Source organism: Corvus moneduloides, chromosome 2, assembly GCF_009650955.1.
Source record: "Corvus moneduloides isolate bCorMon1 chromosome 2, bCorMon1.pri, whole genome shotgun sequence".
Lineage (NCBI taxonomy): Eukaryota > Metazoa > Chordata > Aves > Passeriformes > Corvidae > Corvus > Corvus moneduloides.
This window is the reverse complement of record NC_045477.1, coordinates 117,058,005-117,130,093: the sequence shown is the minus strand read 5'-3', so window position 1 is coordinate 117,130,093 and position 72,089 is coordinate 117,058,005. Positions and strand designations below refer to the sequence as shown.

Genomic DNA, 72,089 nt, shown 5'->3' with positions numbered 1-72,089 from the left:
GGACCCCGTGGCTCCGATACCCGCGGTCCGGCTGACGCGCGCCGCCCCGCCCCCCGCGCTCGCGGTCCCCGCACCCGTTACCCCGGCCCCAGCCACCCCACCGGACCCTACGGCCCCTCCCGCCATCCCGTTCCTCCCCGCGGCCCCCGCCCTCAGTGCCAGCGTCTCCGCGGCCCCGCCCCTTGCCCCTGCCCCCCCGTGCCCCCCCCCGGTTCCGTCACCGCGGCTCCACTCCCCCCTGCTGCCGTCACTGCTACCCCACCCCCCGCTGCTGACATCATGATGGCCCCGCCCCCCGGCGGTACCCCTGCGGGGCCAGCACCTACCCCCCTGCTACCTACGGGTGTTACCCCTCCCCCAGCCGCGCCTGTTATGGCCATGGCTGCCATCATAGCCGGCCCCCCCCAAAGCCAAGCGGCGACCCTTCTTCCAGCCCCCCAGGTCCCCCCCCCCCCACGGCGCCGATGATAGCCATTGTTCCATCCGCGTCCGCCGCTGCTGCGTCTTCACAGTCCCCTGCCGCTCCCGAAACACTGGTGCCCAGAGCGCCGGCCACGGCCGCGCTGCTGTCTCCAGCACCCCCTGTGCACGTTACTGCAGGAACCCTACCCCCCCACCCTGCCGTTCAAGCGCACACAGCACGCCCCGAGCGGTCCCCCGGCCCCGTGGCAGCACAGACGCCTGTATCTACTCCCGCCCCTGCCGCCGTTTCTGTGCCGTTCCCCGATCCCGGCACACCACCGCTTGCGCTGGGAGCGCCCCAGCTCCACGAGCCACTTGGTCCCGGTGCCGCGCTGCCTGCACGGAGGTCTGCAGTCTCCTCCGTTCCTGCCGCTGCTCCAGCCCCGCCTCCCGGCACCGCCGCCTCGCCACCACCCACCCCAGCCCAGCCTACAAGCTTCCAGCAGCAGCACGCCGCGATCCAGCCACCAGCCCTCCTGCCTCCCGCGACCGCAGCCCCAGCCCCTGGTTCTGCAGTCCTGCCATCTCCCGCTCCGCCTGAACCATCCGCCACGCGGGCTGCGGCCATTACATCCTGCCGCGCAGACCTGATGACGCAACACGCGCATGCGCAATCGTTGCAACATACGCATGCGCACTTGCTGCAACTCCCGGACCAGTGGTATCAGTCCGCTCGAACTTCTCCAACCACAGCACCGCTTCCCAGAACCAACCCAAACAGCTCTGGTGTCCCCCCTGTGTTTGGGACAGACTTCCCAACTCAGAAAGAGACACTAAACCCTGAAGATTCGCCTGCATTAATCCCAAAAGCAGACAACCCCCAAAAATGTTTCAATAATTTTCAATTTACAGACTGGCATGAAATCAGACGCCAAATTTGCAAAGAGGAAAATCTAAATCCTTTAGCTATGCCTGTACTATTCAGCCAGCAAGCTGGTGGTCCTAGAACATGGCAAGCTATCCCACACCATGAGATTAAAGAATTGCGGAAAGCAATAAAGGACAGTGGTATCTGCTCTCCATACTTTAAGCAACTGCTGAAAAGTACCCTAGAAGGGCATACACTTATACCAAATGACTGTAAAAATCTTGCTAGTATAATTCTCACAGACTCACAATATATGCTATGGGAACTCAAATGGAAGAGACTGCTTGCAGGGGTACTAGCCACTTATAAACAAAGTACTGACGCAGACCTTCGTACCCTTGTCATATCTAAGCTGACTGGTGACCATCCTGATGATCAAAATGACAATCAAATAAATTTACCCAAAACAGCATTAGATGACATCAAAAAGATGGCTTGCAAAGCCTTCTTGCAAATTCAGCCTGCAGGAAGTTTTGAGAAAGCCTATAATCTCATTAGCCAAGAGTTGTCTGAACCATTCACCACATTTGTGGACCGGGTCATCCAAGCAGCAGAACGGCAATGCAACGACGACATAGCTCGCCCAATAATGATACGGGACATTATTGAAAATAATGCCAATGCGGAATGTAAAAAAGTTATCAAAACTTTGGGAAAAGAAAGACCCACAGTGCCTGAGATGATTGATGTCTGTAACAAAATAGGAGGTCCACAGCAGGTGGCAACTATACAAGCAAATGAACTTGGAAAAGCTCTAGGAGAAAAAATTGAGAGGGCTCTGACAGCTCAAACAGTACAAACAGCTGCACAGGCAGCACAAGCAGAAGCACGAGACCAAAAACTTACTGAAATCCTGGCTGCCTTGCATCTAAACCTCCAGCAACAAAGCAACACCGTGACTGTTATGCAAGCTGCTGTAACTTCAGGACCTTGCTATTTCTGTAAAAAACCCGGCCATATCATGAAAAACTGCCCAGAACTCAAAAAGGGTGCACAAGCACCAGATCGCTGCCCTATCTGCAAGAAGGGAAAGCATTTTGCCTGGCAGTGTCGATCCAGACAAGATACAAATGGAAAACACAGTCCAAAAAACTCCAATACGAGCGCGCAATGCCATCGCGTGACGAAACAAGTAGTGGCACCCCAAACACCCAAGGTAAAATTTATGAATACCCCAACTCAGAACCACTTCGCTTCACCATCAGCGCAACCCCAAGTAATGACCCAGGCCTGCTACCCCCAGGGTCCCAGTGCACCTCGGCAACCTCCAAGCCAACAGCCTTTTTAAAGGATAATGGTTATGACTATATTTCAACAAGAATTACAGGTGCTTCACAAACTAGACAAGACTTTTTGGTTGTTGGTAAAGAGAGAAATAACATCCTGGGACTGCTAGTTTTGCCTTGCGTAATATCTGCTAGCTGCAATGAAGAACTGCTAGTGCTAGCAAATGCCTGCCATCCCCCATTGTATATCCCACCTAGAACCCCTATAGCTATTGCCATAGCACTGCCCATGGGAACTGCGGAACAAATACCACCGCGCCGTTTCTCAGTTGCTCCTGAAAGTCCTGAGGTTCTATGGGTTCAACACATAAGTCAACAACGACCAATGCTAACTTGTGAATTGTCAAATGGTGGGATTCAAGTTAACATCAAGGGGATGATTGATACGGGGGCAGATGTTTCTGTTATCTCTTATTATCATTGGCCGACAGATTGGAAATTAATAACCCCCCCAGGCGCTCTCACAGGCATTGGAGGTGTCACTCCATGCCTGCGGAGCGAATCTGTCATCAGTATTACAGGACCACAAGGGAAAAAGGCATTGATCCGTCCCTATGTAGTGCAAAAACCCATCACAGTGTGGGGAAGAGATTTGCTCTCTGAATGGGGAGCCAAAATTGAACTGGATTTTTCATAGGGGCCACTAAAGCACTCAGTACTTTAAAACTGACCTGGAAAACTGACACCCCTCTCTGGGTCGACCAGTGGTCCCTGCCAGATCATAAGCTGAGTGCCCTCAAAAAACTAGTGGCTGAACAACTGCAAAAAGGCCACATTAAACCTACTAACAGTCCCTGGAACTCACCTGTGTTTGTAATCCATAAGAAAACTTCTGACACGTGGCGATTGCTACATGATCTCAGAAAAATCAATGCAGTAATTGAAGACATGGGCCCTCTCCAACCTGGCCTGCCCAACCTTTCCATGATCCCAAGAAATTGGCCGCTTGTAATTATCGATCTAAAAGACTGTTTCTTCAACATCCCACTGCATCCAGACGATGCTCCTCGTTTTGCCTTTTCCGTTCCAAGTACAAACCTGCAAGAGCCGCTTCAAAGGTATCATTGGCTAGTCTTGCCTCAAGGCATGAAGAACTCACCGACTATTTGCCAACATTTTGTAGCCCGTACTTTGTCCCCAGTCCGTGAGCAATTCCCGCAATCAGTTATTCTCCACTACATGGATGATTTGCTCATCGCAGCGCCAACACAAAAACAAATGGAAGAAACTCGTAACAGTGTTGTTGCTGAAATCAGAAAGGCTGGACTGGTGATCTCCGAATCAAAAATACAAGAGACTGCTCCCTGGAAATATCTAGGATGGAAACTAACAGAACAGTCTATTACACCTCAAAAAATACAAATTCGAACTGATGTTCATACCTTGCAGGACTTGCATCGGCTCTTAGGAGAAATCAATTGGGTCAGGCCTGTGCTAGGAATCACTAATGATGAACTTGCTCCACTCTTCAATTTATTGAGAGGAGACAGTGACATTAGATCCCCTAAATCTCTCACTCCTGAAGCCTGCAAGGCCCTGGAAAAAATTACTAATGCTCTACAAAACAGGCAGGCACATCGCTGTATTCCTAACAAACCCTTTTTCCTTGCAGTTTTAGGAGAAAAGTTGAGACTATACGGCCTCATTTTTCAATGGGATGCCTCTCAAATAGAACCGCTGTTGATAATTGAATGGGTTTTTCTCCCTTACAGGTCGCCAAAGACAATCCTCACACCTTTAGAAACGATGTCTCAAATCATTATCAAAGGCAGAGCAAGGCTTCTTTCAATAGCAGGTTGCGAATTTGCAATTATTTATTTGCCCATGATTAAATCTTATTTCGATTGGGCAATGCAAAAATCAGAAGACTTGATGTATGCCTTGCTCGATTTTCCAGGCGTTTGCTCTATTCATTACCCAGCACACGGATTAATCAAAGCTAAATTGTGCTACAAAGAAAAACCCCTAATCAGTGAAGAGCCTCTAGATGCGGTCACTATCTTCACTGATGGGTCAGGGCGGACACACAATTCTGTGGTCATATGGCAAAATAAAGATACTCAAGTCTGGGAGCAAGATGTTCAAAAAGTTGAAGGTTCTCCTCAAATTGTTGAATTGGCGGCTGTTGTAAGAGCTTTTCAGCTCTTTCCAGAACCTTTCAACCTAATCACTGACTCAGCATATGTTGCTGGTATTATTAAGAGGATTGAAGGATCAGTTTTAAAGGATGTGAACAACGACAAATTATGTCTTTGGCTCACCTGTCTCTACCAAATTTTATCACACAGAACTAACCCTTATTTCGTTTGCCACATTAGAGCTCATTCTGGTCTTCCAGGATTTATGGCAGAAGGAAACGCACGAGCTGATGCATTGGCATCAGCAGCATCTGATGGAGAAGTTGCAGCAGACATCGAAAATCCTACCTCGGTGTTTGCTGCAACTACCTTGCCTAACACTATTGAACAAGCCAAATTAAGTCATGCGTTCTTTCACCAAAATGCACAGGCAATCAAACGAGATTTTCATATTACCCTAGAGCAAGCTCAAAATATTGTACGAGCATGCCCAAACTGCCAGCTTGTTCAACCTATCCCCTCCTCAGGAGCCACCAACCCACGGGGGTTGGAGAGCTTACAGAAATGGCAAACAGATGTCACTAAGTACCCCTCTTTTGGAAAACTTAAAAATATCCATGTCTCTGTCGATACATTCTCAAATGCAGTCTTCGCTTCTGTGCATACAGGAGAGACAGCTAAGCATGTTTGCCATCATTTTTCACAAGCTTTTTCCTATTTGGGTATCCCACAAGAAATTAAAACTGATAACGGTCCTTCGTATGTTTCACAAGAATTAGCTGCATTCTTAAATGACTGGGGTGTCCGCCATACATTTGGCATTCCCTACTCCTCCACAAGTCAAGGAATAATAGAAAGAACACATCAAACTCTAAAACGCATTTTAGATCAACAGAAAGGGGGAGAAGCCCAGGATACACCTCAAAGGAGGTTGAATAAGGCTTTGTATGTTTATAATTTTTTGAATAGCTCTGCAGAAGAGCCTGACCCCCCCATCTATAGACACTTCTTAAACAACAAAAAAGCAAAACTGAAAGAGCACCCCCTAGTTTTAATCAAGAATCTAGAATCAGGAAAAATAGAAGGACCATACAATCTTCTAACATGGGGGAAGGGGTTTGCATGTGTTTCCACAGGTGGAGAGCTCAAGTGGGTTCCAGCAAAAAACGTGAAGCCATACCACACATCAAAACCTGCCAACGCCTCCACACCAGCCAGTGACCCTGCAAGTGGAAGCCAGGAAGCAAGCACCCAAACCTGAAGTGCGCAGAATCACCAGAAGAAAGCGATCTGCCAAAACAGCTCAAGAAAATAATGGAGTTTTCTCATTTGCGCGCGTGCATGTTGCTTTTATTCTTATGTTTTAGTTTTTATAGTGAAGCTTTACCCGTAAATCAACCAAAGACAAATGTCTGGGTTGCTCTAGCCAAATCTGCAGGCTCCGATACCATCTGTCTATCTGACACAAGCCCTGACAAACCTTTTTCAACCTGTTTAGTTGGAATACCTCTACCAGAAGGTTTTGATAATGTTACTTTTGATAAATATTGGCCATATGATGATCACATTTCTCCAACTACCAGCCATAAACACCAAACTTATATTGATAATTTTAAAATTGATAAATCTGACCTTCAAGAGCTAGAAATCCTAGGCTCATTAACTATGGATTTCTTTCACTTTCTAGGAGAAAACGGTCCTCATTTAAATGTTACCCCATATCACCCAGCTTATAGCAATGTAACTTCTTGGTGCAACCAAGCTAAGCTTCTTATATATGATGAACCTCATGCAGATCGTTTCAACAAACTTCCTATTCGATTCCCTAGAGGAATTTGGCTCATCTGTGGAGACAGAGTCTGGCAAGGTATACCTTCAAAAATAGATGGTGGCCCTTGTGCTCTGGGACAGCTTACAATTATTGCTCCCAGTGTCAAAGAAGTAATCAAAAAGAAAAACAGAAAGATTAGATCTTCCTGGGGACATCAATATGAGAGCGACTGTGATAGTGACTTTCATCCTTGGAACTCTGAAAAATCAATTGTTGCGAGCATTTTTCTTCCTCAGTTAAGTTCCTCAATTGCACTAAAACAGTTAAACAAGTTGGGATGTTGGCTCAGCAAGGAGGTAAATGCCACCTCTACTATGATCAGTGATTTGTTAACCGATGAAGAGGCAGTCAGACATGCCACTTTACAAAATAGAGCTGCCATTGATTATCTTTTATTAGCACATGGACATGGCTGTGAAGATTTTGAAGGATTATGCTGTATGAACTTATCCGATCATTCTGTTTCCATTCACAAACAGTTACAAAACCTAAGGGACCTAGCTAACCAAATTACAACAGATAACTCGTCCTGGCTAGACAGTTTGTTTGATGGTTGGAGCTTTGCACCCTGGCTAAGGGAACTCTGTAAAATAGGCTTGATTATTCTAGTAGTAATAATTATAGTTTTAGTAGCAGTACCTTGTATACTCCAGTGTGTGCAAAAAATGACGAGTAGGACTATGTCTAATATCTTAATTGTCCATCGAAAAGGGGGAGATGTTGGGGAGGATGAAACAGGAAAACCTTGGAAATATGATTGCCTGACAAAAGATTTTGGGAATATGAAAACTACAGGCAACATCGAAATGAAAGCCACTTTTGAAATACCAGGTCTTAGTTACTGAACAACTAGAAAACAATGGTATGGCCACTGAAGATAATCCCCTCTTGATTGAACAATACCCTCTGCTTGCAGGCAGGTCCAAGGGTCAGAGCAGACCCTACTAGCTCAGCAGAAGGGGTCCAAAGAGTAGTTTTTAGAAGTTAAGATGTAACACTCTATGGTAATATAAGAACTCTTATAGGCTGTATGTAAATGCTATAGGATTTGTATCTTGTATTAGATTGGTTAGTGACAATTAGAATATTCAGTACAGAAGATGATTTATTGTATTGTAACCAGGACTTCAGACACTTCTATTCATTCTCACTTCCATTCATTCTCACTTCTATTCATTCTCTATTCCTCTCTTCCACTTCTACTCTTACTTCCACTCTTGCTCTTACACCCTCTCTCTCTCTCTCACCTGCTTACTCTCTTGGGCCTGCTCAGAGCTGAGTCTAGCAGCTCTGAGCAGTGCCCCAATACCCACGCCCTTTACAATAAACCGACTGTGTCCCAAGACCTGCTTATAGAGATCTCTCCATCCGTCTCCGTCCCGACCGAACCCGCCCGTAACCTACACCAGTTCTTTCTGGTGTTGTCTATACACATTCTCCAAGTATGAAAGTATGCAAATATACTTGGTTTATTAAAATCTTACCTCAGTGCTAAGGCATTTATGACTGTGAATTCAGAAGACTTGACTGCCAGAACTGCTTCAATTGTTTCACTTGACTGACATAGCTTAAAAGTCATATTTAATTGTCAAAAGAATTACCAGATGAGATATTTCTTGTACCTTTGTCCAGGTATTTCTGAACAGGTACCAGTTCCAGAAACCGTGTGACTTAGACAAATGTCTGTGTGCTTGCACAGGTTAAGGTTCTCTTCTTTTAAAATCATGCCTGAAAAGCAAAACAGTTTTTTTCACACCCAATTGTTTTAGAAGAGCAACAAAAACCATAACAGAGGCTTTCAGAAAGCAGTCCCTGACACCAGCAGGAATTACTCCACTGACTCTTGACAGTCACCAGAACAAGACTGCAAAATACATCAGTGATCAGCAATAAGCCAAGCAAAAATATGTGGCAGAAGCTGCAGACAAACCAGCCCCTCACACCACAGTCTGCAAGACTAAAAACATCCAAACAATGAAACTTATTTTGTGGCCTATCTGCAAACTGGTGGAAACAGAGCGGATGAATCACCCCACAGCTGAACAAGCCACAAGTACAAGAGCAGTAAGGAGTGTTACTGCTCCCAGAAAGATGCCATAGCAGTTTTCCCAGCTACTGAGCTTATGCTGCAGACCCGTACAGGGAATGAGAGTAAAGACTGAAGGAGTTCAGGCTCACACAACAAAGGAAGAGAATGCCAATAATGTGGAACCAGAAGTAAACAATGCAAACCAAGACAGACCAAAAGGATGTAAGGGAAGCAGGCAAGACTTCAAAAAGAGTACAGACTCAAATCAGTGCATGGTCTGATCCCAGGGCATCATTTGGAGTTTTGATGGAACATTAGACAACGCTCTCAGGCACATGGTGGGATTCTTGGGGCTGTTTTTTGCAGGGCCAGGAGTCGGACTTTGATGATCCTTGTAGGTCCCTTCCAACTCAGGATATTCTATGATTCTAAGACTTAAAATAAAATGGTGTCTGAAAGTGGATGGAAATAACCCTTCAGAGTACCCTCCTGCCAAGTGCCTGTACACAAAGATTTACAAATACCTGACACATGCCTGTAAGGTATCAACCATTCCCCAGACAGGCATGAGGGAAAGCAATGGCCACTGCATGCAGAAAGGAGTCAAAGTGAAAAGTCAAATCAGAGTCAAATCAGAAAAGTGAACACAGTGGCTCAGGACCAAGATTTTAATCCCAACAGAGGAAATACAGAACACTCACCTTGATTTTTTTTCCATCTGCTATTAAATGACAATTGCCAGAAGATGGAGGATCCCTGCAGTCCTTCTCCCAAGCCTGCAGACAGTAGGGTCAGGTATTTGAACATGACAAGCTTCTGTGCTCACACCGCAACCTACACAGTTAAAATTATAGATTCTAGGTGATATTCTGATTCAAGGATCTAGTCCATGAAGATAGAGCCAGGACCACATGAGGTCTTTAGGTAAAATAGTCAAAGTTGACCTCAGCCCTGATAATTCCATTCAATGCAGTCACCAGCAACAAGAAACTAGATCTTCTTGAGCTGAGGAATGGGACCAAACAAGGACCCCTGATGCTGTCTGGCTGCTTGATCACATCTGTAAAGTAGCAGCACTTTAAAATATCCTGTTTTGTACTGATCTTCTCTAAAATCTACTATTTGTAAAATACAAGCCACAGTAACACTACCTACTTGCTGTCTATCTCATGAAACCAAAATTCTGATCATGAGAAAGGTGAGAGTAGATTGAATAATATTTTTATCTGAAAACTATTGTTCAGTGTCTGCATGTGACAGTAGTTAAAATTCTGATGTATCTAAACTCATTTTTAATTTATTGAAATTAGAAGATTGGCTTCAACAGGAGATCTGTAAACAAAAAATGGGTACCGCAGCCTCATTTTGCAGAAAACAGACTTATGTGTAATCCTAGCTGCCCAATACAGAAGTGCTAATATAAACAAAACACCATTGCAAGTTAAGCTTATCAAAATAACCAAGCACTTCAAAAGGAGACACTCATAAAATGGAAGACAATAAGCAAAGATAGCCCTATATACCTTGAGAAACAAAAAATAGCATGAATATGAAAAGCCCTTCTTATTGTCAGATCCAGACTCAATGAATTTTAAACTATTGTACATCTAGTAAGTGGATACATATGCATTTTTTAATTGTTTCAAAGAGGTTTGTGTTTATGGAAATGGGTTAAAGGGAGAGGAACACAAGGAAAAAATTGATGAGGAGCTGGACTTTGGAATTTATAGGGTAATTAAAGATTTTGGAGAAAGTTTAGTCTTCAAAAGAACGAAAACAGTATATAGAATAGAAAGGAAAAATAACATGTGCATGGAAAATCTAATCCAAGCCTCAGAGAACGAGATCAAGTCCTGACCTCAGAAGATTTAGCACAGAAAGATTTGGATTAAAATCAGCACTTGGCAATGCTGGGATTTTGAGTGTTCAGAAAACACAGAGAGCAAAGGGCAATTATAAGATTAAAAACTTGATTCTGGTCCAGCACACAGCTCATGTTCTTTGTGCCTGTGGGTGCTTAAAATCTGTGCAATGATGTTAAAAATGTGCAAGGCCCCAGCCTTCCCATGCTAAAGGGTTCTTCATGCCCACCCCAAAGGTATCAGCTTTGTTCCAGGGCACTGAGGGGCACTGAGGATGAGCAGGACAACACAGGCCTTTGCAAGGTAGTCCCAACCTTCCTGGAGGAGCAAGGAGCCAAGTCATATTAAACTCACAACCTCCTACTGCTTCTTAGCAGCAAAGACGAGATCCTGTGGTCAGTACAAAATAAACCCAGTGGTAAGTTTCCAGGGAAGTTTTGTGTTGATTTGTCCTTTTCTCCCAGGTTAGAAGTATTAGTTAGCACTTCTGTCAGCTTCACTGGAGAACAGTATGAACAGCTCTTTCCTCTCCAAGCACATACCTGGAGGGGGACTGAGTTCACTAGTTCTAATCATCTGAAAGTTTATTTAGTCCAAGTCAATCAAGTGTCCTTTGAGAGAGCTAGGAATCCCAGGAGGAAACTTGTCTTGCCTGTCTTGATCAACTACTCTAGTAAAGTATAAATCAGTCTCCAGAACTACCTGTCCCTCCCATGGCCCAGAGAAGGGATCTTGTGAGACAGTGCAGATGAGCAGCATAAGATGAAATTAATCCCACCTGTAACAACCATAACCTCTTAACTTTCTCTTCTTTAAATTTAGATTTTTTTTTCACTAGCAAGCATATTTCTGAATCTATTAATGATGTTCAGGGCTTTTCACTGAAGCCATCTCAATTTATACAGGGCCATCTTGGACTGTGGAAGTGTGCAGGGAACAGCATCCCCCCAGGAGTCACATTAGCATTACCATGTACACACATAGTAATACCTAATACATGCACAATAACCCCCTTATCAATACGTGAGAGCCTGTGTCCTGTTGTTCATTACTTTAATTATTTCCCAAGCTTGCACTGGAGGAGCTTCTGGAATATCTTCCTGGATACTTTTTCCTTCAGGATAGCATGAGGTTTGCTACTGATGATGGGCTGTTTCACCACAGGAATGAGGCAGAAGAAACACGGGGGAAAAGATAATGAGGAACCAGAGGAATGCAAACCTAGGAGCTTCTTTTGACTCCAAGAAAGGTGAAATAAATCAGCAATGAATTAATAATGAAGGCTGGTAGTGGACAGACTGGAAGGGGGCTATCTTTCAAGCGACAGATGGAAACAGTGTGTTGTGACTTCCATAGATGCAAAGCAGCAGGACCATCATGATCAAGAGAAAATAAAATGTCACCAGCCATTATTCACAAGAAAACATTTGGCATGAGTGAGAGGCATAACTTGTCTCTTCAGGAACTCTTCAAATTAGGTTATCAGTGAAGGACATGGTAGACTTTTTTGTTAAAGAGGTGCAAGTGTTTTATTTCCTCATGTGCTCTGAGGTATGCAAGTGAATTTGCACAGGACACTGTCTGGTTAGAGGTAGGAGATGGAATTTCACTGCTCTCATCTGCTTTGCATCTTTAGCTTTTGCTCATCTAGTTCGAGTGAAAAAAACTGAGCTCAAATAGACTCTAAACAAGGGTCAGTAAAAAAATAGGCATTACATAGCAAAGACTGTTGGTTTTCAGTTCAGAATATGTCTTCTGGTCACTATTAAAAAACACTGATTATTTTTGAGCAAGACACTTTGATTAAGTCTGTCCTTAAGTCTGTCTTTTCCTGAAGCAGCAATATGGTGCCTACTAAGCTACTTGAACTTTTCTAACTGCTTTACATCCACATAAAACCTTGCTTTGCATTCTGTCATTATCCTTGCCTGTATGGGACCTGTGGATCCATCCCCTAGGAATTCTGCCTGGCAGGAACCAGCATTGACTGTGCATGAATGCGAAGTATCTTTAGAAATTGGCATAAGTCCACAAAACAGATGCCATTGTGGTGCCAGGCACCTCTGGATGCAGGTATTCATGCTAATAACAATAGCAAACCCCACCACAAACCTGAAAGTGGATTTCTTTTGGAGGAAAATTTTGCAAAAAAAGAGAAGCAATAGGAAATTGGATCAGCCTGAGCTGTAGCTAATTGTCAGAAAGAGATTAGCATAGTGCAAGGATGAGCTTGACATCGGGGAATTAATTTATGTTAGTTTAAGGGTTTTTCCCTGCTTTTTCTTCATTGGTTATTAGTAAGTATGCATATATTTGCATGATTACCATCATTGTTTTTAATCTTTCCATCAGAATGGTGGTTACACCAGTCACAGATTTGTAAAAGTGGGCTCATTAGGACAAATAGATGGAAAAGAAACTAGAGACTATGAAGTAAGATAGCTGGAATTGTTTGAGACATCACATCAGTTTTCTTCCACTCCTACTTGGGGTTTCATCACACAAACAGTCTTGATGAATGGCTTCTCTGTGAGACCGAATGAGGAGACATGTGACTGACTCCTTGCTGTGTTAGAGCCTACATGGCCTCTCTCCACTGAATGGGAGAGTGCCTCTATACCCTTTAGACCAGGAAAACCCTTAAGTCCAAATAGACAGATAATAACAAGAAAGTTGTTTTTTTTTTTTTCTAAAAGCTTGTGCACTTAAATGGTTATGACATCAGTAGGGACCTAATTTTGGGTGCTGCTCCTGCCTGGGGGTGGGACAGGCCTGGGCTGTTACCCTCCCTTGGGGGTCCCCATGATCCTTGCCCCCATCCCAGGCAGTTGCTGGCCTGGCTGCACCGTGGCACTCAGACCCTTGTTCTGTTCTTGTGCTGTGGCTCTGTGTGTGCTCAGAATGTGAATGTTTACATTCACTCATCGCTTCTAGTAACAGGCCTAATGTTATACATTTTATATTTAGTGATCAGTCCTACTTTGAATGCAATCTGATTGATAAAATATTCAATTTTTGCTTATTAGCTCTTGATAAATGTCAGACTGTGTATGTTGGATTAAAACTCTTGGCTATTAGCATTTTGCCTCTCCAGTTAACACTCACTGCTAATGAAGATACGTTTCAGTCATGGCTAATGCCACTGTAGAGTGCAGGGACAGACTAGACAACCTGCTGAGACACCTTGCAGCAGTTTTCCCCTAGTGGAAAGCCTGGCATGCAGCTTATGCTCCTTTCATCATGCAGTATTTCAAAAGCACTGAAGTGCTTTCACAGTTTCTGCACTGATGACAGGAGAGAAATTTTAAACTGTGTAAAATATATGTTTAAAAATGTATTTAAACCTGCGTGTCTTCTGCAACATCAGTATTCAGCAAGCACAAAGGTACTAGCAGGAGAACAGCATGGCCTGGTCGCAGATTAGAGAGGTGTCAAGCCAAGTTCACTCCTCCTTCGAGGGATTCTCCACAAGGGATGAAGTGCAAGCACTAGATTTACTGGGTGCCTGAAAGCACCAAGGCTCAGGGCATGCTCAGGGTCTGTCAGGACAGTGCTGGAAAAGGGTGGGAGGAGAATGAACACCCAGGGGTCACTGACAGGGAGCCGGTACAGTGGGAGTTTGCATCCAGACCCAGGAACTGAGAAAGATTCCTGGCTTCAACCACATCCCTGCACCTGAAGCAGGTGCTAATATAGTCTGCAGGTGACAGAGATTCCATTCTGATGCTTTGACTAAAGGTGATGTCAAAACCTATTCCTTGCCAGCAGGAAATTTCAGAGACGTGAACCAGTCTCTTTCTAAAGAAGAGACTTTCCCCCCGAACATGCTAAGGAACAACTGTAACATATAAAAAACAATGAATAACTGTTTTTTTAAATGCACTACTATTTAAAGAGTAGAAAATGAGAGGATGTGTAATTTAAAATGCTGTACTGTGCTTTTACCAGGTACTGACCAGACAGTGATGAATCATGTGCCTAAATTCTACTTCTTACAGTTTGTAAATGTGGAGATCTTTGGCTTTGACCCCTATTCCAACAACTTTCCACTAAGTCCTCAAAATTTAGTCCATGGCTGTCAGTACATTTCCTACCAGACAGCATAGCTATTATGCCATTTCATTGTCACAGTGTCAGAAAGCCTAAGAAAATTTATGAAAACAATATATTTTGTCTCAGACAAGTTCTAGTCTGAGGCGAGAAAATGCGGAGGCTCTCAGACGCTGTGTTTTCACTGAAAGTTTGCTTTGCTTTTAACATCATGCATTCAAAGGATAATGCACCAAAATCCAGGCAGAACACACTTTACCTGTTTAATTAGTTAGAACTACATGGGATGAGAGAAGTTATGGCACCATAAAAATCAGAAACTGAATCCTAATGTGATTAGATATGAGATTTCCAGGAAAAAAAATCATCTTTATGCCATCAAAGAGGCTTTATTAGGATTATGTACACCATTCTGCTCATACCTGTTGAAGACAGATACTTTTGGACTGAGACCTGTGTATAAAAGAGTTATTAGGATCAATAAGTGTGTATCCCAATATATGAGGATCCTAAAGTGCTTGACAAGCATCACAACATTGCAAACAGAAAAGCAAAGAGGGGAATACAGCACCAGTTTAAATGTACCATGGTGTGCTGGTTTTGGTACTGGCTGGGGTTAAGCCATCACACATGGTGCAAACATTTCGGAAGCAGAAGCTACTGAGATGAAAAAAAATGAACCTTTGAACCAGACTTATTGCAGGACAGAGGAGGGAAAAACCACCAACCTGGTTTTGGGAGAGGTTTGGCCTGCTCTAAACAGTGCCAGATTTATTCATTAGAAGGATTATATAATGTGTCCATGAACATACAAACACAGACTTAATGACACAGATGAATCTTAATAGGAGCTCTTTTAGGGCTTTCTGCCTTTCAACATTCCCATGGACCTTCATGTGACTCTAGGACATGTACCACATACTCTCCAATGCAGGAAATGCAGCCTTGTTTCAAACAGTCACATTAAAGCAAAAAAAAAAGATATTAATTCTTAGAGCCACAAGAGAAAAATGGGAACCAGAAGAATCCCAGGAATAAGTTGTACATATTGTGAACATTCCGAAGCTGTGGCACTTGGCATTAGGTACATAGATACAGCCACAGCTGTCCTTGACAATGGTCTATAAAATCCCTCACTTCTGCTTTTGGAACAGCCTTCCCAATTTTCAGTGTTTCATATGGGATTTGAAATGTCTCTGCAACCATTATTTCTGCCAATTTGATAATTGTGTCTCTCAGGAAAAAGAGGTCTTGGAGTTTGATTTAACCACCCTTGAATCAGACAGATTCTTTTAATCAGACTAAGAAGATGTATTTTAATTTTATTCTATTTCCTGGTCCTTTAATTTTCTTCCCTCCCATTTTCCCTAAAAGCGCAGGACTGTACCCATTGTAGCCAATATTTGTGACTTCCATCCAAATGCCCCTGTCTCTGAGCCCCATAAGCTGTCCCTTGTGGTGTTACGGAGGAGGGACAGGGAACCCTCTCCAGACTCTCCTAGCCTGCTTTGTCCAATGTACAGCCCCAGGAAATGGAGAATGACAGAGACTGAACGAGTGTCTTTGGCTCAGAGGATGTCCTGGAGCTGGGAACCTTCTGCCTTGAGCCTGCCAAGTGTGGGAGGTCAGGTATGACTGACATGATGGCTGGATGGGATCTGTACAAATACACCAGACCAAACACATTTCCATGCTTTGACCATCCCCAAAGCCAGTTCTCCTGGTGCCACTCTCACGGTAAAAACCTGGGCAATGGAAAGCCCAGCTGGGTGTGCAGGGGACCAGCCTAAAGCATCCCGGTGAATTTGATGACACTGCTGCTTCTGGATGAGCCAGTGCTGTGGGTGAGTCTCTTGGGGGTTCTCACAGACAGCTCTGTGCTTGGAGGCCGGTCTGGAGGGGCACTGACACATGGCACTGTCACACAGCACACACTGCAGCCGGCACCAGGTGCCAACTCTTATTTCGGGGGGCTCTCACAAGGAAAACACGAGCTGGTCTTCCAGAGTCCTACCTCGGCAGCCAGCGGTCCCCTCTGGCAGCCCAGAGTGGCTGCAGAGGGTGCAGAAGTGGATTCCAGACTACCCAAGCAGAGACCCCGCGTTTGCTGCGCCTTGGGAGCTGCGCTCCTCAACCAGGGGCGAATTCCCTCCCCGAGCCGTGCGGGAGGCAGGAGAGCCCCAGCAGCACGCCGGTCCCTCCCGGTGGCCCAGTGCCCGGCACCGGCAGCCCCGTCCCTGCCGGCCGGGCCCGCAGCGGGGGCGGTGCCAGGGCGGGGCGGGGACGCCACAGCCCGGCCGGAGCCGCCGCGGGAGCGCCGAGCGCCCGGAGCGGGCAGCGCCATGGCCGAGAGATGCGACGTGGTCGTGGTCGGGGGCGGCATCTCAGGTGGGTGCGGGCGGCGGTGCCGGCGGGGCGGGGACGGGGCAGCGCGGCGGGGGGATGCGCGACCCCCGCCCGGGCCGAGCGGGTCCGCCGGGGCGAGAGCATCCCCAGCGGCTCGGTAGAGCCCCCATCGTTCGGGAGGCGTGCCGTATGGTGCAGGCAGTATTTTATTATTCTAAGCTGTTGTTAATTTCAATTGTATTGTTATTTTAGTTATTCTTGTCTTATTGTTATTTTATAAATTACTTTATTATTGGTTTTATTATTATTTATTTCTATTCTTCTTTATTTTATTATTATTTATTTTTATTACCATTTGTTTCTATTATGATTTACTTTTATTACCATTTATTTGTATTGTTATTGATTTTCATTTTTTTATTTATTTTCATTATAATTTATTTATTGTTTATATCCGTTGTAATCTATTTTTACTATTATTTTTCATTTTACTATTTTTTTAAAAAATTCAATTTAATTCTATAGATTTACATTCTATTTTTGTGGCTCTTCCACTGTCCAGTCCTGGCATCCCCTGAACCTGTGCAATTCTTCCAGTACCCCTGTATCTTTTGGACAAGCGAGCCTAGAAGCACTCTTAATCCTCTGCACCCAGTCCAGGGGTGTTAGGCAGAGGCCCTCGGTCACACATGATTAATTTAAATCCTTGGCTGCCTTTTGTTTAGCGCAGGTAGAGGCATAAAGGAAAAATGACTGAAATCAGCTGGATGATTAGGAAGTTTCTAGCTCCCCTTTCAGCGCAGGTATGGATTTGAGAGTGTGAGCAGCCTGGCAGAAATGGACAGACAGCACGGGGGGCCTTGAGCCTTTTTGCTCTTGAGTAATGATCAGCTGTTTTTAACCCAATCAGGGCTAGAAGACCTCTGTGCCTGCCCATGGTGAATCTCTCCCCTGTGCATTTTGTTCTGAGATACACCAAATAAATTGTGCACGTGCAGTAGATTTTTTTCCCCCGTGCCTTTGGCGTACCAAACAATTGGTTTTTGGTGCCTTAGCATTGGGAGGTATGGAGTGATAGCTCCTGTTCCATGTGGTAATCTCCTCAGAGCATAATGAGTGTGCATACGTCCACAGATCCCATTCGTATCTCCTGCCAAACCACAAACAAATTACTTGAGATCTGTTACAAAATGTGATTTTGTCCTTCCATTTTTCACACAGCTTTTAATTTCCACTATTTACTTATATATAATTCTAGGTGTCTATTGAACCATCATGTTAAGTTGTGTAGCATGAAATTTGAATGATTTACAAAATGCAGAGACAAAATCATTGGCATTATTTCCTAAGGACTCTGATAACAAACTGCTGAATGATGTTTGAATGTTTCAAGTATGTTTACACAAACAGCAAAAATTAACCACTGGTTTTCTATAAAGCACAGTTGATTCTGAACACGGTGTTATGGCTCATTTTTAACTTACACCGTGTGTCACAGAAAAACAGAAGCTCAATTAAAGTAATCAGGCAGTGGTAACTGTCTGTTCGTGCCTTGTAAACAGAAACATTTCCACTGGCATGGTTTTGTACAGCAGTAGTGCTACATTCCCTCTGTTGAATGAGTTGGAGTGAAAGAGCCAGTGTAACAGCTTTTAAAATACCCTTGTTTTTCATGGTTGCCATGGGAATATTTTCATGGCAGGCCTGCACAGCCCACTTACATTTTTCTGGAAGAGCATCATAAGCCGTGGTGAAGCGTGTGCTTTGCCACCTGTAGACAGCAGCAAGTGCCAGGGGGAACCAGTTTTCTATTTACTTATTTTTACACTAAATACCCGCCAAAATGCTCCTGTTTCATGTGGTTGCAACTTTTCTCCTGTCTTCCCACAAAGGCTGGAAAAATATACAGGCACAAAAATTACTATTGACTAAGTACCCCTCTTCAGTCACTTTCCTTTAGCTGTTTTGTACCACTCCTGCTTCACCTCTGATTCACACTTGCCTGTAAATCATTGAACTTGCAGCCAAGTGATGAAACTATGAGTTTAGATCTCCTCACACTGATTGAAAACCCCTGCTAACATGCACAGCTGCTGCAGAGATCTCTTGTCTTGTCCACCAGAGAGGGGAGTGTATGATTTTTAAAATGAGGCACTCCGTGGAGACAGGGTTTGTTGCTGCTCCACAACCGATGTGCATTCCTTCGGAAAGTCTCTGGTTTTGAGCTGCCTGAGGCTCAGCTGACTGAGGGTCCATGGTTGCTGCCTGTAAAACAGCAGAAGGCTCTTGTCACGTTGAGGTGTGCCCAAGCCACCCGCTACAGCCCTCAGCAAAGCAGGTAATTGCAGAGCAAACAAAGACCTGCTGTGCCAGCAGGAGGATGCAAACAAGCAAGTGTCACAGAGCTGCCACTTGGCTATCTCTTTTCTGTCTTTTTCTTTTGGTAATGCAAGCTGTCCATTTGCAGGCTCAGACCCTCTGGCAGCATCTCTGCCTGTCTTTTTATCCAGATGTAATTAGTAGGATCTAAAATTTAAAGAGTGAAAACCTGATAATGAAGTAACAGTGCAGAGGCCTTCAGTGGTCACTGTTCTTTTATCTGAAGATGCCACTTCCTTTGCTGAATCATTTTTAGTGTCCTTTATTGCAGGTTTGATAAAAGGGAAGAATAAAACTAAGGAACTGTCTAATTTATATTTTATGTAATGAAAATCTACTCAAAATTGGTCTTCATTTCTTTCAAGTCAAAGAAATGGTTGGTGGCTTTTCTGAAGATGTCAGGTGATCTCAGTACAGTTGATGATAGTGAAGACCTTTGAGGAACAGAAGGATTTACTAAGGGTAGATTCTACTTTACAGGTGAAACTTCAGCAGAAGTCCTTGAAATTGTTTTGCGAATGGTGTAGATTAAAAAAAAAATATTTTAGAAGAAAATTTCCCAGAGTAAGAAAGCACATATGAAAACACTTAGCCACACACTGTGTGTAGTGTGTCTGATACTAAAGAATATTTAGATATGAGGTGTAACAGACCCTCTTAGAGCTGGAATGTGCATCATGGCAGGTTCTTCTCTTTGCTTAGAGTCCTCTCTTTTAATTTGAAGGACTCCTCAAGCATGAGGGTCAAAACTATGAGAAAACTATGCAGTGATGTCATCAAACTTGTTTATCTTAATTGAGACACAGATGACAGAATTTTTCCTCAAATAAAATCTTGGATTCTGTTCAGAGATTTTATTTGAAGACTTTCTCCTTTTGTTTTCAAAAGCGTCTTCCTATCCCTGCTTTTGCCATGGGAACTGCTTTTCTTGCATTGTTTTCAGGTAAATTATCGGATTTTATCCTAATCTTATGCCAGTCCTACTTAAGAATATGCTTCTCTTAAATCTCTAGGGCACAGATTTTACAATCAAAGTGAGGTTAATTGATTTTTTCTTTTCCTTAAAGGTGAAGTCTTTTCTTAATTATGGTGTTAGTTGAAGTATGCTTGGTGTTTTGCTGTTCACAAGCAACCTCTCATGTTCCTGTAATTTTATAACCAAAACATACTGTAAGATAAAGTAATTCTATTGTTATGTTGGGTTTTAAAAATATTTCCATACCTATTTATGCATTATTGAGGTGTCATTGTGCTCTCTGCTCTTCTTAAGTCTCACTTTTAATTTGTGTGACAATTTAATGTGCTGTATAATTACAGTAGCTCTCGCTGCATCTGTCAGCCACTGTCAAGTTACTTTAAAAATAGAAACAAAATCAAAACATCCTAAAACAGACCAGGTATTTTGAGGGCTGTTATCTGAAGGTATTCTCTCTGTTTAAAAGTAGATTGATGCAGAGGGAAAAATTATTTTTTAAAACAAATCTGGGACACGTTGTAAGAAAGCAATAGTTGAAGTGCATAATATTCAGTAGATACTTGTTTCTTTTTGCCCTCTGGTAGTAAATTACAATGTCTCAATACTCCTCCTTTGAAAACATGGTTTATCAAACAAGACACTGTTTTTGCAGAACATTACTAATCCGGGAGTCCTATGCTAGATGCCCATTTCGAGAAGAAAAACCTCCACACAGCCAAAATGAGGGCATGGATGAAAGAGGTGTGAATGATGAACAAGAATGGATTGGTCAGTGGGAGGACTCTGACCCTCTCCCGAGGATATCACCCTCTCTGGAATGCACTCTGGCAAAGGGAAGCTGGGACATTTTCCTGCCAGTTGACATGACGAAGCTCTTGGTTCACATTTTCCATCACCTGTCTCTGTATCTGACAGCAGGGAGTTATTCTTCTTGTACCCAACCACTCTCATGGCTGTTGCAAAGCCGTGTGAGGCAGTTAGATGGAACCTGCATTTTACTTCTAGACATTTCACAGAAAAAAACTTGGCAATGCACAGTAAACAGAACAGAAAGCAGCTGCATAATGTTGTGAAATAGTTTAGTAGCCTAGGCAGCAGGGACAGCTCTTGTAATTCACTGTCTGAGACCTCCTAATTGGTCTGAGAGTTGATTTGATAAGAAGCTTTCCAGTCTACCTGCAGGAGCCATCTCATCTCACAAGGCTCAGGGTGATGCATCATTAAGGAAAGCTTTTCCATTAGCTTATTTAACCATTATGAAAGATTGTTGTTAGGAAAAGTTCATTCAGTGTGTTCAGCAAAATGTGAAAATTACTATGGAAGGGGAAAATAGCTAAGCCAGGATGGCAAAAATTTGGGAAAGAATTGCTGTGTAGCTGCTGTGGGAAATAACTGATTGGGAGCCAAAATTTCTGTGTAGCAGTTGGTGTTAAAGTTACAAACTGGAAAGTCCACAGGATTTTCTTATCTGTACTGCTGAATTGCATACATTTTTTGGCAAGGAAGATTAGAAACAGGAGAGACTGAAAGTTCTTAGTAAGCAAGTTCTGCTCATTGTTTTCTTGGACAACCACCTGCAGGAGTGCTTCTAGTTGGTGAGATTTGTCAGAGTTTGGTCTAGCACTTGACTAGAATGTAGTCACACTGGAGGTGGTGATTGGTGTTCATCTGCACTAGGGAGTTGGTTCATGTCAAGTGTGTGATGTTCTGCACTATTTGCTAACATAGACACTGCCAGCTTGTTGTCTTGGGAAACTTTTAGTTTTCCTGATCAAAAGTAGTGACATGGAAAGAGTAAATATTTCAATCTTATGCTCTTCTTCCTTCCACGAAGACCCTGTTAAAAATTATTTACTTGTTCATCTTGACCACAGATGTGCACCTGCATCCTCTATCTTCATCCTCTCTGTTTTCTCCTTGGCTACTTTTCTTTCTTTAATTTTCTTGTAGTGTCAAGAGGTTGCCAAAAGATCACGTTCTGTGTACTTGTGAATTATGATTTGCTCATTTTACTCCTTGGCACCATCAAGTTCAGGAGTAATTTTAGAGAAGCGCAATTCATTGTGCTTCCCCTGCTGTAGTGAGTGATTAGTGTCAGTGTCCAGCACATAACACGACGTCAGACACCACAGTGACACAACTCTGGGTCAAACACTGGAGCCTGTGGTCCCAGTGGCTGTGATGAGCAGCCCACTGCTCTGGCTCCATCCTGGAGTATTCAGGCTGTCTAAGATGATCTTAAGAGTGTGTTGACAAGGATACCGTTGACTACTGGAGGTACTCTTAGCAACTGGTGTGTGTATGTAGTTTTATCCAAAGCTGGAGAGCTGTGCCATAAAGCTAAGTGTTCATGTTTGCACTGCCTAAGTAGGCAGCCTGAGCAATGTGGGCTTACACAGCTCTGATAGTCCCAGAGGTAAACTTCCAGTGCTGCTTGTATTATTATAAACCAGCAGAAAGTTTGCTCTATATTTACATGGCTTCCACAGCAGCTAATGACAATGAATTAGGCCTTACACTTAATTTGATCAACTGAGAAGGCTTTTTTTTCTCCAGAAGTTACTATTCTGTATGTAAACAATCTGGGGGATTTTGGCACATTTCCCACTGGCACAGTTTCCTTCTCCATAGCACAACTGACAACTGTAATTAAATAGTTATGTTATTTCATGATAAAAAGCCATGTTGTCTCGCTGCCCCTTCCCAAAACAGGAGTTGTTTGCCTTTGTGTTCTGTCTCTGTTCTGTAGCAGTTATTTCACAGAGTGCACTGATACAGCAGTGAAGTTTATCATGGTTATAAAAGTTTACTGAGCAGGCCCCGATGGTATTGAAGACCTTCCTTTGGATTTCCTTTGCTGAGAAGGTGTCTTGATGTACTTACAAAGCACTCAGGGATGATTCTAAAATCAGTCATCATTCCTGGGGAATTGTAGTCAGAGAACAGTTTGGGTTGGAAGGGACCTCTAAAGGTCATCTATTCCAACTGCCCTGCAATGAGCAGGGACATCTTCAACTACATCAGGTTGCTCAGAACCCTGTCCAACCTGGCCTTGAATGTTTCTACCACCTCTCCTGTCCAACCTGTTCCAGCGTTTCACCGCGCTCATTGTAAGAAATTACTTTCTTTACATCTAATCTGAATGTACCCTCTTTTAGTCTAAAATCATTATCCCTTGTCTTATTGTGACAGGCCCTACTAAAAACTTAGTAAAAATCTGCATCTTTCTGATAAGCCCCTTTAGGCACTGGAAGGTGTTATAAGGTCTTCCCGGAGCCTTCTCTTCTCCAGGCTGAACAACCCAAGTTTTCTCAGCCTTTCCTCATAGAAAAGGTGTTCCATCCCTTGGATCATCTTTGTGGGCCTCCTCTGGACCTGTTGCAGTAGGTCCATGTCTTTTTTGTGCTGAGGACTCCAGAGCTTTAGCCAGGCTTTGGTTTCTTGAGGAAATTATGTTAATCTCATTAAAGTTTCAACCATTTAATTTTTATATAGCCATTTTTGAACTTAACATGATTTTTCTTCTGGGCTGATAACCTATTTCATCCTTGTAAATTTATGTCAGATATTATTACAATTGCTGCCTTTCAAGATGGTCAAAATGTGATCATTCTTCTAATCCACTAGCTTTTTTTCCTTATGGACTGTTTTGTGTCTAAGGTTTATAATTTTGTAATGCTGCATAATTCTTGTTTAACATTTTTTTTTTGCTGTTTTCAGTAGTCAGTGTGGCTGCACTACAGACCATTGGTGTTTAAACCATGAATGCCTAGCATTCTCTTAAACAACCCACCCATTCTCTTGTATTTTGCACAACTTTCTCTGTCCTGTCAGTGTTCTATTCAAACAGCTTGCTTAGAAGAAAAATCAGCAGAAAGTCACTTGGAAAATTATTTTCTACACAAACCATCATTTGGTTTGGGGCTGGAAGGGAGGAGAAAGAAGAATGGTTATCAGTGCCTCATTTGGGGAGACCCTGAGTTCTGGATAAATTAGTAATGCTGAAAAGTGCCTGTCAAGCCACAGAGGAGTTGCACTGACCTAGTCAAGAAACAGTGATAATATTATTTATGGGAAGAGCAGGCCCCTGTTCCTATGCCACCCACAGCCCCACAGGACTCAACTGTGTGCATTTTGTGGGTTCTCAATGGCATCAGGAGCAGCAGCAGCAATGGATGGAGGGCAGGGAACTGCCCAAGGAAATGGTGGGCATCGGGATTTTTGTAGGGGTCTGTGTGAGATTGTGTAGAGGAAGGGAGGTCAGGGAAGAGGAGAGCAAGGGATAGGATGGGGGAATGCAAAGTGAGAACCATCCCTGGAAGAATGAGTGGTCCAGTCTAGAAAGTCTGACACCTTGTGGGCTGCTTCTAGTGACTGGCGTATATGGCAAAGTAAATCACAGATGCACTAATTTTTAACAATGAAGAGTCTGGCTGTGGCTCTTTAGAGTCTTGGGCATCTTGCAAAGATTAAGTTATGGTGGTGTGCCAGTTTGAGACAAATTTGGAGGAAAGTCCAAATTTGAACATCCTCTGATAGAAGGCGGGTTACAGCCATCCCTCCCCCACCAGGTTTGGGAAAAAAAAAAATCTTCCTCGGAGGAAAGTGAAAGAGATAAACACTACTTATTTAACAAACACACAGGAAAAGAATAATAAATGCTGAAAATAAAACCTCTCACTGTGGAGAGAAACCTGGGAAGATTTGAGAGTCCTTCTGTAGGTGTGGTCTCTCTCCTCCTCAGAGCTGGGTCGATGTGGGCCCACCTCCGGGGCCTCGGTGGAAAATTCTCCCGATGTTGAAACAGTCCAGAAGAGAAGAAGGGAAAAACCGAAGTCCCAGGAAAACAAAGTTCCACTCTCCGTCTCCCTCTGGAGAAAAGGAGCTGAAAGCTGGCTGAAAAGCAAGAAGGGTGCTTCCTCTGCTCTTCTCCCCACAGCAGGAGAACGCAGAGGAGTGTGTATCTGTGTCCTTGAACAACTGCTTTGAAAAATTCACTCAGTTTTTTCTCTTCTCCCTCTTGGGCTCAGTTTAAAGACACAAAAAGGCACAAGATTCATGTCTGGGCATAGGGCAGGCAATATGGGATACAACATCATAAAGTCACCCCAAGACAGGTGGTGACCTGGCTTCTGTTGGCACTTCATATTTCAGGTGGTTACAAAGTTCCCTGTTCATCTTACAGATGCTACTTTGTACTATCCAACTTCATATTTTTCAGTTTCCACGCAGCTGGAAGTGAGGTGGGTGGGAAGGAAAGACACCTCTGTAGCCTTCTGCCTCCCAGGCAGCTGGTCTTTATCTTGATGGTATAATTCATATATAAAACATTAAATTCAGTCTGTTCAGTTGACTGCACACAGCAACAGCTGATCAAACAGCAGGTTCATCCTGCGCACCATGATTGCCTGGATTACAAGGATAGCTTGAGTACAAACTGGTCTCATTTGTGCTTGAGTGATAAATCTGTGTTTGAATGTATTAAATATTGGAGCAAGACACCTCTTCTGTTCCAATATGAATTAATTTTTTATGAGGCAGCTTGGCCAGAAGCTGAATCAGTGAGTTATGCTAAATAATGAGCACAAATGAGGAAAGGAAAGGGTGTAAATGCTTTTATTTTCCACTTTGGATACTTATCTTTTCTTTGATTCTTCCTTCACCATTTTTGCCCCTACACATCTATCAGAATGGTACAATTCTAGTGGTAGCTTTTTTTTTTTTGGATGGCAGTGATGTTTTTATTAACATTTTGGCTCAAACTTCCTTCTGCCTGCACTTAAAGATGGATGGATAGAAGTCACTTCCAAGTCATCTTACTTAGTAGTTCCCTTTTGGGCTTCTCTGGATGACGTGTAGGTTCAGCCTTTGGTATCTCAGCCAGGGAATGGTTTGGACTTTCAGCAGTGTTCATCTTAATTTTTCAGTTGTTCAAATAGATAAAATGTTCACAAATCCTTATAGGCTTTATACTTTAGCCTCTCTGTGTGTGTGTGTGTGTGTACACAGCTACTTGTATATGTGGGCTCTGATGATGGTAGGAATTTCCAAGGAGTCACTGGGGCGTGGCTGTTTGGAAGTGTCATTGAGAGGTGCTTGATTTAAATCTGTAATTATTATGTGCTATTTGGGTGAAAATTGTTAGCAGAAGATCAGTTAAAGCATGAAACAAAGTGGATGGCCATGGAATGAGGACGTGATGGCTCTGCTGGGCTTTGCCGTTGCCCAGCCTGGCCTAGGTGAACACCTGGGAGTGATCAGATACTGACAAATCTGGGAAGTTACATCTTATTCTTTAATGTCAAGATATGAGAATGATAGTCTGTTTATTTTTAAAGTTCACTTCTTCTAGTTGATCGTGGTTTTTGAGCATTTACTTTTGAGCATTTACTTTTTGAGCATTTACTTTTCTCAGAGGACTAAAAAAAATGTATTCTTTGCTTGAGAACAAGCAAGACTTGGTGAAACAGATAAGCATTTCTCTTCTGAGGCAACTGTTGCCCAATTTTGCAAAATTTTCCAGATGCAGCCTAGCCTTTTTTTCCCCACATTGCTGTGTATGGAAAGCAAAACTATTCTTCAGAGTAAATCTGGCTGGCATTTTATTTGCTTGAAGATCTCTTCATAATATAATCTCTTCATAATGCCTAAAAGGATGCTTCTAGGAAACTGCCTGTATAGACCCTCAGCCAGTTCGCTGTGCTCAGCTTTATTTAATCCAGTGCTATGATCTGTTTGTTGTAGCACTTTCAGTTCTCTCTGTCCTTTTTCCCCCCTGTCTGTTGTGTTTTGAGGCAGCCCAGATTGTAAACTAGCAGAAAGGGATGACCTATGCTAAAGGAGGCCCTGGGATTGAAGGCATGTGATAGTATTGGAGTAAAAATGATAATTACATTATTATTATTATTACTAACTTTAACTCTTCAGTATATCCTGGGTCCATAACAAAGGACATGCAGAGTGTGTTTGGGTTTGGTTTTTTTACCTGACTGGAGCCTAGAGAAAGACTTCTGACATGCTTTTGAAGTGTGATGCCTGGCTGTTCTGCTCCATGTGTAAAACGTGGCAAGTCCATAAAATGAAGAGAACACTGAGTAAATGATTGATATTAGAAATACTCAACCTTTGAAAAGCTGGAGTGCTGAGTTTTGTCAATATTAAGTTTCATGGGGAGCTTCATGTGAAGTGGAAATGTGGGAAGCCTTGGGCAGAACAGCTCTGCCTTCAGTGCTTAAGCCTGGGTACCACTGTACCAAAGGTGTTGGATTTCCACCCAAATGCCACTAATTGTCTTCATCCTATGCTTGGCAGGGCTTGAGCTTAACACCCCACAACTTTGGTCATCTCACTCATATCTGCCCAGGCTCTGTATCACTCAACCAGCTGCAGTGCCTGGGACAAATGTAGGCTGAATGTTTGTAATGCTGGTTTTAAGAACTCTGCTTAACAAATGCTGCTCCCTGCACCGTGGATGAATCATCCAGGAGCTCTTGCAGGGAGAAGGGATCACAGAAAGTTGGGACTAGAGTTTATGCTCCCATGAAGTCCCATTAACTCATGGGGTGCTCATACTGACCTCAGTGACAAGATTACAGAATTGGAGCTCAGGAAGAAAAACTCATTGTCTTGGCTAGACAATGAAATGCCAACAGAAATAAATTATATTTGCTCTTAGAGTGCCGTATCTTAGGCAAAAATGTTAGTTAGGTCCAAATGCACAAATATTTCAAGCAAATGTACATTTTAAGCAGATAGGTTGATAATGTCTTTTTTTGCTCCTTGGTGTTTCTGAAACTGTAATTTTGTTGTTTTCCGAAGTTCCGGAATGTTCTACATTAATGATATTCAGTTTGATGGCATTAATTGCAGCATGGTGAAACAGTTTAGGAAGACAGAGTATCTCCCCCCATGGCCAAGATACTTGGATCAAAAAAGAATTGCTGTGATACTTTTCACTGTACTGTTTAGCACGTGAAGGTGAGGCATGACCAGGAGTGACAATTTACAGGGGCCCAGCTCTACCGTGGTTTTAGATTCTGAACTATGATTTTTGTATCTTTCTTCCGTAAGATTGAGTCAGATATCTAAAGCACCATTGTTCAGATGGCCCAAATAAGAGAAGTTAAAAGGTTACCTTCACTCTGAAAGCACAGTGTTCTTCACAAGAGCAAAATTCCTTGACCTTTCCATAATGTGAGGAATGTTACAAAACAATCCTGTACCACCTTAACTCACCCAGATCCTTGGGCCAGTGTTGGTTTTGCTTTTTTTGTTGCTGTTGTTGTCTTGCTTTTTGTTTTATTTACAATCCTTATCTATAATGCCTTACAGGCATTACTGTCTCAAGCCATTATTTCAATTAAAACATTTTAGCTGGCTAATGATGAGTGACAGAGGTAAAGGTGACCAGCGCCAGGTTCAATCTCTCAGTGGCAGAGCAGTAATCGGATTGTGTTCATTAGAGCACAAACAAGACCAGTGCTATTAAATTGCAGTTTCCAGCACAGCAATGCAATAAAGAAGCTGTGGAGGATGAAGGAGAAATCCCACTGGTGCGAAATAGCTGCTTAGCTGTGGGTGAGGACAAAGTCTTTTCTCTGGTCCTGCCCTCCATCCCTCCAGGGTCACAGTGACATGGAAACTGTAACTAATGCTGATGGCACTGAATTACAGGATGTTGTGGGGACATTTCTTGGAAGGAGGTCAGACGGCCCTGAGTATAAACAAGGAGGGGTTTTATTTGAATTTTAGAGTAAATAGGCCTAAGAAACAGCAAACCAGATTCTTCTGCTAACTGATCTAATTTTTACAAGCAAGAAACCTAATTCCTCATAAAGGGAGTGGTTTTTTCTCTTTCCCCCACAATTTACCTCAGTTGCTTGGGGCATATTCCTCTGAGTTTCTTCTTACTGGCTTCATTCACTGCAGCTGTGTTGACCACTAACGATGGTGTTCTCCCCAAATGTCCTTCTGCAGTGTTAACAGATGGATTTTATTTCTTTGGGTACAGTGCAGCAGTTTTGGCCAAACTCGTTCTGTATGTATTTTGCAAGTATTTTGCAAGTATTCCTGAGCATCAGAGGTGGTAGGTCAGGGATACTGGACAAAGACATCTAATAGTGAGGAAAGTTGTATTTCCCATGTGATGCCACAGCAATATCAGCTTCTATAACTTTTTGTAGGTTTTGACAGATTTCCTGGTTTTTTCTTAACATTTTAGATACCTCAGGTGGGCATTTTTTCATTTGTTTATTTGGCTTTTTTGGTTTGTTGTTGTTGTTGGTATTTTGGTTGGTTTTGTTTTTTTGGTTTGTTTTTTTTTTTTTTTTGAGACTTATCACTTAAATTAAGAAAAGAAATTAAATTCATGGCCTCTCTGGTCAAAATGAAACTTATATTCAAGATCAAGAAGAAGAATACAAAGATTACTAAAATAACAGCTTCAGTGTGTTAAATACCGGACATCCATCTGCCAAATAATGGAGTAATTCTGTTAAAAAATAATTGAGTTCATCTACCTTGACAACCCTGAACTGAGGTCTTACTTGTATAATATATAATCAATTACCATAGGTTTCCTTGTTTTGCTGTCAGTCTTGTGAAACCTTTTTGCATCCCACAATTTCTCCATTAACCCCAGGGCAGAGGACCTTGCTTGTTCTGCAGGGTGAGTGTTATCCCATTTCCAAGGTGCATTTTTGGACACATCCTCATGCTGAGCCTGGTGCAATGTTTGTTTACTGCCCTTGACTCCACCAAGGCTGCTCTGCCCACTAGCTCTGTGGAAAGCAGCATCTGCTGCCTGACATCTCTGCAGACTCAGTGCTTTAGATGTGGCTGGACAGGTTGACAACCAGGGGAAACAAATCCTTTGCGAACATATCTTTTGTGTCAAAATAAATACAGGGAGAAAAATGCTGGCAAATTCCATGAATTGAAAGAAGTTCTGCAGAAAGACCTGCAAGTTAATACAGCACAAGTCCGATGGCAGCATTTCTTCCTGCTCAGTGTACAGTTTTAGTCAAAGGGAGAAATTTTTAAGATTGTAAGGTGAACATTTTTTTCTTTTGCCAGCCATTTTAGAAGCTATTAGTTGAATCCCTGTGGCTTAGAATTTTCTTTGCTCCTTACATGAATTAAAATTTAGAATTCATAGATGCTTTTTATAATTAGATAAATGAGAGAAGCAATTTTTTTTTCCTAGAAAGGAGATAATAAATATGGAGGAACATGATAAAGTAGTGAGTAATACAGAGAAAGTACAACAGGAAAGCCTTCATAAATGTACTGCTTTTCAGAGATGCAACTTCCAGTCATCTTTTCTAGTGGATTTTTTGTTGAAATGCTAAGATTAAAGGGTATATCAGTGAAATGGCTGATTCTAGGCAGAATCAGAATGGTGTTATTAAATTGCAATCAGCTTTTTTAGAAAATATACTTTAAAATACTCTTTAGATAGCCAAATATATTTGCTCATAGGGCTGCATTGTAGTGTACATGGGGGTCAGTTGAAAAATGTGACTCTTCTCACATTTTTCAATTCAAATATATATGTAATAAATATATAAAAATATATATATGTTATATATAATCCAAGTACATGTTATCCAAGTATATATAATACTAATATGTATATATAGTAAAGGTTGGACTCTATAGTCTTGGAGATCTTTCCAACCTTAATGACTCTATGATTCTATGAAATAGCAGTTTGGATCTTACCCTAGCATAAATATCTAAGATTTTCTATTAAAAAAAAAAATTTGAATTATTTGTTCTCTCAGGATAAGAAAACTGTTGATATTAGGAAGTGAGGTTGTAATGAAGCTGTTTAGTGAAATGATGCAATTTAAGGTGTTTAGTAGGTATAGAGACATCAAAGAAGAAACAAGTTGGAACTGAAGATGAAATAATTACTGTGATGATTACATTTGAGTCCAATCTGTGTGAATGCAGAGTGCTGCACGATGGGGAAAGAAATTATTTTCATGACTTGAACTTGCATTGTAAGATTCTGGGGGAGGCAATCTCCCACCAGGATCTCTGGGTGGCTGCCGTTGGGTACCGGGTTGCTGTGGTAACAGATGGAGGCTTGCCCGGTTAAGCAACCTCTAAACACAGTGGTATTTTCAGTCTGGGGCTTCAAATAATCATCTTTTCTTCTTTGTTGTTTGCATTAATTACCTGCCTTTCAGTTCTTTGAGCAGAACTGCAGCTGAGGCTGCTTAACTGCATGATTTCTGCCATATCTATATCTATATCTATTTATATATGGATCTCAGTGGCTCCTTGGAGAAAACTGACCTGCACTGGAAACTGGACCCAGTTTCTGTCTTCTGTGAAGTGGTGGCAAAAGTGGCTGAGCACTTAAATTACAATGGAGATCTGATTCTACTGAAATGCTCCTGGGGAGGAGGGAGAACTGCCACCGGCTGACAAAACACTGTGCACAAAATAGGAGTAATAATAACACCAGTCACGTTTTTGGGTGACTTTTGCATTTGAATGTGGCTCTTTGCCTCTCGCTTGTGAGGAATGAGGGCAATATCAAAGATCTGCCTTTTGTTAGTGATGTGCAGGAGTGACAGGTAAGCCAGAGGCCGTGCTGGAATGTGAAACGTGAGAAGGGTTACACTTCTCAAGAGGAGACCTTACATCATGTGTGACTGATTTTTCCAGGCTTTGCTTCACAGATATCGTGTGTGCTCTGTTTGGAGCAATTGGGGCACAGAGAGACCACTCTGACTCTTGCCCAGGAAAGAGGTTGTGGTTTGTGGGGGTTTCCTGCAGCAGTTGTTTGTGAAAAGCAAAATTCAACCTCATGCCCCAATATTCACATGCTAGTATTTAATATGCTTTAATATGCATATTAATGCTTAATATGCATTTTAATATGCTTTGGTTGCTGTTCCTGGTGCCTTATCTGTCCTTGTACCACTTTGGCTCAGAGCTCTCCCTCCGCAACATCCAGACCCCTCACTGTTATTATAGTGACAGCCCAAGAGCCCATTTGGGGCCTTGAGTCCAGCTCTGGGGACCAGGTATGGAGTGATGTGGCAGTACTGTGATTCCAAATGTGTGAGATACCAAAACCAGCAACATTCCCACCTGGCACTTGCACTATAATATGGTATCTGTCAGCAGCAGCCTTGAGTTATCCTGCACTGTGTGTGCTGAGAGACCTACTCTGGTCCTTTGCTGTGCCCTCTGACCCTCCTGGGCCTCTGCCTTTGCTTCTTCCAGCTTTTTCCTGTCACATGTTTGTGATGATTTCTGCAGCAAACTTGGGACCAGAAAAGAGCCGTGATGTGGGGGAGAGGAGGGGTGGACCACTAGCCCTTGAACTGATCAGGTGATGCTTAGTTTGGGAACCCTGCAGACTGCATCTTCCAAGCCCCAAGGACACATCCCTCCCCCTGCAGAGATCAGATCTGCTGGAGGATGGGCATGGATGGGGTAGTGAGATATTAATGAGCCTGATCCTTCCCTCAGCACTGTTTTGGTTTTTTGTTTTTGCTTCAGGAAAGAGTAAACCCTTACCTATCTCTCACAGGTCCATGTGTGAATGTGTGGGGGTGGGGAAAGGTGGCACATGCCCCAAAATAAACACTGGAGAATAAATATCAGGTAGGTGCAATCAGGTGGATGAAGGGTGAGGGAGCAAACAAGGAGGTTGTACCTGGGCTGCGAATCAGCTGCGTTTCAGTGGAGTCTAGAGAGTTACCCTTTCACAAACTTCTCTGTTGGTTCAGCTCCTGGGAATAAACTGCCTTTGTTCCCAGCTGTACTGAAAGGTTTATTCATTAGATTTTAATAAAGAAAGTCAAATCTCATATCCCTTAATCAGTGTTGGTAACTGAATGCTATTAATTGATTACTCAATACCTGTTATCATGATAAGCCAGCAGAGACCTTCAGTGACAACAGCCTTCAGTTTATGCATTTGTTCTGTAAATTATTAATAACTACTATTGATCCTCTCCCAACTGATGAAATATTTGTCTTTTTTGAGAAGTAACTTCTTTTTTTTTTTTTTTTTTTTAACAGATAAGCCAGATTTATGTAGGAGTTTTGTTGCCTATTTTTCCTCCAGGAGCCAATCTCTCTTTGCAAGTTGTTTGAAGGGGTTGTCCATGTTTACATACCATGGCTATTTCTGTATTATGTTCTTCCTTGGTATCTACAAATGTTTTTGAGTGTAGTCAAGGCCACCAATCCAGCCAGATGTTTTTGCAATATAATTTCCTCAGTAGGAAGTATGGAAAGACCTTTGTCAGTTTCATTACTGGTCTTCTCACCAACGCTTATGTGAAAACCCAAGATAAATAAGCCAATGAAGCTAGGAAAAAAAAAAGCAGGAGGGTATGATGTTTTAATGGAAACATCCGCAGCTTTTTTTCAGAAAATCTCAAATTTTTTAGATAGATAGGTCTACAATATTGTATCTTTTTTTTCTTTCTTTCTTTCATTTTTTTTTCAGACAGGGACAGATAGAGCTTAAATGGTTTACCCAGCACAGTGCAGCAGTTTCACTACAGGGCTGGAGGACCATGTTCTCCTACTCCTGATCCATGAGTTGGTGACCAGAATGTTCTGTAGCCTCTCCCCAGGACTGCTATATTTTCTTCATTTTAATTTCATTCAGTCCTGCCACATTAGCTTGGGCCATCTGTTTTTGCTGCCAGTGCTTTTTGCCATTTCTTCCACGGCTGCCTTCTGCCTGGAACAATCTGCTTGGATGACAACTCAAAAACTGCATGTACTAGGACACACAGAGGGAGCTGATTGCATTCTCATGGTAACAAGGCAGAGAGCCAGAAAGGATAGATGAATTATGATGTATGAGTGTGGCTTCCAGCCTGGCCTCTTGCTGAACTTTATTCAACACATCCTGTTGGTTCAAAAGGATGATACAACCTGCTAGAATATAACTCGTGTCCTACTAGAAATTCACATGTGGCCAAAGTAAGCACCTTGGTTTATTTAAATCTCAGTTTGTGTGCTGAAGTAAAAGGCAGAGATGATCTTAGGACGTTGAGAGGTTGTGGGCTGGATTCCCTCCATGTGCACCCTTTCCAGTTCCCTTCATTCCCACAGCAGCTTTACACACTGGCTGCAGGGCTTGACACTGATATTTTCCACTGTAGTTTTGAGAATTCATGACATCAGGACTAAAAAGAGATATTGCCTCCTCTATTTTTACAGTTCCTTCACTTAGGTGTCTCAGCTTCAAGAGTTGCAAGATGGAAATAAAATGTATTAAAAAATGGATGAGGAACCAATTTTTTGGGGTAGACTTGCCCATATTTTTAATTCTGGTTGCCACACACATCTGCACATTCTGTCTCTTCTTAGTCAGGCCATGTGTTCTTTTAGAGGTGAAACCTGTGACCTGACTCTGTGGGAACTTTGCTACTGTACTTTAAGATATTGAGAACTGGAAAGCAGAGAGATAGAATAAGTGTCAGGAAAACTTTTGAAATGTAGGGCAGTGCTAATAAAACTTCCTTTTTTGTTGTTGTTGGAGTTATAAAAGATGAAATGTTGGGGAAGACAGCTTTCTGTTTACAAACAGTAAAGTTTGTAAGTTCTCTGCCTGGCTGGATGACCATCACAGCAAGTGCTGGCTTATGCATCAGAATTCCTGAGCAGGTGGTGCAAAACTTGCTCAGCACATGTAAAATTGGACCACAAACTGTTTTAATAGCTGGCTTCTGTTCCATTTAACGATTATTGGGTTTTGAGGGTTTTAATTCCACCACCTCACCACTCTGGCATAGTGTTTGAAAGAATCAGGATTTGGATGGACAGTTATGAGAATATTTATTTATGAGAATATCAAGTCACAAAAGCTGTGCAGTGCACATACAGAAGTATTCTTTAACTGCTTTTCTTTTTATCTTTTAGGTCTCTCAGCAGCCAAGCTACTGACTGAGTCAGGCTTGAATGTGGTGTTGCTGGAAGCCAATGACAGGGTTGGTGGAAGAACTTTCACTGTGAGGGTAATTATCCCCAAACCCATTTGTATACTGCATATTCATACTTACAGTACATGCCATACATATGGGGGAAAATGTCTAGAGTACCAGCAGGTGGGAAGTTTCCTGATATTGTACCAGGAGAGGAAGGGAAAGACTGGCATGATGGTGGGGACAGAATATTTCTGTGTGATCTGCAGGCTCTGGAGTCATCCATGTGGGAAGGAGAACGTGATGAGCTAAGTTTCAAAATCATTTCCTGGGGAAAGACACTGTAGAAATGCCTGTGGAAAAAACACCCATGAGGCCACCCATGGTGTGAAGAGCCTTGAGCTGAACTGGAACATGGCCCATACCAAGTGGTGTAAGGCAGAGGAGTGTCAGGGGTAGCTGACAACTAGAATTACCACGTCTCCCTTCACTCCTTTCCCTTCTGCTCTGTCTTGACTTGGGACACCCCCTCATACTCTGCCCATTAGAGAATCTTGCCCATGTTGCTTCCTAGGACAGTGTGATTTAAACTGGTTATTGGTGAGATGCCTGACTGGGCAAGAGCAGCCCAGATGTCTCTGTCTCTGTCCTCTTCCTGCCTGTCGGGCTCTTTCCTCTTGTTCTTGTTAAGGCTGTAATGTAACAATGGGCTAGCTATTCTGGTTATGAACTCCAGATTATAACCAGCATGCTGGTTTTGAGCTCTGTGATCACCATACCACAACTCTACCAAAGAATTTGTTTTCCATGGGGAGAAGAATCTTAGCCAAAAAGCTCTGGGAGTGTTTAATTTAATTTCATTCCTCTGGATTGCTCTTTTGTGTGCTATTTACAAAGAGCTTATCTCTTTTGGGTTTGTTTTTTTTTTTCCTTCCCTTTTGTGTGTTGTGTGTGATAAACCAGAACAAGCAAGTTAAATATGTGGACCTTGGAGGGGCTTACGTGGGGCCAACCCAGAATCGTCTCCTGCGGCTCTCTAAAGAGTTGGGAATAGAGACATACAAAGTGAATGAAGTTGAGCACCTGATACATCATGTCAAGGTAAGAGATGCTTTCAAGCTGCTGTTGTAAACAGGCAAGTTGTAGTGATATCCTTTCTCATTGTTTTCCACTCTTGCTGCAGTGGAGAATACCTGTTTGAGTGTGCAGCATCTGAGTTTGTTGATTAAAAAAATAAGTGTGTTGTTAATGAAATCACCAACAAATTACTATACTAGTACAAATTATGACATGCACACATATTTATGTGTGTACACTGTAGGTGCATCCTGCCAGCTGATGCCTTGGTTCAGGTCTCACCTCTTAGCTGGAAGCTCTCAAAAGTCTTCCTTGTTTATGAACAGGGCACCTGTGACTCTTCTGTGCAGGTCAGCTCTGACATGCACTGAAAATCCCTTTCAGAATTCCTGGCTGTATCTCCACGCAGGCTGAAAGTTTCTAAGGATGGGCTTCCTAAACCAGTGACAATTATTGTGCCGACAGAAAGAAACGTGAAAGGTTATGTCTGGTTTTGCTGATGGGGGAAACTCAACATGCAGAGTAGCAAAATAGTATCTGAAAAAGGCTCTGGGAATCAGACAGTCTTGTGGAGGTAGATTTAAGTGATCTATTCATGGTCTGAAATAGAACGGCTATGGCAAAGCTGTTAAAAAGCCCACTTATTCTCACTAGTCATTCTCCAAAAGAGCCTCCTTTCTCCTTCCCTGATATAGACCAGTGTTGCACTCCCACAGAAAGGAAACTTTCCTTGTTAGACCCAAGTAAGTTAATTCTGGGTTTCATTATATGCTTAGGAAAAGCCATTGTGCAGTGACCAGCAAAATATTTGTAGTTGGTGTTTGATCAAAGGTTTAAGAAGACACTGACAGATTTAAAAACAGCAATAGAGAATGGATGTCCTGTCATGTTTTCCATTATTTTTTCTGCTCAATTGTTATAAAAGAGTGTTCTCAAAATGACTTGCTATGGTGATTGCCTGTAATTACCATTTCTGCGGTAGAACTAATGGATACATCCACACTGCTCTGTTTTGTGTGCCTCTGGCATCATCCTCAAAGCCAAGTTTTTTGTTTCTTCACCGTATTTAGCCTTCAGATCTCCCCAACAGTGATAGGAGGTCATGCCACGAGGGGAAACCCTTGACATGGCCAGTCAGGATGCCCAGCTTTTCAGGGCAGCCTGCTGTCCTAGCATGGTGGCTGTCCAAAATACCTCCAGAAGTCTCTGTTTCTTGTGGTTGTTCACAGTCAAGTGTTGAAAGTCTCCAAGAAGAGAGATCCCAGCTGCTGGTTGAGTGCTCCCAAGCTATGCTAAGAGCCTACAGGTTGTATGGAAACAGTTTGTAGGCTCAACTGCCTGTAGGAGTTCCTGAAGAGAAGAAGGGGAGAATTGTGTGCCAGAACTCCCTGGTAGCCAAGCAAGAGGTAAAGAGAGGAGGTAATTCCACAGTCAGTAGGACATCCTTTGCATCTCCTGATTTAATTCATTTTTAAATCCTTTATTTCCTTTTTCCTTCTGTGTTTATACAGCTGTGGGAAAGTATTAACATAGTTGAAGAATTACAGTTAAATAATTGGCATGTGAGCACTATATAATAAACATATGCACTTGTCTTGTGGCCAAATCTTCAGCATTCCATCACAGTGAAATGTGTACCTTCAACACATTCCTCACAGGTTCCTGAGCCATGTGGCTTGTCCATGGTTTCCTTGAAAATGGACAATGCTCATGTGCTCCTTGAAATCTAAGCAGTGCTCCCAAGCATTCCAAAGTACCAAAGGGCTGTGTACATTCCAAAGTACCCAAAGGGCTGTGTCCCCTGTGTGGATTTGAATTCACATGCTGGCCCAAGCTTTGTGATCGTGGCCAAATGTAATTAAATTCTGGACCACAGAATTATCTGAGCCCAGAGAAGCAATGAAACCTAAAGGTTTTAATTCTTCTCTTGCTACACAATCAGGCATCACAGTGTGTCTTGTAAAATCAGCCGCTGTTTTTACTTATACCCAAAGGCAAAATCAAGCCTTTCATAGTTAATTAAATTCATTTTAGAGGCTTTTTAATACAAGTAATATATGCAGCTTCTTTGTACTGCAAAATGAAAAGAATGCATTTTGTTGATCTCTGGGTGGGTCTCTGCTAATTAGGCTTTACCAACTTGATTGGGTTGTGTGGTTTTTTTCTCCTTTAATCTTTTTTAATGTCAGGTTCTATTGTGAGATTATTTTTCGTCTTGCTTATATTGCATGTGATATCTTCAGAGAAACTCAAAATTATGTTTCTTGCCCTACATTTTTTTTTTCTTTTCCCTCCACTTGTTAAGCAGCCTTTTTCATGGTCTTTGAAAAGAGATTAGTATGTCCTTTTCATTTTTGTAAATACTGGTTCATCAGCCTTAGTGAGAAAATTAGTATAGCTCTGTAAGTAGTATTTGGTAGGCAAATTGCTGCCTGAACACCATTGATTTTTCAATAGCCTAACTGAAATTAGGTTCATAAATCCAGATTTAAGAAGCAAAAGCAGAAATGTATGAGAAATCATCCTCTCCTAACAGTTCTCCCACTGGACTGGTAGGCAGATGTAAAATGTGTAAAAATGCTTCTTAAAATGAGCTAACTTCTCCTTAGCTGCCCAAGAGAGGATTCAGGGTCCTACCTTAGAGATGCAGATTTACAACTTTTGACTAGTGCTGTTTATTTTCCTTGCCAGAATGACAGCTTTTGTCTTTTAAAAAAGCAAAGAAAGCTAAGTGCATATAGTCCAGGCAATTTTTACCTTCGCCATGTAAGAGTCCCTGGAAAGAAGTGCTGAAATATGAAAACATGCCAGCTATTGTGAGGGTTTAATTAACAAATTTTCCCTGTTAATTCAATCTGTACTTCACTTCTGTGCAGTTTCCTTAGCCACACAAACTTTCTTTTTTAAACTTTCATTTTAAAACACAAATTTACCATATTTTCAGTTGTAAGGTGGGTTCCTTGTCCAGGATAACTGTGGAACTGGTTTGCTCTGCTATCCTGAATCTCTGTGAGGAAACACTTCTTTATATGAATGGTTTGCCCAGTTAATCTTTTTAGAACTTGATTCCTTTATATACTGTGGGGATGACCTACTCTTTGTCCAGCTGTGGTGCCCACTGAACATCCTCTGGTCCCATTTTCTATCAGATCTCTTTATGGGATAATGCCATGAGGCTTCCTGGAAGTTCCTTATTATAAAAAATGGTGGTAACACTTACTCCTTCTAATCTCTGGGTTGTCTCAGTGCAGGCTGTGCATAGTGCTAACAGCTGGCTGAGGTAGCTGGCTATTTTCACAGCCTGTTGCACCTGAAACTTCCTCATGTGGTTATAATTGAGTTGTTTCTTTAGCACCAAAAGGCCCCATGGGCATGGTGCCCATACTGGGGGGGTCTTTCAGGTTAAGATGTTGGGGGAAACATGAAGCATCTCTTCCTTAGTGACTGGATAAGTTCTTGACAGCCACTTACCACTACATCATTACCTCAGTGAAGTTCCCTGTATGGAGTTTTCTCCTGCTCATCTCTCTGCCAGCAGCACTGCCTGGGGGTGTCTGAGTGTGTGCCATGCCCACTTGAAGTTTGGTACCACTTTCAAACAAGGACAAGTAATTGACAGCTCTGGGGAGAGTGATAATGTGAACCCTGCCTGCAGCACCTCATGAAGGTGAATATTTAATCCTTATGCACACAGTGCTTTTAACCAGGACCCCAAATCTGCACTGATTTTGCCAGGTTACATACTGATCTACAGCAGACTTGCAGAACAAAATTTTACAGCCCTCTTGGGTGTCATTCATTTTCATCACTATTGTGCTTATTAAAATGCAGTTTGCAGTGGTCTTGTTCATGAATTAGAAATATGATGGTTGTGTTGTATTGGGATTTAATTAGCAGCTGGATAAGTGACTGCTGTATCTGAAGTTACAGAGTTTAGTAGTGTTTCTTCTGTGATATCCATGATATATGCAGAGAAGCTAAGAAATATGATTTATTTAAGCTTTTCACCTGCAAGTCTAAGAGCAGTATCTCCTGGCATAGTCTGTAGTATAGAGCATAACTGCTTAAATGGATTTTTGAATGACTAGATAAAAGTGCTTTCATTGTTCTTTGTATATCTCAATTAGAGTGCAGTCAGAAAATTAAAAGACTGTGAGACTCTCAGTAGCTCTCAGTTGAAGTGAGGTGAAATAGCCTCATGTCTTTTTTCCCCTTTTCGCTGACAATTTGTAAACAAGAACTTGGGGAGCTGAGAATTCATCTGAATCTTGAAGAAGCTGGGTGTCTGGTGTCTTGAAAGGGAAGCCAAGTAAATTCAAAGACACTTAAATTGCTACAGGGCCTCAATAGTTTCACTGTCATTACTGGAACAGAGATCTGTGTTATTTTAACTCTTTACTGGAGATGAGGATGCAGACATTTTGGCCACAAGATGCTGTATCATTATCACACTCACTTGTAGCTTCAAAGTGAGTCTGAGGTTGACCAGGCTGAAGTTGGTGAAAGCATCTTCCAGACCCCCAGAAGGGATATCCTTTAGTCTGTGAATGAAGAGCAGCTTTTGGCAGGAGTATAGGAAAAGCTGGACTTGTTTGGTCTCACTGGACCCGCCCTATAAATAGAGGGGCATCTTCCCTTTTTTCCATGCTAACCAGCCAGCAGTATTTGCAAGAAGAAATTTCCTAATTAGAGCTTTTTAAATTAAAATGTGGATATTTGTATTACAGCAGCTTAAAAGAAGCAATTATGGACAGCAAATCCATAAAAGTGATCTCTGTCAAGGGGGGCTGTAAAGCAAGGTCTTGCAAAGGGTGTTTATTGATCAGGAAGACTGATTGGAAGGCTGGAAGCTGTGACCTAATGGTAGCATGAGGATGAAAGTAGTAAGAAAAATGAACTATAGATAAAGTATGCATTTCTTAGTTAAATTTGAGGGGAAAAAAATCTTCCTGAGTCTTAGCTTTCCCAGACTCCACAGTCTGTTCCTGAGGAGACAAGGAAAAGGAGTTGTGCTCCCACCTGGATTATTTAATTGAGGCTGCTGGGAGAAAAGCTTCAATTGCATCTGATTGTAGAACTGATTTTTGATTCCCTTGAGAAGCTGATTAATGTCTATGGGAAAACAGAATTAGAGAAATGTGTATTTAATACAGGAACAACTGACTGAGCATACTGGGTTTCACATATCTGTAAAATTTTATGTACGTTTTCATATTTTTAGTGACCCCCAAAGTCATGTTCTACTTAAACCCAGTGTTCTAGTTGTGGGACAGTGTGCCTACTCAGCTATACTGTGGGCAGATGCTCTTTTAAAGGCTTTCTTCCAAATGAAGCTCCACTTTTCTTTTGTTTTCACTTATTTATGCCCCATTTATCTGCTTTGTAGAAGGGAAGGAAGATTTTTCTTAAGACTTGCTCTAGAAATACTGACAAGTTTTCAACTGCTTTTATCCACTTCGTTGACTGATTTAATTTAATTGTTGAAAGCCACATGCAGGGCCAGTATCAGAGTATTTAGAAACAAAGTCCCTATGAATCTGTGCTTCATGAGATACCTTAAGGCTTTTTCTAAAGGTGTTTCTTGGTGTCTGAAAACAAAAAAATCTCATTCTAGCAGGAAGGACACTTGGTTAATTATTTTCACAGCTGATTGGAACAAATAGTTATATAGCTTTTAAATTCGGAGCAGATTCTCAAGATCCTCAATTTTACTTTCTAAATCACTTCAGTCGTGTTTCTCTCATTCTCCTTTTTTTTCAAGCATGACAAGTATTTAACAGATTGCATGACCGGTGTGGCAGAGTGAAGATGGACTTTATTTCCGTAATACAACAGAAACAAATTGTTCCCAATTCACTCTTTTCCTTATCAGAATGCACATTTCAAGCCACCATGTCTGGCTGTGCAACACTCAAAAGGGAATTAGTTTTCGTAATGAAATTCCCAAGATGTGTTGGCATGCACAGCTGATGAAATCAAATTAAATATTGAAAGATATTTGGAGGACATTTTGGCAGGTCTTAATGTTGTAGCTTTGCAGCATCAGTTATGCTTTTTTTTTTTGCATTTATATTTTCTAACATATAGATCTTCTTACCTTTAGAGTATCTGTCAGTATAGTAACCAGCTGAGTGTTTGAGATACTGAACAGTTTTGCAATGAAGGGAGTTTCAGTGAAGCTCAGCACTGTTACAGATTTGAAGTAGATTGTATAATCTCTCATTTTGGTCCGGCTACTTGCCATTTTTTAATTGAGAATTGTGATTATACAAGAGGCTTAGTCTCAAAAATGTCTTGTTAGATGTTATAAATTTAAAACAAAAAAACCTCTATCAACCAAACAAAAAACCCCCCAAAAACAATGAACAAACACACACAGCCCCCAAAAAACCCCAAAAAGCAGCCACAAAAAAACAAAAACAAAGTGATACTTTTCCACAAGGCATCAGATGAGAAACAGCATCTGAGACAGGTACAGAGTTGCAGCCTGAAGTGATGCTTTTCTGGTTTTGATTTTCCTTGTCACAGCTTGTTGTCTTACGGTTCCTGAGCTTTGTATGAATGACATTACTGGGATTTTAAGCTGAGAGAACAGGGTGTGTGTGACATACCAGTGCTGTGAATCAGCAGAGGGCACTACGTGCCAATAAACCTGTGTGGCTGTGAATTAACATGCAGAGTGACAGTCTTGGTGAAGTGAGCATCAGTTAGTCCAAGGTTTGGATGGTTTAGCTGAGGGAATATTTGTGCTTGTTCAGGGATGCAGGGAATGCATGCCTTCTCGTATCTTCCAATGAGAGCTGACTTTATTTATAAGATGTTTATCCTGTGCTATGAAAAATGCATGGATCATTGTCACCAGGGGCTTCAGTTCACAGTACTGCATCTCACTGTGGCACTACCTGGGTACATAATGTTTAGGGGAGCATGAAGTTGTCCTGGGCCTGAAAAAGCAGGTTTTCTCCTGAGAATCCTGCTTTGCATCGAGATCCTGATATTTCCTAGCAGTCCTTTCTCAGCTAAGCAGTCACTCACTGTCACCCTCACAGGAGAAAGTGCGTGAGACCTGGTCCCTGTGCCCTCCTGAGTGCTGGGGCTGATATTCAAGGGGCTACTGATATTCACTTGTCATGTTGTGGGGTTTTTTTTCCCTGTAATAGCACATTTCTTCTATCAGCTACTTGACCTGAAATAGACCTGATGTATAAAGAAAGCTTATTTCTGCACGACTTACGCGGGTCCATCATAACGCAGCCAAATGTTGGTTGACGTGGAACAGATGGCTGAGAAAAATCTCTCAGGAATTGTAAAGTTTGTGACAAACACTGGATTTCTCATTTCCCTGCTGGTTTATTCCTGGGATAGCTGGGTTGCACGAGTTTCCTCCCTTGAGTTTCAGCTTCTTCAGCGAGCTTTAGCCCCCACTGCAGCAACAGGCTTTGTGAGCAGCAAGTGATCCACACAGTGGCAGGTAGACCTGCAAGTGCTGATGCTGCTGTTGTGTTTTTTGAAGTATTGCAAGTAGCTTCATGAAACCATTCCCAAAATTGTATATATATAAATTTTAAAAGGATAAGAAACACTTCTGAGCATCATAGAACTGGTGTTGAAATACCATGTCAAATGATTGGAAGGGGTGGTTATTGTTGGTGGTTTTATACAGCTCTGATTTAGGTATAAAAATATTTGGAAAGGGAATGTTTCATGCATCTTGGGGCAGGCAAGTGCCTTGTTATTCTTTAGAGTTTACACACCACCAGGAGGCACAGAGAATACTATTCCCAGCAAATAAGCAAATTTTGTCTAAATATCAAAAAGTTTTTCGTGTTTGCAAAAATGCAAATTCAGCACCAGTAAAGCTGAAATGTTTTGGTTTGTTGGTGACTACTTAGAGCCATCTGTAGTCTCTCTTTGCTGCTGCTGTTTTTGTTTCTGTGTAGAGCCTAGTCTGGCAGTCTCTTCTCAAACAAAATTCTGATTGACAGCTCCTGGAGTTTTGTTTGTGCAAGAAATAAGGATCAGGCCGTAGGAGATGGCTTAGGGGCTCTTGAAAGTAACTTTCACAGGAAACTCACCAACTTTGATGACTGTTTTTATTTTTTTCAGGTAGAAGTTTGTTCTTGTTCTTTGTGAGACTTACCGCCCCAGATTCCTACACAAGAGATGTACCCAAGATTTTCCTTTTGGCAGTTCAAATGCAGTGAAATAGAAGAACAGTAAAACAGAAATATGGTTTGTGTGTCTCTCAGCTGTGCACTCATGAGGAAGCACCTCTGGGAATTCATAAGACTTCAGTTAACTCAGAGGGGATAACTGGGTTAGGGTTGCCTCTGGCAGAGCAGGAAGCTCAGAACAAAATCAATAATTAGAATAACTTATTCTGGTGCTGTCCTGGTTTTCTTGAGCACAGCAGTGTGCTTGTTTCGTAAACCTAAATTTGGGAAATAGCAGTAGTACTTGAAACCAAACTGATAAGCTCTGGCTTTGGAATACTTACATGGTGCTGACACTAGTGAAGGCTCCAGAGTTCAGAAGAAAGTACAGTAAAACTGACTTCTTGAGGCCCTAGAGCCAGTTATGGAATTTTAATGTGCCCCAAATACCTGAAAGGTAATTTCCTACATGGTTCAGGTGTTATCACCTGGGACAGGAAGGCATTTGGTCTGAGAGGTTTTGCTCTTCTCACACAGCCCTTTGGCAGCCAGGTATGAATTGATATGTGCCCCAGTATAAATTGATTCCATGTTAAGAGATTCCATAATAATACCCAAATGTTCATGCTGGGATCAAATGCCTCTGATGAAGCAAACTTGAGCCCTTCATCTCCATCTACAGGGGTGTGTTTTCCTAATTTCAGGTTTTGTTTTCTGATTCCAATATTTTCATATGGTTGAGCACAAAAGATGTAGAAATGCACTTCTGTTTCATGCAGAACGAAAAAAAAAAGACAACTTTCCATTTTCTGGGTAAACATGTGCCATAATGTCCATCCTCAAACTGGAAGTGCTAGGTTTTCAACCTTGGTGCCTCTGGCACGTAAAATGACTGGAGATCTACTCTGGCTGTGACAGAACTTCTGATTGAAAACTTCTAAAAATTTTGTTTTGGTATTGTAAAAACCACAATTTATCCTCAAAAGCACTGTGGAGTTAAATTGTTGTCTTGTAGCTACTTCTTGTTCATTTACCGAAGAATTAAATCCTTTCCTCTCCATTTTGCTTTCTTCCTAACTTTCACTGCCTTGGTGTTTTTGACAAGGATTCCATTAGAGTCTTCTGTACATAAAGAGTCGGTGAAAAACCAGTTTCTTCTTCACTTCCTCTAACCTGTTTGGGAGTTTTGTAAACTAATTTTCTCTTATTCATAGGTTTGATTTTTTTCCTTACTGATTTCAGAGTAACTTTCTCTTTGAATTAAAAGTCCTCAAAGCTCTTTTCAAGGTTATATATCTCATTTTGTTATTTCCAGACCAAGTTTTGAGTCTTGCAGGATCCCTTTGTGCCCTTTTATTGTCTCTTCTGGTGCTTGCAGACACCTGCAGATTTGAATAATGTGCCCTCTGTCCCTTCTTTCACAGTATTAATAAAGAGGCTAAATCAAATCAGGCCTGACATTTCTTGAGTAAGTTGTCTTTGGATACTTTCTTCAAAAAGACACAGTGTTGTTTTTGTTGCCTGGTTATAAATATTAAATCTTGGTGCAGTATGATTTTGTTAAGCCAGTGTAAATACTTCTTTTAGTGATGTATTGGTGTGGCACTACATCAAGTATATATTAAAAGTTAGTACTTCTACTGTTTGACATTCATGCTCAGGCAATGCATGCTTAAATACATAATTTAATATAAATTTTGAAAAATCAGCTGTGGCATGCAATATAGCCTTTGTTATTTTTCTATCTTCTGGACTCCAGAATGCACTGTGAAAAAACAAGTATTCACATAATGGTAATGAGCCTTTCTTTGTGAATTTTTAAAGATATTAGGCTGCTGTCCATACAGTAGCCAGGGAAATCCCATGTAAATAAAATAGATCTGCAAATGACCCATTGTCTTCCACTCTTAATTAAGCTAGAATTTTTGAACATCTAGTAGTGGAGATAGAGATACAAAAAATCTGACTTTTAAGTATGTAATGATGTAATTAGGACATTGGTATTGGTCACCCTGTCCCACTGTAATTTACAGCTAGTGGTGTTGGGCTGAAAGAATAAGTCTAATTAGTAAATGCTACAGTTTCTGCAGGGCGGGTAAGTTGAAACACTTTTTTTCCCCCCAGGAAGATCTCTGAGCTGTGATTTAGTTTATAATAAAGCTTACCACAACTACTCTTGTCTGACTTTGAAAGAAGAAAACCCCAAACTGCTAAATGCAATTAACAGTTCAGTCTTTTCATGAACAATTAGGAGGAAAAAAAGTTTTATATATATATATATATATCTTCAGTAGTGAATAACCAATTTTTCAACTCAAACAATGCTGTTTCATCTCATTGTTTTGGTTTGATCTTAGTGACTCTACTGCAGGGTGTTATTTTGGTTGCCCATAAGTGCCAAATGTAAAGCTTTGAAGGTAAAGTATCAGTTCTGCACATCTGACTTGCTAATTCAGCTGTGTATGACACCTGAATTGCACATGCAGAACAACAGGAATGACAGAATAACCACCTAGAGCTGGTTTCCCAGGATCATGTTCAGGTAACCTTTGAGTGTCTCTGAGGATGGAAGACTCCACAACTTCTCTGGACAATCAGTGCCCACGCTCAGGTGCCCTCACAGTGAAAAAGCATTTCCCGATGTTCAGAAGGAACCTCCTGTGTTTCAGCTTGTCCCTGTTGCCTCTTGTCCTGTGTCCTGCACACACAGCCACGACCTGTCAGAAACTGTCACATGGATTGATTAAATCTGTGCTTTTTTTGAACACTTAACCTTTTGGTGCAGCTTCCCACACATGGAAGCTGTGATTATGGTCGTCTTTAGGGGTTTTTAATGATGTTTTTGGGTTGTTTTCATCTTGCAGGGTAAATCTTACCCCTTTAAAGGGCCATTCCCTCCTATGTGGAATCCATTAGCCTACCTGGACTACAACAACCTGTGGAGGACCATGGATGAAATGGGAAAGGAGGTATGGCATGAGGCATTGCAGCTGACTGTCTCAGCTGAGCTTGGCTTCATGAGGGGCAGAGGGAAGGGATTAGGATGCAGACAGGTAAAGCTGCTCTGGCTTGAACAAACCCACTGCTGGCAAGAGCAGCCACACATTTTGGTACACACTGATGGCCAGAGCCACATCTGCGAGTGGCATCCTGGCAAGCTCTTCTGAGTCCTGTGCTGCTGAGGCTGTCTGCACTCATCCCTTCATTTTTCTGTTTATGGGAATGTCAAGGTTTATGCCTTAGTTTTTTTAGCACTTTTCCTGATGATTTGGTAGGTAATATTTTAAGAGGCTTGCAGACCACAAACATTTGCTCTTTTCTACCCTCAAATTCAACTTGTCTGTTCTAGTTTGTTACCAGTTTTCCATTGAATGAGCTACAAAATTTGAGAAGAGGTTGCTCTTGTATCAATAAATGTGAGAGATATGGAATAACTTAGAGACAGTCCTTAACTCTAAACTTCTTCTCTATTTTTTCAATCTTAAAAAAAAAAGAAGAATGCTAAAACAAGCTAACAAACAACCCCCCTCCCCCAAAAGCATTCTCTATTAAGCTCACTGTGTTACCTGCCAGAGATTTGCAGGTTGAATTAGCATTTAAAGACAAGATTATTTGTATTTCTTGGTCACTCATTCACTTGCTGATAAATGCTTTTCTTCATGTCTCCTTAGATTCCCAATGAAGCTCCATGGAAGGCTCCACGTGCAGAAGAATGGGACAAAATGACTATGCAAGATTTCATAGATAAAATATGCTGGACAAAGTAAGAAACTTTTTAATATGAAATATAATGGCTTATATTTATATACTTTAGGGTTCCAAATAAGCATTACTGCTTTTCAAACAGATATAACTGTCACTAAAATACAGCCCTTTTAAAGAAAAGGGATGAGAAAGTCCTGTCATAATGGACCATGACACTTGTCAGCACACTCAGTAGATTCTCTTATATTCCCCTAACTTTTTAGACTAAAATAAAGGAAAATATTTTTGTGAAAGGTTACTTCCTGCTCTTTACTGTATTTTAGCCTTTAAGAGAAAAATGTTATGGTTACAGCAGGTTTTTGAATCAAACTCTTGATGGAACAATACACATTTATTCTGTGCTGGACTAGCTGATTTGACCAAAGTGCTATAAAGATAACATTTGTCTTGCAGTAACACTAAATCACTTTAGCACTCATCATTTTATTGTTTAGCTGTTGCACTATGTACCACCCAGGGAAACTGAAAATGTGTCCTGTTTTTATGTATACATCAAAGTAATTTTTCTTTACTTGCCATTCAACAGCAGTTTGATTGTTTTTCTTCTCCTTGAAGGGGGAAAAAAACAGCGCCCATTAATCCTGGTTGCTGTAGAGCAGATTGATTTCTCCTGCAACCTCTTCAGAATTGCTGAGCACCTGACACGTGGCTGCCACGAGCTGGAGCTTGGTGAAGAAGCCTGTTAGTGCCCGCTAAAGCTGGTGCTGTCATTGACATTTTTATGGGTCATTTTTATGGCTTCAGGCAGTCTCTAGAGAGCAGCATGGCCTTTGCTGTTTGTGTTGAGCCTGTTGGAGTGAGTCCAGAGGAGGCCACAAAGATGATCCAAGGGCTGGAGCACCTCTGCTATGAAGACAGGATGAAAGAGCTGGGGTTTTTCAGCCTGGAGAAGAGATGGCTACAGGGAGGCTTTAGAGCACCTTCCAGTGCCTAAAGGGGCTACAAAAGAGCTGGAGAGGGACTGTGAACAAGGACATTAGTAATAGGATAAGGGGGAATGGCTTTACACTGAAAGAGGGAAGGGTTGGATTAAATAATAGGAATAGCTTTTTTACCTCAAGGGTGGTGAGGCACTGGCAAAGGTTGCCCAGAGAAGCTGTGGATGGCCCATCCCTGGAAGTGTTCAAGGGCAGGCTGGATGGAGCTTTGAAGCCACCTGGTCTAGTGGAAGGTATCTCTGCCCATGACAGGGAGGTTGGAACTGGAAGTGATAAAGGACATGTTAAGGTCTTTCACCATTCTATAGTTCTAAGATTGTTAATGGACAACAGCCTCTTGTCCAAAAACTTGGAATCTTCTGGTTCATAGTTTTGCTTTAACGAGAGTGACAATGGCACAGAAGCATATGGAAAGCCTTTCTCATTTGCACCGTGGTCCATATTCAGTAAAACCAGATGGAAATGTGTGCAGACAGCTGTGCTGGCTGTCTGAGCCTCGGACAGGGTGAGGAGCTGTCCAAGTGACCAAAACACCACACACCAGTGGTCACTCAATCTCCAATAGCTCATGTGACTACAGTCACGTTTTTCCAACTCTGATAGAATAGGACTTGACATTTTACCTGAATATTGGTATAACTTGGAAGATGCTTTTCAGATTTTATATGTGCATCTCAGCTTGATTTGCTTGGTTTGTTCAAGATTTAGGTAACATACTGCAGAAACTTCCCACCCAGGAAGGTAATGATCCAGAAGGGCAATCTTCTACTGTTTCCTCTTATCCAACAGACTGTACAGGTTTGCTTTTGGCTAGAACTGTGTGCTGGAAATATCCTGAGTGCTCTTGGTTGAAATCATACTGCCATGTCTAGATAAAGCATCAGGAACTGAAAAGCAATGGGAGAAGGTGGCAGAAACCAGTAGAATGTAACCACCTTCTAATAGCATATGCTTATAAAATGTTAATAAATACATATATATTAGGCAAAATCTCTTAGAGAGTTGATCATATTTTACAGTATGTATTTATACAGATGAAAAACTTACAAAAAAATTCTCAAAATATTTTCAGAAAATGGATCAGCTTTGTACTTGAGTGGGACTTTGCATTTTTAGACAAGAAAGAAGATGCCTTTCTCTATGTAGATCTAGAGCTCTTTCAAATAGCATGTTAGAGTTACTTTTTTTTTTTTTTGAAAGTTTGAAGACTGAAAAATATAAAGAAGCAACCAGAAGTGGATTCTGTACTGTCTTTGATGTCTTGCATATGAAGTATCTATAGAATCTTCATCCCTATCTGTTACAGTGCACTTAAACTGAGCACCTCCTGGTCCTGTCCATGTCTCTTTAAATTCCTCCTCAGAGTGAAGGCAGAGGGAAGTATTTACTTTTAGCAGGAGGAATATTTCCCTGAGCCTTAATTAACTCTGTTTTAGTGTACCACAAAACCTTGTACAGGCTTATACAGTAATTTACAGTAGAGCTGCTATGAAAGCACAGGTTACAGGACATGAAGCAGTGATCCCTTTTCAATTTTCTGCTTCTGTGTTCATTGCCACTGGATACCAGGGCACTGTTTAAATTACTGAGTTGAGCTACCAAAAGTATCCTGTCCTTTCCTTTCCTTTCCTTTTTCTTGACAGACTCTGGCATGAATGCTGGCTCTTCTGCTATGGCTTCTGACTTACATTTCTTTCCTTGTGTTCCAGCTGCAAAACTCTCGCTGAGCAGAGGATTGGGCAGTGAATGGATGCTGACTAATCCACGGATTTTAGATAATTAGCTTAGAAAAGACCCCTAACTTTTTTTTGTGACAGGTGTTGAATAATCTCTATGCTGTATTCTTGAGGGGACAGGCACTCAGCAGGGGCAGACAGAGATGCAGATCTGGTTTGTAACCCAGGAACTGGGTACAGGGTGGTTTTGGAGTCCAGTGAAGACAGGAGGGCTTGCTCTCCTTAATCCTGAGGCTAGGATGACAAGCTAACTTTGCATTAATAGCATAAAGTGATATAATCTTGGGCTTTTGTGTCTCCCAATGCCCTAATTTTTATGGAATACAGGAGTGTTTCATTAATACTTTTTTGCAGGATTACTTGAAAAATGTTGCATAAAAGCAGTTGATAATTCCTTACTTCAGCTGAAATTAAGGAATCCTTTGCCCGCACCATGAAAGAAAAGGTTGCCAAAGAGAGCCTCCTGCCTACTCAAGAACAATCCTGTCAGCGTTATTCTGTTTTTAAATTAGCTAACTTTCTTGTCTTTGTTGCAGAGCTGCCAAGAGTTTTGCAACTCTGTTTGTGAATGTGGATGTCACCTCTGAACCCCACGAGATCTCTGCCCTCTGGTTTTTGTGGTATGTGAAGCAGTGTGGGGGCACAGCGAGGATATTCTCAACGACCAACGGGGGACAGGTACTGTCAGCCATCACCTCCTGCAGCTCTTGGCATGCCCTGCTTTAACTTCATTCTTTTGCTGGTTTATTTTAGTTCAGAGGGCCAACTGAGACATCCATGACTTTTGATCCAGTAGCATGCTGATAACTAGCTTTATTCATTTAGTCTTTAATCTGGATCTTGCCAAACTAGTGTTGAAATCTGCTCCCATGCTGAAGGCATTGCCCCCAGGGATCAGTAGATTTGTATCTGGCTTTCTTTTGGATACAGATTGAACACGTGCTTTGCTTATCCACTTTGAAAAGAGAAAATTTTACTTATGCTTATTTCTGTCACGAGGCTGAAGCCATCCTTAGCACTGCAGAATCACTTAATGGAGATGACAATGTCAGCTGTGAGTTAATACTGAAAATGTAATCCAGAGCTGGGTTCCTAAGATGCACATTTCCAAGCATTAACACCATTAAAATTTTAAAATCAGTCTCAAGAAAATGAGCACCTCTGCTCAAATATGGTATTGCTCTGAAATGTTTGCAATCTGGTATATTAGAGCTGCTTCTGCATTGAAGAAAGTAAAGACTCCCTTAATGGTCTTCTACTTGAGAAGTGCAAATTTCACTAATTGTATTAGAGATGGGTATATTTTTAGAAATGCTAATTATTTAATCATAAATAAAAATGCAAATCCATTAACCATATTAAAATGCATAAATATGCATAGATAAGCAATTACTGTAGGTAATTTAAGTTAAATACATTTAATTAAATATTATTTGAATTCTGTACTATGTTAGAGATGATTTGAGTTTAAGTTGGGTTGGATTATGTACTGCAGCAGACATTTTTGATGTGAACTATGTTACTTCTTACACCTTGTTATTTATTATGAAGATCAGGTTTCCTACTTCTGATAGACAGAGCTCTGCAGGGATGAGTGAACTCAGAGAAAGGTTTGAAAGTTTAAGCACTTTTCAGAAGTCCTGCTGATTCACAAGGCCTGTGAAATCTTTCTGGAGATCACATTTGGAGAGGGGATTTTCTTACGAGGTTACTATTACTTTTAGTTTTGACTAGAGTTCAAATGGTGGGCAAATAGGGGAAGTATTTGAGAAGCTCACAGAAGGACAAAGTAAAATGGGTCCATTTCCAGGTGAGACTGCCAAAATTCCCAAAAATGTTCTGATAACGATGGAAGAAGGGGGTTTGTTTTGAATGCCAAGAGAAATGCTGGTCCTGATGCACGCTCCACAAGCACTGCTCTGCTGAGCTGTTGTTTTTGTGTTTCAGGAGAGGAAGTTTGTTGGGGGCTCTGGGCAGATCAGTGAGAAGATCATGGAGCGCCTGGGGGGGCGGGTGAGGCTGAGGAAGCCGGTCGTGCGCATCGACCAGTCGGGGGACGGTGTCATCGTGGAAACCCTAGACCATGAGTTATACGAGGTAATGGCACGTCCAGTAAGAAGTCATTAATGGTGGGATGGGTGGCTACACAACTTTTAGCTTTTCCTTTTTGACTTCTCCAAAATCCTGTACAAAAGTGCAGCAGAGATTGAAGTGACCATGGCAAACAGTCACATGTTCTCATTGTCCTGAAGTAACTGCAATGTAGGAGCCTTAAAGTGATGCCTAAAAGCAAAGCGTGTAATCAGACTTTTCCTTTGCTGGAATCTCTTCTTTGTGTTCAGTTACCTTCTGAATTAGAGGATAATTGTAAGGTGTAAAATGTAACTTAGCAATGAACTTTGAGTGAAAAAACCTGCAGACTTTGCTTCCAAGTTGTAACAGGGCAGTCCAGATGGAAGGGAGACCAGTGGACTCTTAGAGCACAGTGCTTTCTTTTATACACCAGGGGAAAGGGCAGCTGCCCATCATTTGAACAGATGGCTGTTTATGTAACGCTTGTTTGTTGTTTAATGAGCAGGATTTTGTGAGGATTTAGTTTTGCAATTCTTCTGCTAAATGCCAAAATTGCTTCACAAGATACACCCTGCAGCCTCCCCAGATGTCTGCCAAGGCCATTTCAGTAGTATACTTAGGCTGAAGTAGGGGAGAATGTATTTGGCTTACGGATAATTTCTTTTCCAGGGCAAATACGTGATCAGTGCCATTCCCCCAGCTCTTGGTTTGAAGATTCATTTCAACCCACCTTTACCCCCAATGAGAAACCAGCTCATCAACAGAATCCCCATGGGCTCAGTCATCAAGTGCATCGTGTACTACAAGGAAACTTTCTGGAGGAAGAAGGGTATTGCATTTTAATTGAAAGGAATAGTAGTGACAGAAAGAGGGAAGAGAGTACATGGCAACAGAGCAGACTCTTTGTTCACAGGATGCTAAACCTTAGCAGGAGACTTCATGTGCTTCTATGCCATTTTTGCCTTCCCCTGTGAGAGAAGCTTGAGAGATTGGTTGGGAGGAGAGGGTGGATGAGGGAATAAGAAAAGAACGTAGTCATGAAGGGAGAATTCATGCCTGTTGCTTATTGCCTTGGTTGTTCTCTGTTGTCCTCTCCTTGAGTGGCACCTGGGTGTGAGATGAGTCTCTCTCACTTGTATGGGGATGTAAAGGTGCAGGTGATGTGGGATGGAAATGTCTGCAAAAATTCTGCTTTCTGGATGGACTGGGCAGCAGTAATTGAAGGTGTCTTCACACAAACATCCCCAGCTGGGCTGGTCATCCTGGGTTCCTCTTACATGCTGAATGCTTCCATCATGACTCCTCAGCTCTCTCTTGGAATTTACTGAATCCAAGGCGAACTGCAATGTAGTAACACCCACTTCTCATTCTTGGCTATATGAGCCCACATCTGTTTGCCTACAAATGTCATCCACCCCCATCTCTGTTAATGAACTTAAGGGTTTGGATCCTGTCATGTTCTGGCTATTGTTTTTGGGATGGATCAGCAGGAGGTGACTGAATATTTCACAACTTCTTGGAAACTCCTGTGTTTTGATACATGGATCATGACTGCTTTTCCACCTTGTTCTTACCAGGGTATTGTGGTACCATGATCATTGAAGATGAGGATGCTGCAATTGGTCTGACACTTGATGACACTAAGCCTGATGGCAGCTTTCCTGCCATAATAGGGTAAGGGACAAAGAAAGTGTTTAGTTAATGCTTTTTATTTTGTCTTAGAGGCAACAATTAAAATGGAAAACCTGATACTTTTGAAAGGAGATACTTTAAAATAATTAAAGGTTGAGTTTCTCAGTGTATGGTGTTGCTCTATGTTTGTTTGACTTCAAAATTTTCCTCTATGATTTTATTGCTAATTTAAAAAATGAAATTCTCTCTTTCTAATTTTTATCACTGTTATCTTTTGCCTTTTTGTGTGGCAAAGTACAAACTTGGAGAAGAAGAAAGGAAAGAGAAGAGAAGAGAAAAGAGGGTGGTTGCAGAAATGAAAAGTTTTCTCCCAAGTATTCCACTTCTTTAAATGAAAACTTGTTTTCTAGAATTAAGTTTTATTTTGTTCTGGGTTTTTTTTAGCAATCAGAGAGTACGATCACTCTTAGAAGTTTTATTAAAAAATAATTTCCAGCTCAATCCCAGGCTTCACGTCATTGCTATATGCCTGCACCCAAGGCTGTATAAAATTAAAGTAATTGGGAAACAGCTCATGCAAATATTCTAACATGAATTTCAGAGTGGTTCCTTTCTAAATGAGTCCTGCAAGCAGCAGGTAGAGCATTATGCAGAGAGGTGAAATGGATATTTTTATTAGAGACCCTAAAGCTATTACTGTGAATCACGGCATCTCATCATAAGTTACTGGCATTTTAAATAATGCAGGACATGTAGCAGCATAATGGGAGTAAATTGTTTGTGGTCTTACAGCTTCATTCTTGCTCGAAAGTGCAGAAGACTGACGGGTCTCACGAAAGAAGAAAGGTAAGTACAAACCCTGGAGATCTGTGTGAAATTCAAGTCAAAATTTTCTTATAAATGACCAGAGCAGGAAAGAAATGCCCTGATTTGAAGGAAGTTGTCTGTAACCTTGTGCCAATAGGTAGACATGTCACTTTAAGCAGGAAGATGTCTTGGTTTTGGATGAAGGCCCCACAGAATTCTCACAACCTGGTGGCAGATGTGGTATCCCTTTGGAAACTCTCTGGTCCTGGTTCTTATTTTCCCTCAGGGCTGCTCTGTTTATGTGACTCTTGCTAAAGAGCAGCTCTAAGCTGCTGAATATGAAAATAGTGTAGACATTCTGCTGGAAAGGGCCAAGGACCTGCCCCCCATTGCTGCCTCCCTGGCTTCCTGCAGGTGCCCTGAACTCTTGGAGAGCTTGTCAGAAGGGAAAGGCTTGGCCTCTGTGTTTGATTTTATCTTTATTTTCTGTTCACCCTGGAGGGAAGTCTGTAACTTAGTGCAACTTTAATCTGTAGCTGCCATGAGCAAGCAATCCCATCACGAAGGGATCAGAAAGCTGCCTCCATCTCTGCACCCTCAGTGTGGGGAAAAAAATGCCCTTTAGGCACAAATGGACGTCATTTTACTGTCTTCTTGAAACAAATCTCTGCATAGAGTAGTGCTCTTTGGTATATTACTAAAATAGAATTTATAAAGTAATGATTTTTTATTTTCCATCACACTGGTTCACTGTATCTGATCAAATCAAAGCTGCAACTAGAAAGTGTGGACTATGAGGAAAACCTTGGTTTGACAGGGAGAAAATACATTTGATTTTAAACTGTGATAAAAGAAATACTGTGCCCAAGTAAACATTTTTACAGTAATAGCTGGTCTAACTAGAGAAGATGTAGTCATCTCAAATAGTCTGACAGTCTGTGGATAATGGTTCTAAATGGAGCTGTTTATGTCCCAGTCTTTTCAAATGACAGCCTGGTACCGCAGAGCCCTTTTAATTTTGGCAGGAATGGACAAGCACTGAGGCTTTGAGATAGAGGCCCAGCAGGTGCCAGATGATAAAAGTCATGCAGGTGTTCTGAAACCCAGTGTGCTCAGCATTTTGAGCCATCCTAAACACCAAATGGTGTCTTACATTGTGTGAATATCCTTGATACAACTGAGCATTTGCAGTCTTTGAGAACAGCTTTTCTTTCTATGAAATTAGGGTCTGTCCTGGCTGTTTGCAAGGCACCGTCCTTTTCCCTGGGCACTAAAAGCACTGGCACAATTATCTGACTCTGTTGAATTTTGAACTCTTGTCTTTTGAGGAATAAACCCTAGACTAGGACTTTGCTTTGGTAAAGAATAGTTATGAAATATGCCCAGGTTTGTACCTGCTGGCTGTACCCTGGTGCAGGGGTGCTTCTGGCTCCCGTAGTCTTGGCCACAGCCAGAAAAGGCAGGAACCTTCTGGGCTTGCACTGCAGCTCCTGTCCTCCCCAAGAGCACAAGTCTCCTTCCAGTGGAATTTGAGGTCCAGGAGAAGGCAGAACACGAACACAGCCCTTCTCCCAGTGTACGCTCAGGGTGCAGCAAGTTTGTATAATTTAGATGGGGGCTGTGCTGTTGCAGGGAGGGATCTCTTTGAGCACAACTTGTTGTGACTCCCTGCAGAGGGTGTATCTTGCTGTGCTCACCTACCAACACAAGCTGGGCTTGTGCTGAGGACAGGGTAAGGGTTTTGGTAATCCTTGGATATGAAGAGTAGAATGTAGAGTCTGTGGCAGATACCCTAAATCATGACTTGGAAGTTGTGGGAGAGGATGGAAATCTTTTTACAGCTAAGCCAGACTGAAGGGAATAAAAATCACTGCTGCCTTCCAGCTGGTCTTCCCAGGCCAGGTGCCAATAGTGAGATTGTGCCCTGCCTTTCAGAGCTGTGCAGTGAAGGCCATGGCATCACACACTGCTGTGGAGTAAGAGACCAGGAAAAGAGCTGAGTGTCTGCATGTGCACTTCTTCCACACTGGACACAGTGTGACTCAACAGGACCCTACCTTGGTAGCTCTGGGCATAACATTCCTCTTATTTAGTGCTTATAGCAATTTCACAGCTGAGCCCAAAGCCAAGAAGGATTTTACTCACTGCATATTCCATATTTTACTCACTGTATATTCTGTATGTTCCATGTTAGCATTAACTACAAGTCCATTAAAACAAATTTATTTAAACTGCTCTAGGACAAAAAGTGTAGATCTTGCAGAGAGACCAGCACAGATGCAAAGATTGCTCTTATTAGGGGTGATGACCTCAGTGATTGATTTCTGTTGCTACAATTCAATCTTTTAGAAACTTTTGGTTTTGCTTTTGTTTGCTCATTTGGGTTTTGTTTTTCTTGTCAAATAATACCCTATTACCGATGAATAATTCCTTCCAATGTCAACACTTCTTAACAGTCTGAAGATGCCCTTGACCTGAAGCTTAATATTTTCCTTTGCACAGCTCTCTTAAACTAACTAATCTATATTGGCAATGTGCTCAGCACACAGCTGTGAACTTGCACCTTCGTGGAGCCCTGCAGTTGGCCACAAGTGACAGTATCTACCTGCCACTGGTATGCCATTTCCAGGCTCCCTGGAGGGTCTGCAAGTCATTGTGGAAAAAAGGCAGGGCACAGGCAGGTCTAGAGGGGTCCTTCTCATCCCTGCCATGGTGCTGAGAGGAGCAGAAGCAGATGGGTCCCAAGGTGATAACTCCCTTTCCTGTGGCGCCCTGTGGTGTTTCTGACCTGCCCTGGGAGCTGGGGCCGATGGTGTTTGTGAGAGGTGGTGGGCAGACCTCAGCAGAGGCTTGGCTGAATCCTGCTGTTGGAATGGCTTTGTTCTGTTCAGACACTGGGTAGGTGCTCGTGGTCTGCAGGGCACAGTGCTCACCTCACTTACGGAGAAATTGGGAAATCACCCTTTTCTTTATGGCTGTTGCTGGATTTGTGTCACCCCTGACAGCAGAGGAATGTTCATATGTAGGTCCTGAAGCTCTCTGAGCCTTCCTGGCCAGTCACTGCTTCTGGAGCAGGCTGACCATTGTCCTCTGCCCCAGGGCAAAGGGAAGGGGCTGTTTCCTCCCCGCTGCTGCTGCTTGGCTTGACACCTGCCAGCAGCAAATCCACACCAAGGCCATGGCTCTTCCTGAGCTGTAGCAACCTTCACTTTCTTGCTCAAGCTCCAGCCTGAATGTGAGGACACCTTCAAGGGCCTTCAAGTCATCCTATTTCTCCTCATCCCCTTTCCATAGCATTCTTTGAGTTCAGCTGCTCATGGGTATACCTGGGCTCCTGTAGAGCTGGGTTGCTTCTTACAGCAATTATGTGTGGCTTCCTCACGTGCTTTCATAGCTGAAAGTGTAGTCCTCAGAGTTACAGAGCTGGGACTCCTGTATTTCTGTGCCCAGCATGGCTTTCTGTGGAGCACTGGATTTGCTTCCAGAAGTAAATGTCTTTCCAGAGCTGTGTTTGCAGGGGTTTTTTTCATAATTGTTATTTCATCCTGATCTTCTTGCTTTTGGGAATTGGTGCAGCGTGGCTAAGAGTAAGACCCAAGGGCTTGTAGGAACAAACTTAATTGCACTTGGGATTTGCTACAGAATGAACTATATTCAATGATTTGTAGACTCATAAACTAAAACAGGAGGAAATTTTATATATGCAGAAATAAAGTACTGATTCCCTCATAGCCACAGTATATCGAGACCTGCATCTTAGTAGGAACAAACCTTAAGTTAGACTATGTGCCAAGACAAAAAAGTGCATTACCTTACTACTTTCTTTCCTGACAGCCTGGAGAACATTTGGATAATTTTGGGGTTTGGGCTGCTAGAGTTATCTTAAGGAAACAGCTTGTGAAACTGCTGGAAAACCAGCATTTATGCAGCACAGGAGCTTGGGTTGTTTCTAGTGATCCAGAGGGTGATGAATTAAGATAGATCCCAAGAAGCTGGAACCTCAAATTCAAGCAGGTACAATACTTGTTCTCCTGGAAGTAGAGTAAATTAGAGGTGGGTTTTTTTTCTCTTCCCCCACACTGAAGTCTTCTGTTGCTTTTCTCTTACAGGAAGATGAGGCTATGTGAGCTCTATGCAAAGGTTCTGGGATCAGAGGAAGCTTTACATGTAAGCACAAAATCTCTGGAAAAGATACCTTTGGAAAAGGTACCCGCTATGGGAGCACTTGCTGCCCTCGGTAGAGGAATGGAGAGAAGATTATGGCAAGTCTTGGGCTGGATTTGACAGTGAGGATAAGAACAAGCTTTATGAACATTAATGAAACATTAAAAGATGTTGTTAGTATGTTCTTGTCCAGCTCCATGGGTGGAATTTTCAGTGCTTGCCACCCTAAAGCTCAGCTGCTGTCACACGTGACAGGCTTGCTTTCCCCCTCTGTCCATCCTGTATCTTCTCTCTTACTGGTTGTTAAGATCCACTGCTGCACATGTTGGGTTGTTTTTCTTTTGCCTTCCCCTTGCCTTCTCTTCCCTGTAAAGGTAAATGACTGTTAGGGTTGGTGTGATCTCACACTTAGATTATGGGACTAACACTGCTTATACTTCTAAGGACAATTTTACAAGGTTAAAAATTGTAGACACCAATCTGGAGAACACATGATTTTCAACACAGAACCATACAAGTGCCACACTTTGCACTTTTAACAGTGTATGTTTGTACCCAATGTACACATTACAAGTATTACAACTGTATACACCGGAGGTTAATTTTGCTTTACATGGCTCAAAGCATAAATTTGTGCACAAAGCATAAATTAATGTTGACAGATTAAGGGGATTGTGTTCTACAATGGCCAGATTAACCAGTTTTTTAGACAGTGTATTCCTATTTTTAAAAAATTAGGGCTTATTGTGTTGGGTTTGTGTTGCATTAAGAGACTTGTTAAATGTGCTCATTTTGTCACACGTTGACATGCAACAAATGATAAGCTGTTCTTCTCTGCTCTCTCCTCAGTTCTGTTATTAACTTCCTCGAGACTCTGTCCTTTCCTTGAGTGAATTAATCTCTGTTTTACAGCCAGTGCATTATGAAGAGAAGAACTGGTGTGAAGAGCAGTATTCTGGGGGCTGCTACACAGCCTACTTCCCACCAGGCGTAATGACTCAGTATGGAAGGTACAGTGCCTATTTATAGTGGGCTTTGGAGTGGTAAGATAAGACCAAGTTAATAAATATCCTCAGAAAGGGTCATAAATCCTCTGTCACTGTTCGCTTTACACCTTTAAGATCACTGGGGGATGTTTTAAACAGACAATACAACCTTCCACTTGTCTCCATTGGGCTTTATGATGGATGAGTACAGTATCATTAGGGCCTTTTATCCACTCCTGTTATTTGGTGAGTACAGCTGAGTAGGTTCTGGGAAGGGAGCTGGGAAGCTTTCACAGTCTGCTTACAAAACAGGCTTTGGGTATTTGAGATCAGTGTAACCATTTCAAGCACATCTTTAGGTGATGTTTTAAAAATACTGACAGAGTTAATTCTTGCCAACATTGATAGTAATGAGAGATTTCTTTGGACCATTCCTTCTTTTTAGCAGTGAAAGCCTAATACAGTGTGCCATTGTATACAGTCCTCTCCCACTTCAGTTTTTGCATGAAAATAAGATTTACTGAGAAGGGAAAGATTTACTTCAGACTGGTGACTGGATTTAGATACACAGGTTTTAATGTGCTGGAATAGCCCTACTTTTGAAGCTTAAGTTCTTACAATTTAAAAGTAACTTAGGGCAATAAAGCAGTTGTAACAAAGAGCTTACGGAGGCCTTAGTATTTAAAGTAATTAAAATGATAATTATTGCAGATTCTGGCAAAAAATAGAGTTTAAACAATGCTTTTTGTTTATTTACTTATTGCTTCAAATATTATGGAGCAATTTCAGAATACTACACTGTGCCAGTAATGCCTGGCATTGGTATTTATGCCACAGGCTGGAATTGTGAGGTAGTGTAAGTCTCATCTCAAACTAGTCCTTTTCACCTATGAACAGTGTAAACATTTAGAAAATGTGTGTTCACTGTAGTAAGTTAAATGCAACCCAGACTCCTCCTCCAGCTCCACTCACCCAGTGCAATTATCTTCAAGTTCCTGCTGTCATTTAAAACACTTTATTCCAACTTTAACCCAACTATTTCAGTTCTTTCCTGACACTGACGTGACTTTTTGCTTGGTCCCTTCCAGGATAATTCGGCAACCTGTTGGCAGGATCTATTTTGCTGGTACAGAGACAGCCACAGAGTGGAGTGGATACATGGAGGGGGCTGTCCAGGCTGGAGAAAGAGCAGCCAGAGAGGTACAGAAGATGCTCAGGGGGCACTGTCAAATGTCCTGTGGAAAATGAAAGATCTTGTGGTTGGAGGGGAAATGAAAACCGAGTGTTGACAACTTTGGGTGTTCTGCATCTTGATGCAAATCCCTGCAAAGGGGGCAGACTTCATAAAGGATAAAGGTTCTGCACTTAGATCTGGAATGTTAGGAAGGGCTCTGGCTATTTTATCAAACTCTCCCCTTGTTTCTAGGATTAAATTCTTTCTTCTTTTGCAGAAATGCCAAATTCTCCCCTAGTAATTTTTCTCCCAAATGTGTTAATCATCACAGTGAGAGATCCTGGCTGTTAGAGCATGGGAACAGCTCAGTCCTGCAGCTCTGCACACCAAGCCACTCCCTTCCTCGGTGTTTCCAATGCAGTGCTATTCCATCGAGACAGCCTTAACATAAAGTCACTAAACAAGGACTTAGATATTTTTCTTCTGAGAAAATGCCAATTTCCCAAGTATTTTCAGGAACATTACAGTTTAGGGAACAGCAAAAGAAATTTAATTTTTGTTTTCTGAGGTGAAGGGAACCTTGTGGCTAAAAGCTACAGTCATGGAACACAAATTGTCCTGGAAGGGATGTGGAGAGTTCATCTAGCCCATACCCCTGCCCCTAGAAACAGGGATTAACTGTTCCTAAATTGTCATTTGGGAAAGTTATACCTGAACTGCTCCTGAAAGGCTCCAGAGGCAGTGCCTCATGACCTCTCTAATTTAAGGACATTACAGCAGAGCCTCCATAGGCGTCAGCAGAAGAGCTGATAAGTGCACTTGACTGGTAAAAATTCTAATGTTTTCCTTTCCTCATTTACTTAAGAGAGGAAAATGTGTTGAAAATTTAGTGCTTCTCACTCTTCTGCATTGAAGGGTTGACAGGGTCCATGAATCTTGTCTACAGTAAAAGCCCATTGTAAAAGATATTAAATCTTAAATCTGCAAGTGCCTGGAATAGGAAAAACATTAATATAACCATCTCCATTTTATTTCACTGTAGAAGAAGCTAATCTTGCTATCTTCCCTGACTATCGCTTCAAATAGCCTTTGCTATCCTTCTGATCTCTGCTAGCTTTGATACTTTAAATTGGTAACTTTCCCATTGAGAAAGTTTTCATTTTAGTTTTGCTTTTCTTTGTCTGGAAGTAGTGGTCTGTCATCACTCCCAGGATGCTGTTCCTCTTCCTACATCATGATAAAATTTGCAAAACAAGCGACTCCTTGTAGCTGGTGTCTTCATGCCTCACTGTGCCATGAGTGTCTGCTTAACTCTTAGTCGTAATCACATTACCTTGTTCCCGTGGGACTAGCCAAATTCCAATATCCTGCATGGACTAAGCATAAAGAGATTTTTCTGTTACTGTTTCTATGTTCCAGTAGGAGGAGTGTCTTATTAATATCAAGCCTCCAGAAATGCGTCGTAAAAGGTTGAGTTTTCTTCTAAAATTTGAATACATTTTGATTTATGCACTCAGTCATCACGCCGTTTATAAACAAGAATTGAAGCCAGATTTTTTTTTTCCATTCTGAAGAATCAATTGCACTTATTGAGAGTGTTACTTATTTTCAGATACTGTTTGCTATGAGGAAAATCCCAGACAGTGAAATTTGGAAGCCAGAACCTGAATCAGTTGTAAGTATTTATGTAGATAAAATGGATTGGGTTTTTTTTCCTGCTGTTTTGCTGATGAGATAAAATTTTGTTGGCTGTTTTTATATAAGTTCACTAAATCAAAGCCACAATAAACTTTCCCTTACTCACCAAAACTGCCCTTCCCTAAAAAAGGAAGAGGATAGAAACTCAGAGAGGGCACCCATCTGACAAGTCTGTAAGGCAGGATTGGAAAGAGCTGCACTTTTTAACTGGGCTGTGAATCCTTTCCATGTGTGTGTTCTTCCCTTTAACTGAGAGAAAATCTGGATATACTGCTTCTTGATAAGATATAACTGCTTCAACCCAGTTCTGTTCCTGCTGCAAGAATCTCTCCATTTATATCCTGCCTCTCACAGTGGAGATGTTCTGTGGATAATGGATGCTCTCCCCACAGGATGTGCCAGCTTTGCCCATCACTACAACCTTCTGGGAGAGGAACTTGCCATCTGTGCCAGGACTGCTAAAGCTGATTGGATTTTCCACTTTCTTCACCTCTGTGGCTGCAGCTGGGTTATTTGCCTACAAAAAGGGACTTCGAAACTGAAAAAAGGTGCCAACTCAAAGCCTCCCAACTGAGGGATTTTCTTTTTTTATTCAGAGGTTTTCTTTTGTCATGTACTTTCCTGTCTCCAAAATCTGAGGAAGAGGTGAAAACAGTAGAGAAATAGGTTGGAGGGAAGGGATATAGAAAGGGGACCCATATTGAAAAAGAGCCCCTAGAGTCCAGGCCTACTTCTAGCAGTAACTGTCTGGTTGTTGAATTTCTGAGGTATCAGGTGTTATCACCTTGAGGTTTCTAGTTGGTTTTACTCTTACGTCTGAACCAGACCCTGAACTCCAAGTCTCCACAGGCCCTATTTGTATTGTACAACAAAATCTCTAGCTGTAAACAAAGGATTTCTGCCTTTCTGTGTGGTAGACTGAGAAAAGAAATCCACAACTTACAGGATAATTAAATAGTTCATGCAAATTACTGGTAAAAAACTGTTAGTATTTTTATTTTTTGCCCAGATGTCCAGAGCCCGGGGAGCACCTAAGGGACGAGTCAGGCTGAATTTATCCACCTGAACTATGCAAGTGCAGCCATAGGATGCTGGCATTTCCAGTGGCTTATGTGTCCTACAGTGAGTTAAAGGACAATATTTTGCTGTGTTTGGCAGTGTGGTTGATTTCAGGCTCCCCAGCTGTGTTCATGACTGCCTGGCACAGCAGAGCTCATGTGGTCCAGTCCAGTCTGTCCCTGTGGGTGCTTTGAGGCTGTCTCTTGCCTGGTAGGGCAAAATGGGCTTGAAAATGTAGTGTTAGCATTAAACAAGCAAAATATAACAACAACAACAACAACAGCACCCCCCACCCAATAACAACAAAAAACCCAAACAAACAAAAACCCCACCCCCCCCAAAAAAAAACCCCAAAACCAAGACAAAACCCCCCCAAAACAAACAAAAAACTAAAAAACTACCAACAAAACCCACCAACTTATCTGCGCCCAAACTCTTGCTTCATGCTGAGCACAGATTTGCTGATCCAGAGCTTTGGTCTCTCCTAACAACCATATTCATGGGATTAGCACTTCCACTTCTGCCTGCTGTGCTGTGTTGTACTGATTATACACTTTTGGTAACTAATGATCTAAATGATAGTGAGCTCAAAGACAGCCGTGGATAGGAGAGTCACATGCAAGTGCTTCTGCCCTTCACAGGTTAGTGCTGTTCAAACAGTGGAGAAAAAGAAGATATAAAGAAGGCAGGATGCAGGGGTGGGGGGGAAGTAAAAAAAAATCCACACACCAAGATCTCAGTGCCTACTTGTCAGCCTGTTGGTACCTTGTTCTAGATATTTCTGCTGTGTTACCTGTGCACAAGACAAAACAGGAAGACATAGGTATGGCTGAGAACAAGATCTGGTGCACATGAAGCTGGAGATGTCTGGAATTTTTCAGAGTCTGTTTGCTGCACTTCTCCCTTCACTGAGTACCAATTTATATGTAAAAAAAATGGATTGCAGTAAAGAGCCATGGAAGGAAGTATAATAATAAATCCAGCAACTAGTGCGAGCAGAAGGTGGAGGAACTGTATCACCAGTCTCAGGCAGACTTTTTTGGCTAGCATCTGATCTTGCTTGTGTAGAGCAGTACTTTGTTCTCCAAATAGTCCCATGGAAATTTACCAAACTGCTTGGAAAGCTGTAATATTTGTGAGCAGCACCTCGCTTTCCGGCCCTTAGGTTTTGTTCTTTTTAACTTGATGTGCCAGTTAAACATCATCTTGTAGCAGCAGCTTGGATTTTATCACAAATGAATATCCTCATAACAGCCTTTTAAAATGCATGGGGGAACTTTTCAGGCATAAAGATCTTTAAGGCAGAAGAAGAGTGCAGCAGTGTACATATGGCCTCTCTCGTTGTATCACATCGAGCTCTAATTTGCTGGGACATTTGCCTACTGCAGAGAGCTTCTACATGGCTTTCTGTCCCTGTGATTTATTTACTAAATGAATTAGGAACTGAAAGCTGAATGGGAAGTTCAGAGTTTTTGCAACTCACACAATTCTCAGGCCAGAAATAAACACAGGAACCTAAATTTGGGAAGACATTTTTAAAGTCTTGGCCCCAATATTTGTAAGTGCTAGACAGTGAATACATACTTTACATATAAAGAACTACTGCATTTGCAGATGATTTTTCTGCCAGAACTATTTGGAATTCGGGTCCTGCTTCTGCCCTAGAAATACTCCACATTCTCTAAAGAGGAGCAGATTCATGAAATTAATGAGGATAAATCAGTTTTATTCACATCCAAAATGTATTTCTCTCTTCTTTACTCCTGAATCTGGCAGAAGTTTTTCCCCATTTAACAAGATCTTGCTGTGTGCCACAGGGGCAGAAATTCCAATCAAAACCAGAAATTAGGTAGTTAGAACTGAACTGATTTATAACCTAACCTTTTCATGAGATTGACCAATTAAAGAAATATTGAAAAGTTTCTATACTTACAAACCTTTTATATTCTTCATTTCAAAGTGAAAAAAAAAAATGGAAAAAAAAAATAAAGCAATCCCACAAAGCATTTCTCATCTTATTCTGCCACAACTGAAGTAGGTGAGACTTGGAATGTCAAATTAAATTTGGATTCCCTGAAATTTTCTAATCAAATCTGGTTGGAGCTGGGAGGTCTGAATTGTGACATCTGTATTAGCACTCTAAAGTCTCTGTGTTCTTCCTTTCAGACTGCCAAAGCTTTAGGAAAGCTCTCTTTGTCTTTAAAGCCGTGTCTTGCTATGATTGTGCTGTGGACCTTACCACCACTATGGGATTAAAAAAAGGATTTGCTGCTGTTTTCTCAACATTTTCAACACAAAAGGAATACATGGCACCTTGTGTACGTGGATGCCAGCAGGATGAGTGAATTGACAAATGTAGGTAGAGAATCAAGCTGCTTCCCTATGGGTAGAGGGAACTGTTAGCACTGGCTTATGTTTTTGAAACTAAAATTCATGCTAACCCTTTGAAGAGAGGAATGAAGTCTGTTTTAATGGATAACCAGTCGTGCTGTATTCTCAATTTATTAACACACTTGATGAGACAACTGCTATCATGAAAGTTCCAACAGTTTACCAGCTTTGTAAAATGTACTATAGGAACAACTATGGAAATAATTGTATTTGTCTCTTACGAACTGAACTGTGTTACCATGCATATTTTGTAATGCTCTTAAGAGTTTACAAAAAAAAAAAAAAGAGATTTACTTTCTTATACTCTGTCCTGATAGCCACCGTACATTGCAAGGAATGACAGGTCATGGCATAAAAATCTGTGTTAACCAAAGTACTTGAAATCTAATTGTGTAAACTACTCAACAATAACAAGGATGTGAACAACCTGAGGCAGCCCCCTTGTCTTCCCTTTAATTTGTGCATTTTTTTACCCGGTGCAGATCTTGATTCCAAATAGCATATCTGCTCTCAATATGAAGACATTAATCAAGTAATTAAGTACATGTCTGAGCATTATCCATCACTGGAACCCATGGCCTGGACAAGAAGCTATGGGGCTTAAAGAAATCTTTCTGTGTCCACAGTGGGACTGTTGTTTCACTGAAGTAGGCTTTACAGATGTGCAGAAATTTTAAGATTTTTCCCCTTTTTTGAGACATGAAAAAGAAATATTTTTGAGGAAGAAGGAATTGTATGACCCCCAGAAGTACTAGGGAGTCAAGATTAAGTTGCAGATCTGCCACTTGGGCAAGAAGCAAACCCCGTCAAATCACAGATTACAAATGCTCACAAATAAACCTGACCTGTGTTCAAATGAACTAACTCCCATCTCCACCACCTTAAGATCACCTTGATCTTCCTTCTGTTGAAGAACAGGTTGTAAAAATGAGACAGCCAAAGCAGCCTTGCTTTCCAAGTGTCTCTCCAGTGAATTCGTTTAGGCGTTGTCATAGACTGCCGCTTATAGCGTGTCTGCTGTGCTCATGTGCAGGTCAGTGCTCAGTGGTGCCTGCCTCTGTGTTTTGGGAAAAAAAAAAAGAGTGACTTCACTTTGCAGGAATATATATGCTGTGTGTGTGATGAATTTGTGCCTTTTATAACTGTAGCATTTTCTAAAGTGCCTCTGTGGTGACTGTCTCCCTTGGTTTCCTTCTTCAGCTCCCTTTTCAATAGGCTCTGCAGATATTTTTATCTGACAGCTGTGAAATTTTTTTAACCTTAATTAGAATCAATAAATATTGTCATGTCACATGTGTTGTTTGAGGTTTTTCTTTCGTGGAAGCCCCTTTTGACTTGGTTGTAGTGGTATTACTTAACTGACAGAGCATTTTGTATTTCATACTGAAACCTGTGAGATACCTTCAGCTTTTCTTAGTAAAGAAAGCTCTGTAAAGAAAAGGAGAGGATAAAAGAAAATATAACACAAAACCACTCAAGCAACCTCCCAAAACAGTGCAAAAAATCCCAGTCAACCCCTCCAATACACAATTAAAAAAAAATCAAACCACAATTGGTAGTAGTATAGATGACTGACTGTCTTACACTTAAGAATTAGTTTTTATTACGGTAGGGCAAGTGGCTCAAACTGAACATAAGAAGCAGACCTTATACCAAATCCCGTGGGATGTAAACATAAAAACCCTGGAAGAAAAGGGAGACAAAAATCTCTTAATTTCACCCACTGGCTCAGTGTCAGTGCTAGCAAGATAATGCAACTGAAGAACAAATTTGCTCCTGGGAAGGGACCTGTGTTGCACAAAACTGTTGGCCGCGAATACTGGAGAAAGTGTAACCTTCCATGTGAAAACCATCTAAAGTGTGCAGTGCTCTTTGTATAGGCTTAACTTTCAGCATTACAAGTTACAAAGGAGCACAAATACAATGAAAGCAAATACCCACAACTAATCCTTCACACGCTCTATAAAGCATCTGTCCCCTAAGAAATGTGTCAGAACCAGCAATGCATTTCACAGCCCTCAAAGCAGCCAGCAAGTGGTTATGACTCTAAAACATTGCTGCTGTACTGGGTTTGCATGGCCTGATTTTGGTAGAGGAGTGCTGCCAATTTTGGTGCTACAGGGGTGGTTTCTGTGAGAAGCTGCTGGAAGCTTCCCCTGTGTCCAGCAGAGCCAATCCCTGACAGCTCCAGGACAGACCCACTGCTGGGCACGGCTGGGCCAGTCAGAAATGGTGGTGACACCTCTGTGATAACAAATTCAAGAAGGGAAAAAAGTTATTGTGCAGATGTAATTGCAGCCAGAGAAGAGCAGGGTGAGAATATGTGAGAGGAGCAGCCCTGCAGACACCAAGGTCAGTGCAGAAGGAGGGGCAGGAGCTGCTCCAGGTGCCGGAGCTGAGATTCCCCTGCAGCCCCTGGTGAGACCGTGGTGAGGCAGCTGCACCCCTGCAGCCCATGGAGGGCACGGGGATGCAGAGATCCACCTGCAGCCTGTGGAGGAACCCACACCAGAGCAGGGGGATGCTGAGAGGAGGTTGTGACCCTGTGGGAAGCCTGTGCTGAAGCAGGGTCCTGGCAGGGACCTGCAGACCCATGGAGAGAGGAGCCCACCCTGGAACAGGTTTCCTGGTAGGACCTGTGACCCTGTGGGGGACCAGGCTGGAGCAGGCTGTGCCTGAAGGACTGACCCCAGGGAAGAATAACTCACACTGGAGTGATCTGTGGAGAACACATGGGATGGACTGACATTGGAGAAGTTCATGGAGCAGTGTCTCCCATGGGAGGGATCCCACACTGGAGCAGGGGAAGGACTCCTCTCCCTGAGCAGTGGCAGAAACAGCGTGTGATGCACTGACCATAACCCCCATTCCCCATCTCCCTGTGACACTGGGGAGGAGGAGGAAGAGCTGGGAAGGAGGGAGGGGTGGGAGGAAGTTGTTTTTACAATTTATTTTTACTTCTCATTATCCTGCTCTGATTTTGTTACTAATACATTCAGTTAATATCCCCAAGCTGAGTCTGTTTTGCCTGTGATGGTTTTTGGTGAGAGATCTCTCCCTGTCCTTATCTGGACTCATGAACCCTTTGTTGTATTTTCTCTCTCCTGTCCAGCTGAGGAGGGGAGTGACAGAGTGACTTTGGTGGATGCCTGGCATCCAGCCAGGGTCAACCCCTCACAGCCTTTTTGGGGCTGAAACCCGGGATCATGAGGATTTTGAGATAAGGATGGTAATTGGGAAAGGTTGGGCAAAACATGAACTGAACAATGTTAGAGAGTAGAATGGTTGTGGGGAATTTTTGTTGTAATTATGGTGAAGGGACAAGGGGTAGATTTTGTGTAAATTTCCCATTTTTGCTCTGTGTTGTGACGGAGTTACTTTGATTTTTGTGTGGGGAATTTTTTTCTTGCTTTGTTTGGTTGGTTTTGTTGATGTGAGTGCAGATTGTGTGATAGATGTGGATTTTAATGATAATTCTTAAATGCTTAAATATATGATTTACACGGGTGAGGGGTGGAAAGTGGAGTCAGATTTGACTTACCTTCTTTAATCCTTTGTTCAGACATATCCTGGAGAATCCCAGAGGACACAACTGAAATGGTATTGTTATTAATTTAGTTATTTACAAAGCTTTCAGTGTACATTTCTAAGAGACTGTGTCAGCCAAGGGGCACTTCATTATTTCCATCAGTCCAGAGTACAGAAAATTAATGTGGACAGATTAATACAGAAGAAATCTATTTTGTTTAACATCTATAGAAGATACAAATATGATTTCCCAAGAAACCAATTAGAAATCCCACTCATTGTTCAGAAGAGGATAGGATGTGTGTGCAAATTATTTGGCTAAATCATGCAAAACTCACTGATACTATGAGAGCTGAGGATCATTTTTTCCTCTTGTCTTGTGTAATTATATCAATTGCTCATCTGGAGCAAATCCCAAAATGTTGGAGGGACTGATGAGTTTTGCCTTTTGGCTCAAGACAGGATAAATTCCCCCTGAGCCTGTGCAATTGCCTCAGAAGAAAAAAAAAACAAAACATGCAAGAATGATAGGCAAAAGTGACCTCAGATGGTAGAACCAAAGTACAGTTTGGTAACTGCTGGAAACAAGACGTTTTCTTCAGGTTGGTCCTGCTCTGTGGTGTGGGTGTGGAGGAGGACTCCTCATTTTAACCCATGCAGGTACTGTAGGACTCCTATAGACATGTCCTTCTCTCTCTGTGCCCATGCAGGAGGGATGGATGGGCTTTTAAATTCAGTTATCGGATGGAATTTACTTGCATCTCACTTTTTCTGCAAAGAGCACATATTTACCCACCTAGAGAGCAATTCATGAGCCAAAGCCGTGTGCCTCTCAGACATTTGAGGACACATTGCTCAGCCTCCAGCTGCTGCCCCAAAAGGAGGCACCTCTTCCGGAGGCCCGACGGAATGTGTGTCCTAAACCAGCCCTGCCTGGTGGCACAGATGCTCTTTGGGTACCAAACTGGGGAGGTTCTACTCCCACCGACTGCTGATGGCAATTAGGTACTTCTTGGGGCATTTAGTTTTGAAGAAATGCCAACAGGAATGATGTGGGCTCTGTGGATCTAACACATTGCAAGTTAATGTGTTGCGTGTTACTAGGTAGCTGCATATTTATTATGTTAATACACAGCTGTCCTTTAGCCAGGGAGGCTGTAGATGAATTTTGTTTGTCATTGGAAACAGAGCCATGATAGTCTAGTCATAATATTAACAGTGTTTGCTAGAAAAGCCTTCAGTTAGCAGCTGAGTGCCAAGATAAGCTGTAAAAAAATACACCTGACTAAGAGGCTTTGTAAGTTGATTTTAGTGTGCATGAATTTGTACAGTCGGTAGCAAGAAGCTATTCTGAAGCTAGGCTAGAAAAAGCTCAAAAAAGAATTAAAAAAAAAATCATAGAATAGTTTGGGTTGGAGGGGATCTAGAAAGGGGATCTTTCTATCATCTGGTCCAAACCCCTTGCCATGGGCAGGGACATCTTCAACTAGACCATGGTGCTCAGAGCCCCATCCAAACTGGTCTTGAATATTTCCAGGAATGGGGCATCCCCAACTTCTTTGGGCAACCTGTTCCATTGTTTCCCCTTATATCTAGTCTAAATCTATCTTCTTTTAGTTTTAACTCCTTTGTTCTATTACAACAAGCCCTCCTAAAAAGTCCCTCTCCAACCCTTTTAGGTACTGGAAGGTTCTCTGAGATCTCCCCAGAGCCTTCTCTTCCCCAGGCTGAACAGCCCCGACTCTCTCAACCTGTTGTTGTAGGAGAGGTGCTCCAGTGCTGAGATCAGCTCAGTGACCCTCCTCTGGACCCACTCCAACAGGTCCATGTCT

General features: G+C 42.0%; 1 protein-coding gene across 1 annotated transcript; it reads left to right on the top strand.

Moving 5' to 3' along the window:
• Positions 1-16,403: 16,403 nt before the first annotated feature.
• LOC116440327 (amine oxidase [flavin-containing] B-like) lies at positions 16,404-68,020 on the top strand. The gene is made up of 16 exons (XM_032100968.1): positions 16,404-16,854; positions 35,075-35,169; positions 36,040-36,177; positions 47,171-47,275; positions 47,978-48,069; positions 51,282-51,423; positions 52,693-52,842; positions 53,488-53,647; positions 54,396-54,492; positions 55,243-55,296; positions 59,367-59,424; positions 60,334-60,431; positions 61,496-61,607; positions 63,194-63,256; positions 63,672-63,827; positions 66,505-68,020. The coding sequence occupies exons 1-15, from the start codon at positions 16,809-16,811 to the stop codon at positions 63,819-63,821; spliced, it is 1,560 nt and encodes a 519-aa protein (XP_031956859.1). The 5' UTR covers positions 16,404-16,808; the 3' UTR covers positions 63,822-63,827; positions 66,505-68,020.
• Positions 68,021-72,089: the final 4,069 nt, after the last annotated feature.

What these genes read in the sequence shown, in the direction of transcription:
- LOC116440327 (XM_032100968.1), top strand. Translation starts at nt 16,809, where the DNA reads ATGGCCGAGAGATGCGACGTGGTCGTGGTCGGGGGCGGCATCTCAG. An exon ending in GAAGAACTTTCACTGTGAGG is followed by an intron (nt 35,170 to 36,039) that starts GTAATTATCCCC and finishes GTGATAAACCAG; the next exon opens with AACAAGCAAGTTAAATATGT. An exon ending in GAGAAAGAGCAGCCAGAGAG is followed by an intron (nt 61,608 to 63,193) that starts GTACAGAAGATG and finishes ACTTATTTTCAG; the next exon opens with ATACTGTTTGCTATGAGGAA.